Source organism: Hordeum vulgare, chromosome 5H (genome assembly GCF_904849725.1).
Source record: "Hordeum vulgare subsp. vulgare chromosome 5H, MorexV3_pseudomolecules_assembly, whole genome shotgun sequence".
Lineage (NCBI taxonomy): Eukaryota > Viridiplantae > Streptophyta > Magnoliopsida > Poales > Poaceae > Hordeum > Hordeum vulgare.
The window spans coordinates 528838641-528910729 of record NC_058522.1 but is presented as its reverse complement, the minus strand read 5'-3'; the positions used below and the strand labels follow the sequence as shown (position 1 = coordinate 528910729).

General features: G+C 44.1%; 2 protein-coding genes across 2 annotated transcripts; one reads left to right on the top strand and one right to left on the bottom strand.

The window, feature by feature from the left end:
• Positions 1–2740: 2740 nt before the first annotated feature.
• LOC123397155 lies at positions 2741–19012 on the bottom strand. The gene is made up of 36 exons (XM_045091814.1): positions 18189–19012; positions 17991–18079; positions 16223–16330; positions 16000–16107; positions 15696–15786; positions 15532–15584; positions 15010–15072; positions 14352–14396; positions 14204–14239; positions 13743–13798; positions 12845–12926; positions 12626–12739; positions 12452–12548; positions 11831–11981; positions 11487–11715; positions 11168–11368; positions 10991–11076; positions 10787–10882; positions 10608–10744; positions 8922–9070; positions 8747–8794; positions 8551–8586; positions 8389–8463; positions 7720–7844; positions 7364–7463; positions 7092–7263; positions 6165–6283; positions 5871–5981; positions 5655–5799; positions 5343–5475; positions 5126–5201; positions 4425–4490; positions 4198–4305; positions 3584–3691; positions 3316–3513; positions 2741–3176 (listed from the first exon to the last, which is right to left on the bottom strand). Exons 1-36 carry the CDS (start codon positions 18955–18957, stop codon positions 2928–2930), a joined length of 4629 nt encoding a protein of 1542 aa, XP_044947749.1. The 5' UTR covers positions 18958–19012; the 3' UTR covers positions 2741–2927.
• Positions 19013–49352: 30340 nt separating this feature from the next.
• Positions 49353–53725, top strand: LOC123452288 (cleavage stimulation factor subunit 50). Its single transcript, XM_045128920.1, has 13 exons — positions 49353–49617; positions 49693–49808; positions 49926–49995; positions 50377–50460; positions 50549–50635; positions 51101–51171; positions 51322–51373; positions 51463–51520; positions 51865–51959; positions 52060–52214; positions 52957–53065; positions 53272–53328; positions 53419–53725. The coding sequence occupies exons 1-13, from the start codon at positions 49447–49449 to the stop codon at positions 53563–53565; spliced, it is 1272 nt and encodes a 423-aa protein (XP_044984855.1). The 5' UTR covers positions 49353–49446; the 3' UTR covers positions 53566–53725.
• The last annotated feature ends 18364 nt before the right edge of the window (positions 53726–72089 follow it).

Genomic DNA, 72089 nt, shown 5'->3' with positions numbered 1-72089 from the left:
ACGTCAGAACCATATAAGGCGCTACAGAACTCTGCCACATGAAATCGCTAGCACACGACCTTCTAAAATATTTGCTACAGTGATTTGCTTCGTGCTCTGCTACAGTACGTATAGTTACCATTTCATCCTGCATGCTATGAATAACGTAATATTTTTTACAACGATCACACATCCCTTATGCCGGTTATTAATTGCTTCTAAATGATGTTTGTTAGTACTCCCTTCGTTTTTAAATATAAGTTTTTTTTAAGATTTCATTAGAGGACTGCATACGGAGTAAAATGAGTGAATCTACACTCTAGAATATGTCTACATACATCTATATATAATCCCTTAGCGAAATCTCTAAAAAGACTTATATTTAGGAACGGAGAGAGTACTAAACTTTGCTTCTATCACTTAACAGCTGAACATTACAGAGTAATGCCAACAAAGTATTTTAATAAGTTGTCAGTGTTGATTTTGAACGTACTCATCATGTTTGATTAATAAAAAGTTTCTTTCCCGCAAAAATAAAGTTGCCAGTAATGTTAGGCCTTGCAAAAAACCTGGGAATAAACTATGTAGGTAATTTCAATCGCATCGAATCAAAGTGGCAACTATGTGTAGTAACTGTTTTAGAAATAACATGACAAGTGCTTTTGAAAAACCTGACAATTCTATAAAAAAAATCAAGTGAGTGATGTTAAAAAATTGGGCAACCGCATTGGAGCAAACCAACAACGATGTAAGTACAATCTGGTAACCGTGTAAAAACAACCTGGTAAGTGGTTTTGACAACCATGTATGAACAATCTGGCAACGGTATAAAGCCAACCTGGTAAGTGCTTTCAAAAAACCTGATAACCATGTAGGAACAAACCGACAACCGTATAAAAACACACTCATAAGTGCTTTTGGAAAACTAAACAACCATGTAAGAACAATTTGGCAACTGTATAAAAACAACCTAGTAAGTGCTTTGGAAAACTCGACAACTGTATAAAAACAGTCAGTATGGAAAATCCTACAACTGCGCCAGACCAAACTAGCAATTGTACGAAAACAATCTAAAAACTACTCCCTTCGTTTCACAATATAAGACGTTTTTACAAGCTCGCTCTGTCCCATAATATAAGATATTTTTCAAGCTGTTTTAGCTTGAAAAAAAAATGTCTTGTGTTGTGAGACGAATGGAGTATATAAGAACAACTTGATAGTTCTTTTTTAGAAAAGCCGGTATATATAAGAACAAACAGGTAACCATATGAGATCAATCTTGCAACTGTATATAAGAACAAACCGACAAGCATGTAAGAACAAACTGGCAACAATTTAGCAGAAAATAGTACAACTATTTTAAAGGAATCTGTCCTTAGTTGTGGAAAATATGGTTAATGTGTTCTTAGTTCTCACTCATGTAAATATAAGTGAACAGTAAGCACCACGAGATGTTAACTGCTACCAATAGAAAAAGTCAACAACATCAAGCATTCTTTGAACAATAAAAAAACTGCCCTAGTATTCTGTTACTAGTGGATCGAGTGGAGTACTAGTTCTGGTTCACATTTATGCAGGGACGAATTTAGGGGGGGGGGGGGGCTAGAGCCCCCTAACAAATTGATTCTTTTACTATGATTATGATTGTTGCAGTCAAAAAATTTCACTTCATATGAACTTTGCCTTCTTCATGAATAAACATGTCCCCTCTATATGGGATGCATGCTTCTCACATGACACTGCACATCTAGTGGCCGCCACATGGGTGGACTACCGTGCGGCGCCGCCACGTAGTGTGGTCCTTGATTTTATGCAAGGGAAAAAATTGACGAAAAAGCAACAGATACTGAATTTCATTGATGGAGAAGTAGTAGGTACAGAAAGATCGTGGAATGGAGTTCGACTTGTAGGGGATTTAATCCCTGTTAATCCCCTTCCTTTCCTTGTCAAAAATAGGTCATGAAATGGATCTCATCGAGCAGATTTTAACATATATGGATGGAAGTGTTGGCACAGCGTCAATGCAATTTGGCGACTCTCTGAATGATGAACTAAAAGATTATTTTTGACTATTTTTGCTTGGATTTTTCTCTTGAATGGTCATTTCTATTTTAGCACCCTGGATCTACTGAGAATGCATAGCTGCGAATTTAAGCAAAGCTTTAGTTTGCTAAACATAGTTGACAAATTGTTTTCTTTCCTTCGGACCAGTTGATTTATCACCGTAGTTTTGGCGCTGCAATTTCTCTTAACGCCATAGGCTGTATGTTACAGAAATAACCGATTACAAAGCCTAAGCACATGTATCCTTTAGGCTGGCCATAGTGGGAGTAACTTAAGTAGTAGTAGTAACATGTACTTAGAACTATCAAACATGCTGATGTGGCACATAATTAAAGATGAGCGAGAGGGTTAGAGTAACATAAGTAGATACCGTAACATGTTAAATGCTTTGCTACTATGTGTCATGCATGTCAATAAATGAGATCATCTATGATACTACTTTATGATACTATGCATTATGAAGATAGTATCATACAATAGTATCATATGCATGATACTACTACTTCCTCCGTTCCTAAATATAAGTCTTTTAAGAGGTTTCACTAAATGGACTACATACGGATGTATATAGGCATACTTTAAAGTATAGATTCATTTATTTTGCTCCGTATGTAGCCCTTTAGTAAAATTTCTAAAAAGACTTATATTTAGGAACGGAGGGAGTATATGATACTCTCCACTATGACCAGCCTTACAGTGCATTCAGATACAGCGGCACATGTGAATCAAGGTGTAGGAGAGCTACAGCGTGTGACATTCCATCGTGTTGGCGTTATACAGAGTGGAATACGTATATATATCAGAATGTGCGTTACATATGGTGGATCCCAACGAAATGGTGTCTACCTAACCGAGGAGGAGAGAGATCACCAGGCAAGGAAACACTATTGGCCATTACTGCTGGGTTCTACTTCGGCTGTCCCGTTGGCGGTCCCTTCAAACTTGGGCAACTGCAGCTGCCTCTTCACCAGGGCCGTGTAGATGCCGTCGCGCTCGAGGAGCTCGTCGTGCGTGCCGCTCTCCACGATCTGGCCCTCAGAGATGACGGCAACCGTGTCGGCGCTCTTCACGGTGGAGAGCCGATGAGCTATCACAAGAACCGTCCTCCCTTTCATCAACGAGTCCATTGCATCCTGTGGCATATAGGGAAATGTAGATCACACAAATTTTGTTGCAGCAAGAGAATTGTTTGCCCACAGGAAAAAAAAAGGGAATTGTTTGTTTCCCTTCGAGGCAGTTCAGATGTTGGTAACAGTCGAGTGGTTGCGGTACCTGAACAAGGTATTCGCTTTCGGCATCCAGGGCACTGGTAGCTTCATCTAAGAGAAGCACTCGTGGGTTCATAAGCAAAGCTCTTGCAATGGCGACCCTCTGCTTCTGCCCGCCAGATAACCTGATGCCCCGCTCTCCCACGACAGTCTTGTATTGGTCTGGGAAGCTGCATATGAAGTCATGCGCGTTTGCCATTTTCTGCATCGAGAACTTGGTCAGATCCTGATATCTTGAGGTACGCCTAGTGTACCTAAATTCAGGTACTTACAGCTGCATTTTCAACGTCAGCGGAGCTAGCTTTGCCCTCCAACCCATAGGCAATATTCTCTTCAATGGAGCAGTTAAAGAGTGTAGGCTCCTGGCTAACTATGCTTACCTGAGGTCATTGGGTTGAGAAAATAAACATTTCAAAAAATCTAAAGTCAGATATACAAGTATAGTCAATCATGCGCTCCTAGTTGTTCTTGTCAGATGCATAAGTAATCTCAGGGGTTCACAAATTGAATCTTGAATGGCCAGTGGCACTAACCAGACACTACCAAAATACTGAAATTACCAACCGACACAATTTAATGTCCATTACTGATGTAAGCAGAGTATTTCTGGGATGCTGAAACTTTTTGGTTCATACCAGTATTTTTTGCCCCAAAAGGTTTCTGATTTACATGACTCTAGTGATTAGACAATACAGTGAAGCTGCTAACTGATGGAGTTTACAGAATCGGACTAATATCAACCAATTCAGGAATCAGGACAATGTCGGCGATGGCCTGGCTACTAGGACTTAGAACCTTTCATACTACCATAGCTTGGATAATGTCCTAATTTCCACAGCACCATATCAATCCTGTTATTACAGATAAAAGCGGTTGGGCACCATACCTTTTGGTGGAGATACTGATGTGAAATTTCTACCAAAGGCACTCCGTTTAGCAAGATCCTTCCCTTTAGAGGGTCATAAAACCTTTCGATCAAATTTGCTATTGTAGTCTGCAGGAGCATGTAAAAACCCGAAGGTTATGATTGAGAGTGGCAAGGTGAGAAACAATTTCATAGTGTAACACCAAGCATCTGAAACAATTATAGCATACAGCCAAAACTAGGCTTACTTTTCCACCACCACTCGGCCCAACAAGTGCAACCTTTGAACCTGGTGCTAGCTTCAATGTGATTCCCTGAAATATTGATGACACACAGTATAAACTGAATGCACCATGAATGATAGTTGAAAGTGTATTTTATGCCCTCGAGAAAGCTTGTAAATGATTTGTTACCTCTCTTATTATTAAATATGTGGTCTTATTTTACAGGGTGCAACACGTCGTAACTACTTTATCACTAAAATAATCCTAAACACTCGTATATAATTTAGAGAAAACTCCTATATATACCAAGTCAAATATACTCACTCTTCTTATACAAAATGGAACTAAAAGAATAATGGACTAATCCACCATCGGAAGTAATGCTCGCCACGTGTTATCATCATGTATGTTACTGTATCAGCGGATTCTTCCATTTCTAACAGTAACAAAAAAAATCACTAGGATCATGTAGGTTACTGCATCAGCATATTCTTCTGTTTCTAGTAGTAAAACAAATCAGTAAGTATCCAGGTTTCAGAAAGTGAGCCAAGTTATCCCAAATGCAGTGCAAATCCATAAGATCATAAAAGATAAGCATGCAAATGTAACTTTCTCTTTGCATGTACACTGCACATAAACAAGGAGGAAAAGACAACACCATGCTAGAGTGCGCCAAATTTAAATTACCATGTAGGTTGACAGAAATGCCATCTGAAAATATTTACCTTAAGAATCATATGAGAAGGACGCGAAGGATATGCAAACCAGACATCGTCCAGCTCAACTTCCCCCTCATTTTCACTGAGATGGACGGAAATGTCAATCATTCAATCAACCAAAAAGCTAATAGACTATGAAACTCACAGTATAATGAAAGGAAATTTGTATTGCATGATGCACAGGTATAATCAATCAGGAAAATTGATAGACAATGAAACTCACTTTTTCGGACATTTGTCCCCAGTGTTTGTCATTGAGGAAACACGATCAAGTAGTTGAAAAACTCTACGGCTTGCACCTGATGCTTTCATTACAGTTGTGTATAGTCCTGACAAGGCAGAGACTGACGAGCCAACTGCATACTCAAGAGAGGGATGAATTGTTCAGAAAAGTCAGCATACACATAATCATGACAATTAGGATAGAAGTGCCCCTTATAAACATGATTGTTATAACTGACTTGTAAATTTCCAGTCATGGCATTGGTAGAATAGTGGGTTCGGTAAAAACAAAAGCGATAATGCTGAATCTTACCTGTAAGGCTGTATAAGATGAATGACGTAAGCGAACCAGTTGTCATGTAACCATTGATGGTTAAGTTAGCTCCATAAATAACTACAACAACAACCGACAGGGTTGATGCAGCATTAAGCCCTCCAGAAAATAGTCCAACAACTTTCTACAAAAAATGCATAGTCAGATCATTATGCAAAATGGTGCCTTTTTTTACACTAACATTACAGTACTCACAGCTTGCTTGAGACCAAGCTTCAGTGTCTCGTTTACTTTTCCGCCATATCGTGAAATCTCATGAGGCTCCTGAGCAAAGGCTCTTACTGTGCGAATGGCACCAAAAGATTCCTACATGGTAGAAGATAGAATTGTTAAGGCCCAAATACAACATATCAAGGATTCTACCTTTGCGAAAGAAGGATTCTACTAGGTTGAAATGAAAACTCAACATATGTATTCACAGTAATTAAAGTAAGGTTTCACCAAAGTTCTCCTATGCTCATCATCAAATCAAATACCAGATATACAAACCTCAGCTATGGATGAAGCTACAGCAGCCGCAGCTTGTGTCTGATGTGAAAGCTCACGAAGAAAACGCCCAAATTTACGCACAGCAACTGATATCACTGGAACAATTACAAGTGCCAACACTGTGGAGGAATAGTAGATGAGATTAATAGAATAGTGTGGAGAGTAAAGACTGAAGAGAAACTAAATTAAAGCAGGTTTATTTTTTTAAATGCATGTATACAAGCAAAACTATTGCAGGACCACATGTTTTTTAAACCATTTTATGGAACTACAAACTTTTACTGTAATGTGCAGAAGACTATACTTCCGTCAGAACCAACCAACAGAACCAACAGGTAGGGGAGACTCACAAGCCACAACACATGCATGCCAAGTCTTGTTTTATCGATGCAGAGGTAGATACCACTACCAGATAGGCAAACAGATCATCACATCCAAATGGGGTTCATGCTTGTGGTGGCTTAGCTGAGGTGAATTTGCACCTCAGATCAGTCTACATACCCACCAATAAGATCCAACGCCCATTTGGGGTGGACTGAAAATTGATGATGTGTGTGAATGGGGCAATGGGCATCTATCTCCCCTTCGGAAAAAACGAACCAAATTCGGCTCCTGTTTATGGCAAGCCATCATGTCTCTCGGTTGTGACAAGAGCATGGTTTTCTGTAGGCTGGGGAAAATTACGTGTAGTTCCTTGAAAGATTTCATAGACGTGTGCTTTTGCGGTAGCCACTCTTTGAGAAATTTCCTCCATTAAATAAAATTATGAAGAAATATAATGATTTGTGAATGCCCCACACACAGTTATGTTCCTTAGTGCTTAGTGGAGTTCAGCAAACTAAATAAAGTTGATGTGCATAAGCAACAAAATGAGATGCAACAAAGTTCTTAATCTGTAGAGCACAAGCATGTGGAACTGGTACTTACATGTCAGCTTCCATGAAGTTGAAAACATGAAGCCAAGACCAATAGCTGTGGTAGTCAGATTACGCAGTGCTTCTGAAAGGTTTGTTGTTGCAGCATTCTTTATAATTTGGGTATCTTCAGAAAGCCTGCTTAAGAGCTCTCCTGTTCTAGTCACGTCAAAAAATGCTATTTCCTGTGGGGGCACAAGACAGGTGTGTGGACTTGATAATAAGAACACAGATAGATATATGGTAGACCAGAAAACAGCTGTTTGGACAGACCATAAAACTTGCCTGGTTTATGAGATGACTGAACAAGTCCTGTCTAAGTCGAGCAACGACTCTCTCACTAGCAGAATTGAATAGCCATGCCCGAAGAGCTGTGCAAACTGACCTGAAACAGGGGTATAGTTGGTTTATAAAATTGCATCCAAAATAACTACCTGGGTTTAGCACATTAACACGAATTCTTCTCTATGAGGAGAAAGCAAGTAGAGAGCATCAGAGTAATGGTTCAATTATTAGTACCAACTAAAATTGCAGCCTGCCAGGATCCACCAAACATGGTTATAAAAGATGGTACTGGCGTGCTGTATAACAGAATATCCCTCTATAATCCTCAAAATTAAGTTCTCCAGAAAGATATATACCCGGTCACAACTATCAGCACGATGTACAATATCGTGCCGTTCACATCCGCCAGGGCTTGAGCCTTATCCTCTGGCCGCTGAACATCTCTTGACACAATATCAATTATCTTGCCGCCATATTTGGGCTGTAGGATAACAGAAGATGATCCATCCATTAGGCTTTTAAAAAAGATGGTCCATCCATTTAGACAAGAAACATGTGACAACACTGATGCTCTTTATAGGTAGAGGTACAACTTGCTCTGTACGGAGTAGTATTTAATCCTCACGCAAGAACTAACGCACACTCACCACAACCCATCCTATTTAATCATGTGACACAAGAACCAACACACCGTACTTGCCACAATTTAATAGTAATCCTGCCACGCATGAACCAATGTACTCACGAGTCAATACTGATTATTACTGAAACAATAGTAACATCTGCACATTTATTTCTCTTTGCATAGTTTCCATGTTGCTACAGTGTTGGTCAATTGGCTCCATCTCAACTCAACCAAGACTGTTGGTAGCGATTGATCGGTTCAAAATTAAAGCACTGGCTCATATAAGAGCCGGATTTACTGTGTGTGGCTTACTGGCTTTCACCAGAAATCCAGAACGGTAGGTTGACCGCAAAAAATTCACCAAATAACTCCTCTATCATAACAAGTGAGGAGTACCTACAACGAGGAGGTTACTGAGAGAGGCGACGAGCAGCGCGATGGTGGCGAAGACGAGCTTCCCGGCGTCATGTTTTGCCTGCAAACCATTTTATCGTGCATTTAGCAGATGAAATCGTCACCGAGATTTTTCACAATCTTAGACCTAGTATGACACGGTGCTCACCAACTTGATGACCCGGCAGAAGCCGACGTTGGCCGCCTGAGAGGATTCCGATTAGACGGGGAGAAAAAGGGGAGATGGATTTAATAGTCGGTCATGGTTGTAGCTGAAGCTCCGGTCCATGGAGAAAGCAAAGCAAAGCAAACCGTTGTGGCGCTAGAACAGGGGAGTGGGTGAGTGAGTGGGTGGGGCGGCGAACCTGGACGTTGCTGCCCTCCTCGAGGTCGGAGAGGATCCTGGACGTCTCCTGCAAAGCCGACGGCGCGCGCGGGATCGGTTAGACCCCAAATTCCAAACGCAGGCGGATAAACGGGGGAAGGAAAAAGGGGAAGGGCGGGGCGGAGAGCGGCGGCTGCGTGCGCGTGCGTGCGTACCCCGTTGTTGAGGAGCGGGACGCGGTTGCCGCGGGGCGCGGTGTTGATGCGCAGCTCCCTCACCATCGCCGGCGGCCGCCCCTGGGCTTGGGGGGTTCGTCGGCCAATGGGTGGGGGTGGGGGTGGGGGTGGGGGTGGGTGCGCTTTTCCTTTGTGTGGAGGATTGATGGGTGGTGGTCGATCTCACGTGTGACGAGCGGACAAAAGGTTCGGGGCGGAGCAAGCGCCGCCGGGCTGGGACCCCTCGCGTCGCGCTCGCATCCCCCATCCCCATACGTGCGTGGGAGCCCCGGACTCGAGCGAGCAGCGCATTCTTCTGTTCCCACTGGGATGAATTTCCGGGCACAAGCAAACAAGCGGGGGCGCGGTCGATGGGGGGTTCCCGGTGCGGTTTAGGCCATCTTTAATAATCGTGCGATCATGGTTGGTAAAATCGTCACATACTTTTAGATGGTTTTGATGACATGTCACATAATAAAAGAAGAGATAGAATGAAATCGTATGAACCTGAAGCAACGGTTCACGCACAAGCTCCGAGGCAAGCATGGTCATTTTCTTCAACATCTAGTGGACCCGTTTAGTTATTTTACATACGGTTAACATACACTCCATTGAAGTGTTTGTATGATGTGTTGTTGACTGCTGACATGAACACTTATACCATCGATTGAACATACGGACTGTTGGAGATGCTCTTAGGCGTCGATTGGTGGCGACGCACGCTATGCTATTGCTGCCCAGGGAGGAGTAGGAGGAATATCCATACCCCACGTAGACCCCGCCCTGTTTGCTTGCTTGCTTGGCGAATCAGGGATTCGGTTGCAGGATGCAGTCGCCGCCGTTGGTTTTGTGGGGGATGCGGCACGCACTGGACCACACCGTCACCTTCACACGCGCCTCGTCCTGCTTTGCGCACCGGACGCCATCGAATCGGACCAAACTGTGTGTCCACGTCCTGCTTTGCGCCTGTTTCGCCCGGCTTGGTAATTATGTTTTTTTTCGTTTTTATTAAAAGTAGGAAAAGCGGACCGTTTTTGTGGGCGGGCTTTGCACGTCAACCGGGGTCCCTCTCGCTCCTCCTTATAAAACTCGTCATTGGGCTCTTGAGTCTCCACACCCGACCAGGCAATTCCCAACTTCACAACTTTAATTAAAGGAGAAAGGACAACGACGGGCAGCAAGAGTTCCACGTCCGTCAGAAGCGCCAACGAGCACACTCGTCACTCGTGCCGGCCACCAAGGTCCAAGGACCACGTCTTTCGAGTCCTTCGACGGCATGACAGTTCCAACCATTCCTCGTCTGGACCTGTCATACGGTATGACAGCACCAACCGTGCCTTTCATCATTCTAAAAAAAATGTTTACCTGCCACTAAACGGACGGCTGATTGAACTAGTGATTAGAATATTGTTCTTCCTCTTTATTTCGAGGAGGGGAACAATTGCACATGCTGAAAATACAAGGTTCCAATCGCCTTTTGGGCCACAAAATTGCTTACCAAAACTTCGCTACACAATCTGTACATGTACCGACCACTGAAAAAAGACCTAGAGGCTATAAACACAAGACAAAATTTCCCATCTCCGTCCGCAACACAAAGAATTCCTTGCGTCCATCCAACCAACTTGCACCAACCCAGCCGTCCATAAATTCAGGAAATTGGTCATACGCTCCACCGGCGTCGACCTGCAGTCTGCACCATGCCGTGCCTGCTTTTAATCCCAGAGGACCCCAGAGGCTGAGCCGCAATGCCCGCCATGAAAATGCCAGGGCCAAGGTCAGCCCTTGCCTCGGCGCAGCGCCACACCATGGCGTGCTGAATCCTTCCATAAATGTATGTGGTCTTCACTCATGGATCCGTCTACAACCTCAGTATGGTCCGAAGCGTATCGCAGAGGTTCTGTATCGTCTGCTGCTCTTCTGTCGCCTGTGAATCTTGCAGAGGCATATCCTCGTAGCACCTGCGGTGTTTTACAGAACCAAACAGGCATTTCATATTAATGGAATCACGCCCTCAATCGTTACATAAAGGAAAGCTCTGCCAAAACAGAGAAGTTCCAACAACTCACGTCTTATGGTAGGCGAGAGCCTGCGCCAGGTTCATCAATGTAGGGCTTGTCGTCAATCTGTCGTGCACACCGGGAGGAAGAGGGACCTAGCGCAATCAAATCCAGTATCAGACACACGTCTGGGCATGAGAAATAGTGTCTCTTTGCAACTGATGAAAGGAACAGTCTACAGCATACCTCATTTTGCCCTTTGCGTCCTTTCTTTGCCTGCCCGTCGCCACTGAAAAGCTCCCTGACTGCCTCCAAGGCATCAGTTGTACTTGAACCAGCGGGGCCATTGCCTGCTACGCTGTCCGATACTAGAGCTAGCGGTGAAATGTCAATCGCCTTAAGGAATGGAATAGGCACAGTGTTTCCAGCGGCATAGATTGACCAGAGCTACAAAAGGAATTTTATCGACACATTAGGAGTCGGGTGAAATGGGAAAGCACGATTGCAACAACTATCCGATGTACTTCAGATTAATATAGAAAAAACTAGACCACAAAGCGTATACCTTATCCTGAACTGAAAATGCTTTACGGCTTGGGCTGCTGCTTAATTTGGTCATTGTGCTGGCAACACCCGGTGATGCAGTGTTATCATGGCGCAGCACAGTCCCTTCTACACCCTTGTGATGCTTAAATGTTCCAATTGAACGTGGCATTGCTTTGGGTTCTTGGGTGTCAGGAAGTCCATCTAAATCCCGCCCTTTAGTGGCATCGCTATCAGCTGTATTCTCCGCCCTATCAAAATAGCATACATAAGATTCTTTCGGGCGAGAGATAGATTTCGCTTGTTTTCTTTTGCTTTCTAGGAATGAAAAATGTACATCAGAAAATAATTTTCTGTTTCTCATACCAAAATTTTGAAATAAGCTCAGCCCTCTTTGGATCATGTGTGAAAGAGTTGATGCTACCAAGGCCCGGTATGAACTCTGCTCTTGGGAAAATAGATGATTCGACCGCTTCATCGCCATCTTCAGGATGGACTATCATTGTGCCAAAATCGCCTATAAGCAGAAAAAATAAATGCTGGTTTCAGGCGCATACCACAAGACAACAAAATACTAACAACGCTAACTTTGAAGCATCCCATCTGAGAAACAGCTAAAATCCTGGCCACCAGAATACCACGAAAAGCATTATAAGAAGCCATCTCAACACTAGATACATGAAACGATACTAGCATGCCACCACCAGAGCTGTACATATGAGCGAGTATTTTGCTTAGTATGTATCATGTTCAACTCATGTATGACTCACAAAAACTAATAACTAAAAGCCTACACGCCACACATCATGTATCAGGTAGCTATTTATCATTAGCATACCTAGTGGCAGAACAGAACCAACAAATAAACTCAAAAGACAGCATGATGAGGAAACAGTGCCAGGATAACATCAAATTTGAATACTTGGTGCAATGGATGCATTGAGTGTGGAACATGCACATGATCTATGCTTGCAGAGTTATCATTACCTCCCGAACCATCATTTTTTGTTTCATGAGTTGACTGAGAGTTTGTAGGAACAGTTTCTCCATAATCTTCATTAATTCGAACAGTTGCATCCATTGCCTGTAGATACCAAATTCAGAATACCATAATGACCAAATCAATGTACATAAACATAATAATAGAAGAGATTGTTCTACATCGTCAGAGTCAGGCAGCTGGTTTTGCACAGCTGTTTCTCTGATGATCTTTGCTTCCTTGATCTTCGCCAACATTTTTGAAGCTCCAGTGTTGCACTTCTCAATAAATTTGTGCTGCGGGAAAATTTAAAAAAAGGAGAACAACAAAAATAAATGAATATAGAAATAAATAATCATAAAAATGCATCACGAAGTTATCCCTGAGCACTAAAGAAGTACCTTCAGCATCTCAATTGCAGCAGGCCGGAGTCTTGCATCCTTTGTTAGGCACTTGGCAATAAAATCATGAAAGAGAAGAGACCTGGAGGGTAGGATACAAGAGCTTAGACCAACTGATGTTTAAAACTCGAGGGCTTCATTGGATTAAGCTCAACCTTTCGGTGTCGCCTGACTAAATGACACAACTTAATAGATCAGTGTTAGCAGGAAGTGGTGGATTGGCAAACAATAAACTAAACTAAAGAAGATAGCATTGTGAGTCCCCCTCTTAAAGAATAAATCTATAATCTCTTCATGCTGTAGGCTAGTTCAAAATGTGACATATGTTTAAGACTTTGTGTTTGAAAAGCCACGAGATCTTAACAGGTCAGGGCTAAAATATGCCATTGCCACCTTTTCCACATTGGAAGAGTGATAATCTAATAGAGTAATAAATGAACAAGAAGTAAAAAAGGCATGACTGATACTGTTGACTGAACCGTGCCTTGTTTGTATGAACTAAGCATCACAACTGATCTTGCATTGGTTTTGAAGACCGGCAATGCATTAGTAGCCAGTAACATGTATATCGACTTATAGCCAGATTATTACAGAGTTTACAGTATCAAGTCTGGTATAGAACAAATGCGGCCTAAATCGACACACCTCATCCAGGGAGGATTGGCCAAGAACTAGACATGTCAACATCTCCCAACAAAAACATGGAACACTTTGTTTACAAACAAAAGTAGTATGAATCTCAGATGACGCTCTTGGAATTTCTTGGTAGATTAGAGGAAACCTGTGCCTAAAGCTATGTCTGAGGTAATCAACAATTGATTATCTTACAAGCGGTCCATTTAGTTTTCCGTTACTCAGAGAAGTCGAAAAGTTGCAAGGTCTATTAGAAGCCACTCACCACTTCTCCTTATCCTCCAGCATCGGTGCAGGTTCACTAGATATCATGAAGATCACCTGAAGAGGGGCAGGGACAAGATTAGCTAATGGATCAAGCCAAGTAAGGATGTCACACATACACACCAATAAAAGGCAGCTACTCCCTCCGTCCCATAATATAAGAGCATTTTTGACATTAGTGTAGTGTCAAAAACGCTCTTATATTATGAGACAGAGGGAGTACATCCACGTTAGTGATCCTACTACAAACTAGGTCAAGGTAGAAAAACTATGTACAGAGCATGAATGAAGAAAATATATGTGAAAAGAACTGCTACCAGGAAAACCTAGTTTAGTTCAAAAACCAAGAATGGGCCAAAATGTGAAGGGATTCAAGGTACGGTGTATCAAAGGTAAAGTAGATTTCAATCAGCTGCATGAGTATCAAAAATAGTAAATGGAATCGAGAAGCCATGCACTTACTCTCATTGGATGCACAGTGGATCTCGGTGGCATGCCCTACAGTTAGAGACAGCAAAAGGAAATGTTAACTGATAGATGCATCATAAAAAGGGGAATTAAAAACGTAACTGTACAGTTACAAAAGGAAGAACCAAAGAACAGTTTATACCTCTGCCATCTCTATTGCAGACACACCAAGAGCCCAAACATCTACCTGGAAATAGATAATACTATGACATATCAGGAAGATAAATTGCACAGAAATCCAACTTTAGATGTTTTCTCAATGCTATAAATTTGTATCTTTTGTAGCACTGTCAGGTCAGAAAATTGTTACTTCAGGAACTACCAAAAGAAGAACAAAAGAGAAGACTTGCATATTTGGATAGGGGTTCTTTAACTTTTTATTCAAATACAGAATATTGGATACTGAGTACCTTCTATGCCAACAGAGCCACAGGTTTAGCTTTCATCTCAAATACTTCAATAATTTTTTACACTAAAATGATGCTAAACTTCTTTTTTGCAGGGTAAAATGATACTCCCTCCGATCCGAGTTAATTGATGCAGCCTCTATATAATTTCCATTTACATTGTATAGAGGCTGCGTCAATTAATTCGGACCAGAGGGAGTACGAAACTTCAACATAAATTCCTATTCAGTAATGTTTATGCAGAATAGCCCTAGTGCAAAATCCATAGGTATTGCTTTAATCTAGCATTGCTAGTTTAGTTATATGCAGGAATGTGCTTGGTGCTTACCACACCAGAAATATTGCTTTGAGACAGGGAGAAAGGAGGGAGGGAGGGAGGGAGGGAGATGTAACCTTCCCATCATAACGACTTTCTTGAATGACCTCTGGTGCCATCCAGTGTGGAGTACCGATGAACTGAAAGACATAAACAAGACGCACCAGATTATGAAAGTTATCATGATTGCCAATACAAACTTGTGCTTCAAGGATAATGACACAACAACGTTTTTGTCTGGATATGACATTCCAGGCTAAGTTAACTTGGTAAAACGATGTTCTGTGCTAAGAGTTATTTTGCCATCAACTTGGACACCTTGGTCAGATATTTGTTTATGTGAACTAGATTACTATGTTAGCAACAGTGACAAGCAAGCTGGTATATGCCAACATAGGCAGTGCCAAATAGAAACAGATAGATGTAATACTAGTCTAACAGAAACTTATGGTCAAAATTTCCCGTCAATTTACCATATCCATATTAATCAATAAAAATGTAAGTATAGGAATTCTTATGGTCAAGTACGATGAATGGCTTCTATCTGTCTTAATAAGGATATATAAAATAGCAAAAACAAACATGTTTGGAAATAATACCGTGTTGCGCTTTGACATGGTTCTTGTTAGTTGGGCAGCAACACCAAAATCGCCTGTTCCAAACATCAACCAGTAAGATACCATGCCGAATTCGCAAATAAAATCATATACATATAATTACTAGTAAGTGAAATTAAAGCATAGCAGGTAACAACTGTACTTACCCAACTTCACCTCGCCTTGCTCAGTCAGTAGAATGTTGCCACCCTTAATATCTCTATGAACTTTGAAAATTGTGTGCAAGTAAGCAAGACCCTACAGCAGAAAATATGCAAATAGAAGTAAAACATCTGAAGATAAACAGCACGGGGCAGCTGAGGTTTTCTCTCTCTCTAGAGGCTAACTGTAGCATGCTTCCTAGTTCTAGCCTAATTAGGTATTATAAAAAAAAACTGGAAACGCAAACATGTAATGCAATATAAGTAGCAATTTAGACTGTGTGCCTGTGTGTCAGAAGAAAATAGAAACCTTTAGTGTTTCTCGACATATATAAGCTATTTGCGGTTCGTCAAGAGGCTCCTCTGTAATGCCTATCAAGTCAGCAACACTTCCACCACCACAATACTCCATAACTATCTGCATGTAGAAACTCAGGTCAATCACAGTTTAATGAGTTGACTAGACATATTGCCAAAATAGAATGTTACATTTATTATGCAATGTTAATAAAAAAAGGGATAATGGAGTATACCCAAAGGTATTCTTCTCCTTGATAACTCCCGAAGTAGCGGACAACATTTGGATGACTACACTGCTGTAGCATCTCAATTTCTCCCCGTATATCTTCATATCCTTCTTCCTGGTGACAAACAATGAAGCTTTAGACTTTACACAAATGCAAGGCTCAGAAAATAGACACACTTCATTTTTATGAGTATGTAAACTTTCAAGGAAGCGACTAAGGAGCGAGTGACCGTGTAGGCGCGCTCCCCGCACTACACGTGCCCCAAGGAGAGAAACCCCACACCCGCCTCTGGTTTTACAGGTTTTTTATTCTTCCATTTTTCTGGTTTGCTGGTTTTCTTTCATTTTCCTGGCTTCTCAGTCTTCTCCATTGTATTTTTAGTTCAAGGCAACATTCAGCATAGCGCCTGTTACCAGCAGTATCAAGTCATGGCGCCTTCTGCGCGTCTATTTTTATAATTGATGATGGAAGAGGAGCATAGGTCAAAGAGAGCATTTGTCGCAGGCAACATAAAAAGTAGTGCCATTGTGCTGACCCATGGTTCCTTCTGTGCATAATCATGGCAACTTAAGAAATTAGATCCGCTAGAAAAATGACATGGGGAAATTTCATTCAAACATATCCAAATGGTCTAGTTTTAAAGAACCTGTCATAATAAATTTAATGGTGAAAAACGATTCGTAATGTGAATGCTAACCACGTGTGACCACTTCCCAGGGTACCTTCATTTAGTGTTTCCGAAATCTCAATTATGTGAATTAAATGCTCGATCGTACACGTCAAATACGTAAGTGGGGCGGGACGGGGCTTTTTTTTCTATAGAGATGGAGCGAAAGTGGAAACATTATAAAAGTAAATACTACTCCCTCCGTTCCTAAATATAAGACCTTTTACAAATTTCACTATAGACTACATACGGAGCAAAATGAGTGAATTTACATCCCAAAATATGACTACATACATCCGTATGTAGTTTATAGTGAGATCTCTAAAAGGTCTTATATTTAGGAACGGAGGGAGTAGAAAACTTTGTCTGTTAAAAAAGTTTGTGTTCCCGTCCTCGGCAGTTTGGTGTCATGCTAATACTTAAAATATTATTTTATACAAATATAGATTAACAAGATAATATGTGGCATGAGCAAAAACAGAAATGTAGTTTTCAATTAATGCAGTGATTTAATAAGAATTCAACACAAAGGTGTAGTGCCGTGCATTTTGGTAAGGCCAATTATCATTCCAATTGTGGAATTGCCTAACAATAAATCCAAAGTCTTCTGAAATTATCAACTATGATGAGTGTCTTACTGAAAGTTTTGACAATATGGATGAGTGAAGTTCTGTCATGTCTTTGGTGTGTCAAAGGGCTGATGAAAGATCTAAGTTTTTTCCCATCCTTGTCATACTCCAGTGTCATCCTCCAACGCTCATCAAAGTAAACAAGGACAAATCAATTACCAATGCAATTTTCTACCATTTCATTCTAGAAGGTTCTGGTTGTTTGTGGTTAGATATATACTATGTTACATGGACGGGTATTTGGGCCCGGGTTTGAAATCTAACAACAGGTAACATTTGAGAAGATATGTGGTGCATATAAGCATGCACTTTTGTCTACTCAAAGAGGGTTAGGATTAGACAACATGATTGATTTGAGCTTTTCATTTCATACAAGTTATAATTGGACATATGGTGATGTCGGTTGGACATGCTTGCTAACTGATAATGATGATCTTGGCAACCTTAACAGAATAATAGTATCGACAAAGAAACCGACCCCTTCTGTTAAGGAGATGATCTTGACAGCTACAAGCTCCTGCGTTCTGAGATCCCTCGCCTTGTAAACGGCACCATATGAACCTTTCCCTGCATTGCCCAATTGAATTGTTTGTTATGCAAATACCTCAAAAAGTATGTGGAAGCATTATTATGCATACAGAAAAGGGAATATTAATTTCATAACAAGAGGGCGCACCGAGCTCATGGAGCAGCTCATACTTGGTTGAAGGATCCTCCCTAGTAACGCTATCTGGGACAGAGCTCATTGATGCCTGCCGCCTTGATTGCTGCTGCTGCATCAGAAGTGATGGCTGCCGGTCCTCCTCCGCCTGCCCGGTCGAAGGGGTCATGAATGAGGACCCAAACCCAGCACCGGCACCGGAGGCGGGGTCGCGCGGACTGGAGGCGCCGCTGGTGTGGTGAATGAACGTGCCGGAGTAGGACTCGCGAGGGCTGGAGGAGCCACGGGTGTGGCGGATGAATGTGCCGGAGACGGACTCGCGGGGGCTGGGGGGGCCACCCGAGTGGCGTATAAACGTGCCGGAGACGGACTCCCGCGGGCTGGAGGCGCCGCCAGAGCGCGCGGTGCCGTGGACGACGAAGGTGGAGTACGGGTCGGCCTCGGCGGCGCGGGGGCTGGAGCGGCGCAGATCCAGGAACGGGGATCGGGAGGAGGACGAGGTGGAGGCGGGGGCCCCGCGCTTGATGACGACGGTGGCGGAGAGCGAGGCGTCGTCGAGGTCCGAGGAGTAGGGGTCGTCGTCGTCGTCAAAGGACGCGCCGCCGAAGTCCTTGGGGAGGCGCTGGAGGAGCGGGGGCAGCGCGGAGGGGTCGTCGTCGTCGTCATCCTCCGCGCGGGCGGCGCCGCCGCCGTGGGCGTCGTCCTCGTCGTCGTGGACCACGACGGTGGAGTAGATGTCCGGCTTTTTGGAGCGCGACCACGGCGAGCGCGGGGAGAAGGCCATGGGAGGGGGGTGGGAGCGGAGGAGGACGGGGAAGGTGCTCGCTCGTCGGGAATGGGGAATCAGTTTAGTTGGAGCCAGTTCACTCGAATCTGGCAGCATGGGCTGAGCTTGAGTGGGTCACCACAATAGGCCCAGTTCACAGGCCATAGTAGGTCTGTTTTTGGAGCTCCTATTCGGCGCTTCAGGCGCCGGAAAACTCCGTAGCGCCCACGCGCCGACGCTGGTGGGCCGGCCGATGTAGATGCGAGCGGATTTTATTTCCTCCTGGTTTATCTCAAAAAAAAACCTCTTGATTCGCTCGACCGTATTTAAAAAAAGAATAAATTCGCAAAAAATAAAAAATTTGTGAATTCTAAAAATCATGGATTTTAAAAAATCACATTTTTTATAAATATATATATTTTTTAAAAAGTTCATCAAATTTGAATAAACAAATTCGCCAAATTTGATACCAGTTCATTGAATTGAAAAGAAGTTCAACAATTTTAAAAAAGTTTGTTGATTTTTTTTAAAAAACTTTGAATTGAAAAATAGTTCATCAAATTTTAAAAATTCATCATTTTTTTAAAGTTCATTGATTTGAAAAAAGGTCCATGAATTTTAAAAAACATGAAATCAAGAAAACATAAAAAAAAGAACAAGAACAAGAAAGAAAAGAACAAAATCGAGTTGAAAGAGCGAAATAAAGGAAAGAACAAAATAAGTATGCACAAACATGTGAGATGTGGTCTTTTGAGCATTTCTCTGCAACAAGGAGAAGTGAAGCTCAATGTTGGCTTTCATAGATGTACTAGAGGTGTGTGAGCTCATTGATTTGGGCTTCTCTATCTTGACTTATACATATGATAATAACAGACATCGTAACCAAAATATAAAGGCACGATTGGACCGAGTAGTGGCACATAACAACTAAAGGATATATTTTCATACGCTCGAGTTGTGCAACAAGTGGTTCATTGTCCTGTCGTTCTACGATGCAAGACTGAAGAAAAGACATGGCAGCCTTGACAGAAACAATACGAGGTGATGTGGGAACGTACTTGTGTTTACAAGAGAGAGTCCAACAAGAATAGACAAAGGTCGGTGTTAAGCATGACCTTGGTGGTGTCCGTTATGGACTCTATGCCACTTATGGAATGTTGACAGAAGGAAAATATGAAAGGTTGAGGATCACATGAATGAGCTACTTTAGAGGGAAGACCTTATGTGGTTGAAGAGTTCTCGCGTCGATTGGCTTCGTGATGGTGATACGAACATTAATGTTTTCCATCGAAAGGTCGCGTGGAGGGCTCGGATAAATAAGGTGCGCCAGCTGGTAGATGATGCGGGTGACAGCCTTACTACCATGTAATCATGGAGAACATGGTAACTTCGTATTTTCAAAACCTTTTCACTAAAGATGAACAACTTGATCCTTCACGGGTCTTGCATCTTTTTGAGCCAAGAGTAACCACAACAATGAATGAAAAGTTGCATGTGTCCTTTACGAAAAAGGAGATTTCATATGGTCTTTTTCAAATTGGACCATTAAAGGCGCCTTGCGAAGATGGTTTTCCAGCCCGATTTTTTCAGCGCCAACAGGGCAGCTTTGAAGGTGTAAATTGTTAAGGCGGTACGTGAATTCTTTCTATTTGGACATATGCCACCGAGTGTCAATGATACGGTAATTATTTTAATTCCTAAAGTTAAAGATCCACTTTGACTAACTCATTTTCGACCAACTAGTCTATGCAATGGCATATATAAGATTGTTGCCGAGTGTTTGGTGAACACATTGAGGCCTATTTTGTATCATATTATTTCACCAGAGCAGTGTGCGCTTGTGCCAAAAAGGTTAATTACGAATATTGCATTATTGGCCTTCAAGTGTCTCCATTACATGCAGCATGAGAAGAACCATGAGTGGAATTTGTGTGCTTATAAATTAGACATGTCTAAGGCCTATGATAGAGTGGATTGGGGTTTCTTGAGACAAGCTATGCAAAAGATGGGCTTCACTAACCGGGTGGGTATAGTGTATCATGACTTGTGTTACCACGGTGGGATATTAAGTTAAACTCAATGGAACTATCTTGGATTCATTTGTACCATCACGTGGGCTTCGGCAAGGTGAACCTTTATCCTTGTTTGTGTTCCTATTTGTAGTTCATGGTCTCTCTGCGTTTCTCAAACAGGACATGGAGATGCATGTGATCGATCCGGTGAAAGTGCGCACCAATGCGTCGCGTATATATCACGTATTATTTGCACATGACACACTTTTATTTTTCAAAGCTAACCATAACCAAGATGTTCATATCAAGGAAACCATAGCCACATATGTTAGCACTATTAGCCAACTCATTAATCCATGAAAATGCTCACTTCAGTTTGGTGAGTGTTGTGCACATGTGGACAAGCAGGAGGTACATGTTGTTTTGATAATCCAAGATGAGAGTTTTGAAGAGAAATACTTGGGCCTCCCTACACCAGATGGTCGTATGTATAAGGGGAGGTTTCACAACCTCCAAGAGCATATGCTGAAGAGAATCATGCTTTGGGGTGCTATCCTATCAAAGACGGGCAAGGAGACAATGCTAAAATCACTTGATCATGCCCTCCCAACTTACATAACGGGTGTTTTTAAGTTGCCATATTCAGTTTGTGATGATCTTACAAGCCTGGTCAAAAACTTTTGGTGGGGAAAAGGCAAGGTAAAAGAAGGCTCAGTGGGTTGCAATTGTATGGGACAACATAATACAACCAAAGAGCAAAGGAGGGCTCGGTTTTAGAGATTATCGCCTATTTAACCAAGCATTGCTTGCGAGACAAGCCTAGCGCCTACTTATAAAGTCGAAATCGCTTTCTGTGAGAGTGCTCAAAGTTAAATATTACCTTGGCGACTCTCTAGTGGATACCGCTTTTGCAGGTAATGCATCCTCTACATGGCATGCAATCCATCATGGACTAGACCTTCGCAAGAAGGGTCTGATTTGGCGCATTAGTAATGGGGAAATTGATAGAATATGGAGGAACTCGTGGATGCCTCGGCCACCTTCCTACCAGATGATCACCAATCACGTCAAATGTTGCGTCAGGAGAGTGGCACAGTTGATCGATGTCGAGGGTAATTGGGATCAAGGGGTGATCCCCACTCACTTTATGCCTCTCGACATCGATGAGATCATCAAGAAAAAGCTTTACCCATGCCCGATTAAGGATATCATTACACAGGCGCGAAAACCATGTGCGGTCTTTAGCATGAGAAGCGCGTACAAGATGGACCTCGACGAGAAAAAATGCACATCCACATGTGCAACGAGCAAGGCACCCGACGGCAGGAGAGCTGCCTGCGACACGTTATGGGGTTACCCTCCTCCCAAAAGGTATGTGTAATGGCATGGCAAGTGGTGAAAATGCACTAGCTACTATAGTGAATTTGGCAAGAAGAAATATATCTCATCTCATATTTGCCCTTTGTATAGTGTGGAATGAAAGAACATGTACCTCGTCTTCTTCAGATGCCCGAGTGCCAGAGATATTTGGCATGCCATGGAGGAGTCCTAGAGCATGCCAAATATAGACATTGTTTCTGATACGGGGCCCGAGTGGCTGATGCACCTACCAGAACGGTGCAACGATCAGGAGCGTCTTCTTTTGTTCATGGCGGTATGGCGCATCTACATGTACATAATGAGATCACCAATAATAAACCGGGACCACCTAAACCTGGGCAAATATCGGGTCGGGCCGGGTTCTGGGTCGGGATGGTAAAAGCCCGACCTTATTTCTCAAGCCTCAGGCCGGCCCAAAGCTAGAAATACTTCCTATTTCCAAGCCCGAGCTCGGCCCAAAATCAAGCCGGAAGCCCGAAATCCCGTCTCAAACATTGCTTTTTTGTGTACGCACATGCAAGCCCGGTCCGAAATACAAAAGAGAGATGGGTGAGCCTGCCTCGAACTAACTTTCGGGCTGCAAAACTAGGCTCGACCCCAGCCCGAATGGCAAGCCCAACCCGAGCCGGTCTGGATTTCTTGGGCCGGGTTGTCCATGCCCGGGTCTAGCGCCACCTAATGAAGCATCACGACAATTCCTCTCGAGCTACATGGACTCGTTGGTGTGCATTAAACAACATCCAAACACAAACATTGTTAAAGGAAAAATGGTGGTCAAGTCTCGTCACATCAAGAGGAAACAACAAGATCATCTTGTTGGGGAACGTCGCATGGGAAACAAAAAAATTCCTACGCGCACGAAGACCTATCATGGTGATGTCCATCTACGAGAGGATATTTGGATCTACGTACCCTTGTAGATCGCACAGCAGGAAGCGTTAAGAAACGCGGTAGATGTAGTGGAACGTAATCACGTCCCTCGATCCGCCCAGCGAACCGTCCCACGAACCGTCCCGCGATCCGTCCCACGATCCGCTCCGATCTAGTGCCGAACTGACGGCACCTCCGCATTCATCACACGTACAACTCGACGATGATCTCGGCCTTCTTGATCCAGCAAGCAAGACGGAGAAGTAGATGAGTTCTCCGGCAGCGTGACAACGCTCCGGTGGTGGTGAAGGATCTACTCCTGCACGGCTCCGCCCGAGCTCCGCAAAAATACGATCTAGAGGAAAAACCGTGGTGTTTGTGGTCGGGCTGCCGTGGCAAAAGTTGTCCCAAATCAGCCCTAAAACTCCACTATATATAGGAGGAGGGTAGGGGGAGGCTTGCCTTGAGGACCAAGTCCTCAAGGGTGCACCGGCCAAGGAGGTGGAGGAGTCCACCTCCAATCCTAGTCCAACTAGGATTGGAAGGTGGACTCCTTCCCTTCCTTCTCACATCTCCCTTTTTTCTCTTTGATTTTCTATCCTTGGCGCATAGGGCCCTTTTGGGCTGTCCCACCAGCCCACCAAGGGCTGGTGCACCACCCCTAGGGCCTATGGGCTTCCCCGGGTGGGTTGGCCCCTCCCGGTGAACATCCGGAACCCATTCGTCACTCCCGGTAATGCCCGAAAACTTTCCGGTAATCAAATGAGGTCATCCTATATATCAATCTTCGTCCCCGGACCATTCCGGAAACCCTCGTGACGTCCGTGATCTTATCCGGGACTCCGAACTGTTGGAAATATGCCCTAGAGGCAATTATAAATTAGTTATTATTATATTTCTTTGTTCATGATAATCGTTTATTATCCATGCTATAATTGTATTGATTGGAAACACAGTGCATGTGTGGATACATAGACAAAACACTGTCCCTAGTAAGCCTCTAGTTGACTAGCTCGTTGATCAAAGATGGTCAAGGTTTCCTGACCATAGGCAAGTGTTGTCACTTGATAATGGGATCACATCATTAGGAGAATCATGTGATGGACTAGACCCAAACTAATAGACGTAGCATGTTGATCGTGTCATTTTGTTGCTACTATTTTCTGCGTGTCAAGTATTTGTTCCTATGACCATGAGATCATATAACTCACTCACACCGGAGGAATGCTTTGTGTGTATCAAACGTCGCAACATAACTGGTGACTATAAAGATGCTCTACAGGTATCTCCGAAGGTGTTCGTTGAGTTACTATGGATCAAGACTGGGATTTGTCACTCCGTATGACGGAGAGGTATCTCGGGGCCCACTCGGTAATACAACATCACACACAAGCCTTGCAAGCAATGTGACTTAGTGTAAGTTGCGGTATCTTGTATTACGGAACGAGTAAAGGGACTTGCCGGTAAACGAGATTGAAATAGGTATGCGGATACTAACGATCGAATCTCGGGCAAGTAACATACCGAAGGACAAAGGGAATGGCATACGGGATTATATGAATCCTTGGCACTGAGGTTCAAACGATAAGATCTTCGTAGAATATGTAGGATCCAATATGGGCATCCAGGTCCCGCTATTGGATATTGACCGAGGAGTCACTCGGGTCATGTCTACATAGTTCTCGAACCCGCAGGGTCTGCACACTTAAGGTTCGACGTTGTTTTATGCGTATTTGAGTTATATGGTTGGTTACTGAATGTTGTTCGGAGTCCCGGATGAGATCACGGACGTCACGAGGGTTTCCGGAATGGTCCGGAAACGAAGATTGATATATAGGATGACCTCATTTGATTACCGGAAGGTTTTCGGAGTTACCGGGAATGTACCGGGAATGACGAATGGGTTCCGGGTGTTCATCGGGGGGGCAACCCACCTCGGGGAAGCACATAGGCCTTGGGGGTGGCGCACCAGCCCTTAGTGGGCTGGTGGGACAGCCCAAGAAGGCCTTATGCACCATAGGAAGAAAATCGAAGAGAAAAAAAAAGAGGAGGTGGGAAAAGGGGGAAGGACTCCTCCTTCCAAACCTAGTTGGATTAGGTTTGGAAGGGGAGGACTCCCCCCACCTTGGCTCGGCCGAACCCCTTGGGGGTCCTTGGACCCCAAGGCAAGGCTCCCCCTCTTCCCCCTATATATACGGACGTTTTAGGGCTGATTTGAGACAACTTTGCCACGGCAGCCCGACCACATATCTCCACGGTTTTACCACTAGATCGCGTTTCTGCGGAGCTCGGGCGGAGCCCTGCTGAGATTAGATCACCACCAACCTCCGGAGCACCGTCACGCTGCCGGAGAACTCATCTACCTCTCCGTCTATCTTGCTGGATCAAGAAGGCCAAGATCATCGTCGAGCTGTACGTGTGCTGAACGCGGAGGTGTCGTCCGTTCGGCACTAGATCGTGGGACTGATCGCGGGACGGTTCGCGGGGCGGATCGAGGGACGTGAGGACGTTCCACTACATCAACCGCGTTCACTAACGCTTCTGTTGTGCGGTCTACAAGGGTACGTAGATCGAATACCCCCTCTCGTAGATGGACATCACCATGATAGGTCTTCGTGCGCGTAGGAAAATTTTTGTTTCCCATGCGACGTTCCCCAACAGTGGCATCAGAGCTAGGTTCATGCGTAGATGTAATCTCGAGTAAAACACAAAAGTTTTTGTGGGCGGTGATGTGCATTTTGCTGCCCTCCTTAGTCTTTTCTTGATTCCGCGGTATTGTTGGATCGAAGCGGCTCAGACCGACATTACTCGTACGCTTACGAGAGACTAGTTTCATCGCTACGAGTAACTCCGTTGCTCAAAGATGACCGGCGAGTGTCGGTTTCTCCAACTTTAGTTGAATCGGATTTGACTGAGGAGGTCCTTGGATGAGGTTAAATAGCAATTCATATATCTCCGTTGTGGTGTTTGCGTAAGTAAGATGCGATCCTACTAGATACCCATGGTCACCACGTAAAACATGCAACAACAATTAGAGGCCGTCTAACTTGATTTTGCAGGGTATGCTTGTGATGTCATATGGCCAATGATGTGATGTGATATATTGGATGTATGAGATGATCATGTTGTAATAGATAATATCGACTTGCGCGTCGATGGTACGGCAACCGGCAAGAGCCATAGGGTTGTCTTTAAACTAACGTTTGTGCTTGCAGATGCGTTTACTATTTTGCTAGGATGTAGTTTTAGTAGTAATAGCATGAGTAGCACGACAACCCCGATTGCGACAGTTTGATGGAGATCATGGTGTGACGCCGGTGACAAGAAGATCGTGCTGGTGCTTTGGTGATGGAGATCAAGAAGCACATGATGATGGCCATATCATGTCACTTATGAATTGCATGTGATGTTAATACTTTATGCACCTTATCTTGCTTAGAACGACGGTAGCATTATGAGGTGATCTCTCACTAAAATTTCAAGACGAAATTGTGTTCTCCCCGACTATGCACCGTTGCGACAGTTCTTCGTTTCGAGACACCACGTGATGATCGGGTGTGATAGACTCAACGTTCACATACAACGGGTGCAAAACAGTTGCACACGCGGAACACTCGGGTTAAGCTTGACGAGCCTAGCATGTGCAGACATGGCCTCGGAACACATGAGACCGAAAGGTCGAGCATGAATCGTATAGTTGATATGATTAGCATAGAGATGCTTACCACTGAAACTATTCTCGACTCACGTGATGACCGGACTTGAGATAGTGGATTTGGATCATGTACCACTCAAATGACTAGAGAGATGTACTTTTTGAGTGGGAGTTCTTAAGTAATATGATTAATTGAACTAATTGTCATGAACATAGTCTAATGGTCTTTACGAATTACGATGTAGCTTGCGCTATAGCTCTACTGTTTTTATATGTTCCTAGAGAAAATTTAGTTGAAAGTTGATAGTAGCAAACTTTGCAGAGGATTGTCCTCGTTGCTGCGCAGAAGGCTTATGTCCTTAATGCACCACTCGGTGTGCTGCACATCGAGCGTCGTCTGTGGATGTTGTGAATATCTGACATACACGTTTCTAATGACTACACGATAGTTCAGTGCAAAATACTTAATGGCTCAGAAGCGAGGCGCCGAAGACGTTTTGAAACGTCACAGAACATAAGTGATGTTCTAAAGAGATGAAATTGTGATTTCATGCTTGTGCCCTTGTTAAAGAGGTACGAGACCTCCGACAAGATTCTTTGTCCACAAAGTAAAGGAGAAAAGTTCAATCGTTGAGCATGTGCTCAGATTGTCTGAGTACGACAATCGCTTGAATCAAATGGGAGTTAATCTTCCAGATGAGATAGTGATGGTTCTCCAAAGTCACTGCCACCAAGCTGTGAGAGCTTCGTGATGAACTATAAAATATCAAGGATAGATACAATGATCCTTGAGCGATCCGCGATGTTTGACACTGCGAAAGTAGAAATCAAGAAGGAGCATCAATAGTTGATGGTTAGTAAAACCACTAAGTTTCAAGAAAGGCAAGGGCTAGAAGGGATACTTCGTGAAACGGCAAAACAGTTGCTGCACTAATGAAGAGACCCAAGATTAAACCCAAACCCGAGACTAAGTGCTTCTGTAATGAGGGGAACAGTCACTGAGGCGGAGCAACTCTAGATACTTGGTAGATAAGAAGGCTGGCAAAAGTCGAAAGAAGTATATTTGATATACATAATGTTGATGTGTACTTTACTAGTACTCCTAGTAGCACGAGGGTATTAGATACCGGTTCGGTTGCTAAGTGATTAGTGACACGAAATGAAAGCTACGGCATAAACGGAGACTAGCTAAAGGCGAGGTGACGATACGTGTTAGAAGTGTTTCCAAGGTTGATATGATCAAACGTCGCACACTCCATCTACCATCGGGATTGGTGTTAAACCTAAATAATTGTTATTTGGTACTTGCGTTAAGCATGAACATGATTGGATCGTGTTTATTGCAATACGATTATTCATTTAAAGAGAATAATGATTACTCTATTTGCTTGAATAAATCACCTTCAATGGTTTATTGAATCTCGATCGTAGTGTTACACATGTTCATAATATTGGTGCCAAAAGATACGAAGTAATGATGATAGTACCACTTACTTGTGGCACTGCCGCTTGAGTCATGTTGGTATAAATTGCATGAAGAGGCTCCATGCTGATGGATCTTTATACTCACTTGATTTTGAATCACTAGTGACATGCAAATCATACCACATGAGCAAGGCCTTGTTTTCATTGAGATGAAACAAGATAATAACTTGTTGGAAGTGATACATTTTGATGTATGCAGTCCAATGGGTGCTGAGGCACGCAGTGGATATCATTATGTTCTTACTTCAATGAAGATTTGAGCAGATACAAGAGTATTTGCTTAATGAATCACAAGTCTGAAATATTGAAAAGTTCAATTCTGTTTCAGAGTGAAGTTCGTCGTAACAAAAGGATAAACTGTCTACGATATGATCATAGAAATGAATATCTGAGTTACGAGTTTTGGTACGCAGTTAAGACAATGTGGAAATTATTTCGCAGTTCATGCCACCTGGAACATCATAGTGTGATGATGTGTCTGAACGTCATAGCCACGCACTATTTGGTATGGTGCATACTATGATGTCTCTTATCGAAATACCACTATTGTTTATGGTTATGCATTAGAGACAACCGCATTCACTTTAAAATAGGGCACCGCGTATTTCCGTTGAGATGACACATTATAGACTGAGGTTTAGAGAAATCTAAACTGTCGTTTCTTGAAAGTTTGGGGTTTCGACACTTATGTGAAAAAGTTTTAGTCTGATAAGCTCGAACCCAAAGCGGATAAATGCATCTTCATAGGATATCCAAAACAGTTGGGTACATCTCCTATCTCAGATCCAAAAGCAAAGTGTTTGTTTCTAGAAACGGATCCTTTCTCGAGGAAAGGTTTCTCTCGAAAGAATTGAGTGGGAGGGTGGTAGAACTTGATGAGGTTATTGAACCGTCACTTTGACCAGTGTGTAGCAGGGCGCAGGAAGTTGTTCCTGTGGCGCCTACACCAATTGAAATGAAAGCTGATGAGGGTGATCATCGAGCATCGGATCAAGTTACTACAAACCTCGTAGGTTGACAAGGTCGCGTACTACTGCAGAGTGGTACGGTAACCCTGTCTTGGAGGTCATGTTGTTGAGCAACAGTGAACCTACGAGTTATGGAGAAGCAATGGTGGGCCCGGATTCCGACAAATGGCTTGAGGCCATGAAATCCGAGAGAGGATCCATATATAAAACAAAGTGTAGACTTTGGAGGAACTACTTGATGGTAGTAAGACTATTGAGTAAAGATGGATCTTTGTAAGGAAGACAGCCGACGATGGTGATAAGTCACTATTGAGAAAAGCTCGACTTGTCGCAAAGATGTTTCTGACAAGATCAAACAGTTGACTATGATGAGACTTTCTCACTCGTAGCGATGCTAAAAGTCTGTTGGAATTATGTTAGTAGATGCTGCATTATCTATGAAATATTGCACATAGGATGTCAAAACATTGTTTCCTCAACGGTTTCCTTGAGCAAACATTGTATGTGATACAACCAGAAGGTTTTGTCGATCCTAAAGATACTAACAAGTATGCAAGCTCCAGTGATCCTTCAATGGACTGGTGCAAGCATCTCGGAGTTGGAATATACACTTTGATGAGATGATCAAAGACTTTGGGTCTGTACAAGGTTTATGAGAAACTTGTATTTCCAAAGAAGTGAGTGGGAGCACTATAGAATTTCTGATAAGTATATGTGGTTGACATATTGTGGATCAGAAGTAATGTAGAATTTATGTAAAGCATACAAGGTTGTTTGAAAGGAGTTTTCAAAGGAATACCTGGATTGCGCTACTTGAACGTTGAGCATCAAAGATCTATGGAGATAGATCGAAAGCGCTTGATAGAAGTTTCAACAAGATGCATGCCTTGACAAGTTTTTGAAGGAGTTCAAAATAAATCAGCAAAGAAGGAGTTCTTGGTTGCGTTGTAAGGTGTGAATTTGAGTAAGACTCAACACCCGACCCCGGCAGAATAAAGAGAATAGACGAAGGTCGTCTTCTATGCCTTGGCCGTAGAATCTGAAGTATGCCATGCTGGGTACCGCACCTGATGTGTGCCTTGACTCAAAGTCTGTTGAGAGGTACAAAGAGTGATCCATGATTGAATCACTAGCAGCGGTCAAAATTTATCCTTAGTAACTGATGGACTAAGGAATTTTTCTCGATTATGGAGGTGGTTAAGAAGTTCGTCGTAAAGGGTTACGTCGATGCAAGCTTTGACACTAATCCGAATAACTATGAGTAGTGAAACGGATTCGTATAGTAGAGTAGATATTTGGAGTATTTCCGAATAGCACATAGTAGCAGCATCTATAAGATGACATAAAGATTTGTAAAGAACACACGGATCTGAAAGTTTCAGAACCGTTGACTAAAACCTCTCTCACGAGCAAGACGTGATCAGACCCCATAACTATATGGGTGTTGGATTCGTTGGAATCACATGGTGATGTGAACTAGATTATTGACTCTAGTGCAAGTGAGAGACTGTTGTAAATATGCCCTAGAGGCAATAATAAATTAGTTATTATTATATTTATTTGTTCATGATAATCGTTTATTATCCATGCTATAATTGTATTGATTGGAAACACAGTGCATGTGTGGATACATAGACAAAACACTGTCCCTAGAAAGCCTCTAGTTGACTAGCTCGTTGATCAAAGATGGTCAAGGTTTCCTGACCATAGGCAAGTGTTGTCACTTGATAACGGGATCACATCATTAGGAGAATCATGTGATGGACTAGACCCAAACTAATAGACGTAGCATGTTGATCGTGTCATTTTGTTGCTACTGTTTTCTGCGTGTCAAGTATTTGTTCCTATGACCATGAGATCATATAACTCACTGACACCGGAGGAATGCTTTGTGTGTATAAAACGTCACAACGTAACTGGGTGACTATAAAGATGCTCTACACGTATCTCCGAAGGTGTTCGTTGAGTTAGTATGGATCAAGACTGGGATTTGTCACTCCGTATGACGGAGGGGTATCTCGGGGCCCACTCGGTAATACAACATCACACACAAGCCTTGCAAGCAATGTGACTTAGTGTAAGTTGCGGTGTCTTGTATTACGGAACGAGTAAAGAGACTTGCCGGTAAACGAGATTGAAATAGGTATGCGGATACTAACGATCGAATCTCGGGCAAGTAACATACCGAAGGACAAAGGGAATGGCATACGGGATTATATGAATCCTTGGCACTGAGGTTCAAATGATAAGATCTTCGTAGAATATGTAGGATCCAATATGGGCATCCAGGTCCTGCTATTGGATATTGACCGAGGAGTCACTCGGGTCATGTCTACATAGTTCTCGAACCCGCAGGGTCTGCACACTTAAGGTTCGACGTTGTTTTATGCGTATTTGAGTTATATGGTTGGTTACCGAATGTTGTTCAGAGTCCCGGATGAGATCACGGACGTCACGAGGGTTTCCGGAATGGTCCGGAAACGAAGATTGATATATAGGATGACCTCATTTGATTACCGGAAGGTTTTCGGAGTTACCGGGAATGTACCGGGAATGACGAATGGGTTCCGGGTGTTCACCGGGGGGGGGGGGCAACCCACCCCGGGGAAGCTCATAGGCCTTTGGGGGTGGCGCACCAGCCCTTAGTGGGCTGGTGGGACAGCCCAAGAAGGCCCTATGCGCCATAGGAAGAAAATCAAAGAGAAAAAAAAGAGGAGGTGGGAAAAGGGGGAAGGACTCCTCCTTCCAAACCTAGTTGGATTCGGTTTGGAAGGGGAGGACTCCCCCCCCCTTGGCTCGGCCGAACCCCTTGGGGGGTCCTTGGACCCCAAGGCAAGGCTCCCCCTCTTCCCCCTATATATACGGAGGTTTTAGGGCTGATTTGAGACAACTTTGCCACGGCAGCCCGACCACATATCTCCACGGTTTTACCTCTAGATCGCGTTTCTGCGGAGCTCGGGCGGAGCCCTGCTGAGATTAGATCACAACCAACCTCCGGAGCACCGTCACGCTGCCGGAGAACTCATCTACCTCTCCGTCTCTCTTGCTGGATCAAGAAGGCCGAGATCATCGTCGAGCTGTACGTGTGCTGAACGCGGAGGTGCCGTCCGTTCGGCACTAGATCGTGGGACTGATCGCGGGACGGTTCGCGGGGCGGATTGAGGGACGTGAGGACATTCCACTACATCAACCACGTTCACTAACGCTTCTGCTGTGCGGTCTACAAGGGTACGTAGATCGAATACCCCCTCTCGTAGATGGACATCACCATGATAGGTCTTCATGCACGTAGGAATTTTTTTGTTTCCCATGCGACGTTCCCCAACACGAACAACATTCGGTAACCACACATATAACTCAACTATACTAAAACATCGCCGAGTCTTAAGTGTGCAGACCCTGCGGGTTCGAGAACTATGTGGACATGCCTCGAGGTACTCCTTGGTCAATATCCAATAGCGGGACCTCGATGCCCATATTGGATCCTCCATATTCTCCGAATAACTTATCAATTGAACCTCAGTGTCAAGGATTCATATAATCGTGTATGTTGTTCCCTTTGTCCTTTGGTATGTTACTTGCCCAAGATTCGATCGTCGGTATCCGCATACCTATTTCAATCTCGTTACTGACAAGTCTCTTTACTCGTTCCGTAATACAAGATCCCGTGACTTACACTTAGTCACATTGCTTGCAAGGCTTGTGTGTGATGTTGTATTACCGAGTGGGCCCTGAGATACCTCTCCGTCACACGGAGTGACAAATCCCAGTCTTGATCCATACTAACTCAATGGACACCTTCGGAGATACCTGTATAACACCTTTATAGTCACTCAGGTACGTTGTGACGTTTGATACACACAAGGCATTCCTCCGGTGCCAGTGAGTTATATGATCTCATGGTCATAGGAACAAATACTTGACAAGCAGAAAACTATAGCAATAAAACGACACGATCAATATGCTACGTTCATAGTTTTGGTCTAGTCCATCACATGATTCTCCTAATGATGTGATCCAGTTATCAAGCAACAACACTTTGCACATAGCCAGAAAACCTTGACTATCCTTGATCAATTGGCTAGCCAACTAGAGGCTTGCTAGGGACATTGTTGTGTCTATGTATCCACACATGTATCTATGTTTTCATTCAATACAATTATAGCATGGATAATAAACGATTATCTTTAAACAGGAAATATAATAATAACTATTTATCATTGCCTTTAGGGCATATTTCCAACAGTCTCCCACTTGCACTAGAGTCAATAATCTAGTCCTCACATCGCCATGCGATTTACATTGTAATAAATCGAACACCCATACAGTTCTGGTGTTGATCATGTTTTGCCTGTGGAAGAGGTTTAGTCAGCGGGTCTGCTACATTCAGACCGTGTGCACTTTGCAAATATTCACGTCCTCTCCTTCGACGTAGTCGCGGATGAGGTTGAAGCGTCGTTTGATGTGTCTGGTCTTATTGTGAAACCTTGGTTCCTTTGCTAAGGCAATTGCACGAGTGTTGTCACATAACAGAGTCAATGGATCCAGTGCACTTGACACAACTCCAAGATCCGTCATGAACTGCTTCATCCACACACCCTCCTTTGCGGCCTCCAAGGCAGCCATGTACTCCGCTTCACATCTAGAATCTGCTACGACGCTCTGCTTGGAACTGCACCAGCTTACCGCACCCCCATTAAGAATAAATACGTATCCGGTTTGAGACTTAGAGTCATCCGGGTCGGTGTCAAAACTTGCGTCGGCGTAACCTTTTACGGCGACCTCCATACACGAGAAACATTTCCTTAGTCCTTTTCACGTACTTCAGAATATTCTTGACCGCCGTCCAGTGATCCACTCCTGGATTACTCTGAAACCTGCATGCCATACTTATGGCCAAGCTGACGTCTGGTCTAGTGCACAACATTGCATACATGATAGAACCTACGGTTGAAGCATAGGGGACGAAACTCATTGTCTTTCTATCTTCCGCAGTTGCTTGGCACTGAGCCTTACTCAATTTTATACCTTGTAACACTGGCAAGAACCCTTTCTTGGACTGATCCATTTTGAACTTCCTCAAAACTTTATCAAGGTATGTGCTTTGTGAAAGTCCTATCAGGCGTTTTGATCTATCCCTATAGATCTTAATGCCTAGAATGTAAGCAGCTTCTCCTAGGTCCTTCATAGAGAAACTTTTATTCAAGTAAACTTTTATGCTCTCCAAAAGCTCCACGTTGTTTCCAATCAGCAATATGTCGTCCACATATAATATTAGAAATGCCACAGAGCTCCCACTAACTTTCTTGTAAATACAAGATTCTCCAACCACTTGTATAAACCCAAATGCTTTGATCACCTGATCAAAACGCTTATTCCAACTCCGAGATGCGTGTACCAGTCCATAAATGGATCGTTAGAGCTTGCACATTTTGTTAGCATTCTTAGGATCGACAAAACCTTCGGGTTGCATCATATACAACTCTTCCTTAAGAAAACCATTAAGGAACACCGTTTTGACATCCATCTGCCAGATTTCATAATCGTAAAAGGCAGCTATTGCTAACATGATTCAGACAAGCTTAAGCATCGCTACCGGTGAGAAAGTCTCATCGTAGTCAATTCCTTGAACTTGTGAAAAACCCTTTGCCACAAGTCGAGATTTATAAACGGTCACATTACCGTCTGCGGCTGTCTTCTTCTTATAGATCCATTTGTTCTAAATAGCCTTGCGGCCTTCAGGTAGTACTTCTAAAGTCCACACTTTGTTCCCGTACATGGATCCTATCTCGGACTTCATGGCCTCCAGCCATTTGTTGGAATCTGGGCCCACCATTGCTTCTTCATAATTCGCAGGTTCATTGTTGTCCAACAACATAATCGTTAAGACAGGGTTACCGTACCGCTCAGGAGCAGTACGTTATCTTGTCGACTTGCGAGGTCCGACAGTAACTTGATCCGAAGTTTCATGATCATCATCATCAACTTGTTCCTCAACCAGCGCCGCAACAACAGGGGTTTCCCCTCGCCTTGCGCCACCATCAAGAGGAATTAGAGGTTCGACAACCTCATCAAGTTCTATCTTCCTCCCACTCAATTATTTCGAGAGAAACTCCTTCTCAAGAAAAGCTCCATTTTTAGCAACAAACACTTTGCCCTCAGATTTGAGATAGAAGGTATACCCAACTGTCTCTTTTGGGTAACCTATGAAGACGCACCTTTTCGCTTTGGGTTCCAGCTTTTCAGGCTGAAGTTTTTTGACATAAGCATCACATCCCCAAACTTTAAGAAACGACAACTTTGGTCTTTTACCATACCACAGTTCGTATGGCGTCGTCTCAACGGATTTTGATGGTGCCCTATTTAAAGTGAATGCAGCTGTCTCTAATGCATAACCCCAAAACGATAACGACAAATTGGTAAGAGACATCATAGATCACACCATCTCTAATAAAGTACGATTACGACGTCCGGACACACCATTACGCTGTGGCGTTCCAAGCGGTGTTAACTGTGAAACAATTCCACATTGTCTTAAGTGAGCACCAAACTCGAAACTCAGATATTCACCCCCATGATCAGATCGTAGGAACTTGATCTTCTTGTTACGATGATTTTCGACTTCACTCTGAAATTGCTTGAACTTTTCAAACGTCTCAGACTTGTGCTTCATTAAGTAGACATAACCATATCTACTCAAATCGTCAATGAAGGTGAGAAAATAACGATATCCGCCGCGCGCCTCCGCACTCATCGGACCACACACATCGGTATGTATGATTTCCAACAAGTCACTTGCACGCTCCATTGTTCCGGAGAACGGAGTCTTAGTCATCTTTCCCATGAGGCATGGTTCGCACGTGTCAAGTGAATCAAAATCAAGTGACTCCAAAAGTCCATCGGTATGGAGTTTCTTCATGCGCTTTACACCAATATGACCTAAGCGGCAGTGCCATAAAAACATGGCGCTATCATTGTTAACTCTAACTCTTTTGGTCTCAATGTTATGTATATGTGTATTATCACTATCAAGATTCAATATGAACAATCCTCTCACATTGGGTGCATGACCATAAAAGATATTACTCATAGAAATAGAACAACCATTATTCTCTGATTTAAACGAGTAACCGTCTCACAATAAACAAGATCCAGATATAATGTCCATGCTTAACGTAGGCACTAAATAACATTTATTTAAGTTCATAACTAATCATGATGGTAACTGAAGTGAAACTGTGCCGACGGCGATTGCATCAACCTTGGAACCATTTCCCACGCGCATCGTCACTTCATCCTTCGCCAGCCTTCGCTTATTCCGTAGTTCATGTTTTGAGTTGCAAATATGAGCAACAGAACCGGTATCGAATACCCAGGCACTACTGCGAGAGTTGGTTAAGTACACATCAATAACATGTATATCAAATATACCTGATTTTTCCTTGGCCGCCTTCTTACCAGCCAGATACTTGGACAGTTGCGCTTCCAGTGACCCATACCCTTGCAATAATAACACTTCGTTTCAGGCTTAGGTCCAGCTTTGGGTTTCTTCGTTGGATTGGCAACAGGCTTGCCGATCTTCTTTGAATTACCCTTCTTTCCTTTGCCGCTTCTCTTGAAACTAGTGGCCTTATTCACCATCAACACTTGATGCTCTTTACGGAGTTCTGACTCTGCGACTTTCAGCATCGCGAATAACTCACCGGGTGACTTGTTCATCCCTTGCATGTTATAGTTCAACACAAAGCTCTTATAGCTTGGTGGCAGTGATTGAAGAATTCTGTCAGTGATAGCCTCTTGCGGGAGTTCAATCCCCAGCTCAGCTAGACGGTTTGAGTACCCAGACATTTTGAGCACATGTTCACTGGTAGACGAATTCTCCTCCATCTTGCAACCATAGAATTTACCGGAGGTCTCATACCTCTCGATCCGGGCGTTCTTCTGAAAGATAAACTTCAACTCCTGGAACATCTCATATGCTCCATGACGCTCAAAGCAACGTTGAAGTCCCGGCTCTAAGCCATACAAGACTGCACATTGAACTACTGAGTAGTCCTCCTTGCATGCTAACCAAGCGTTCTTAGCATCTTGGTCAGCCGCGGCGGGTGGTTCATCTCCTAGCGCAACATTAAGGACATAATCCTTCTTCCCAGCTTGCAGGAGCAACTTAAGATTACGAGCCCAGTCGACAAAGTTGCTTCCATCATCTTTCAATTTAGCTTTCTCTAGGAACGTATTAAAATTCAGGGTGACTTTCGCGTGAGCCATTGATCTACAACACAAATATTTTCAAAGTGGACTTAGACTATGTTCAAGATAATTAGAGTTTAACTAATCAAATTATTTGCTAAACTCCCACTCAAAAAGTACATCTCTCTAGTCATTTGAGTGGTACATGATCCAATTTCACTAGCTCAAGTCCGATCATCACGTGATTTGAGGATAGTTTCAGTGGTAAGCATCCCTATGCTAATCATATCAACTATATGATTCATGCTCGACCTTTCGGTCTCATGTGTTCCGAGGCCATGTCTGTACATGCTAGGCTCGTCAAGCTTAACGTGAGTGTTCCGCGTGTGCAACTGTTTTACACCCGTTGTATGTGAACGTTGAGTCTATCACACCCGATCATCACGTGGTGTCTCGAAACGACGAACTGTAGCAACAGTGCACAGTCGGGGAGAACACAATTTCGTCTTGAAATTTAAGTGAGAGATCACCTCATAATGCTACCGTCATTCTAAGCAAAATAAGGTGCATTAAAAGGATCATCATCACATGCAATTCATAACTGACATGATATGGCCATCATCATGTGCTTCTTGATCTCCATCACCAAAGCACCGGCACGATCTTCTTGTCACCGGCACCACACCATGATATCCATCATCATGATCTCCATCAACGTGTCGCCATCGGGGTTGTCGTGCTACTTATGCTATTACTACTAAAGCTACGTCCTAGCAATATAGTAAACACATCTGCAAACACAAACGTTAGTTTAAAGACAACCCTATGGCTCCTGCCGGTTGCCGTTCCATCAACGTGCAAGTCGATATTAACTATTACAACATGATCATCTCATACATCCAATATATCACATCACGTCATTGGCCATATCATATCACAAGCATACCTTGCAAAAACAAGTTAGACGTCCACTAATTGTTGTTGCAAGTTTTACGTGTCTCCTATGGGTATCTAGTAGATCACATCTTACTTACGCAAGAACCACAACGAAGATGTGGAAATTGTTATTTAACCTCTCCAAGGACCGCCTCGGTCAAAACCAATTCAACTAAAGTTGAAGAAACCGACACCCACCAGTCATCTTTATGCAACGAGGTTGCATGTCGAGCGATGAAAGCAGTCTTTCGTAAGCGTACGAATAATGTCAGTCCGGGCCGCTTCAATCCAACAATACCGCCGAATCGAGAAAAGACTAAGGAGGGCAGAAAATCGAACATCACCGTCCACAAAACCCTTTGTGTTCTACTCGAGATTACATCTACGCATGAACCTAGCGCATGATGCCACTGTTGGGGAACGTCGCATGGGAAACAAAAAAATTCCTACGCGCACGAAGACCTATCATGGTGATGTCCATCTACGAGAGGATATTTGGATTTACATACCCTTATAGATCGCACAGCAGGAAGCGTTAAGAAACGCGGTTGATGTAGTGGAACGTCCTCACGTCCCTCGATCCGCCCCGCAAACCGTGCCACGAACCGTCCCGCGATCCGCTCCGATCTAGTGCCGAACGGACGGCACCTCCGCGTTCAGCACACGTACAACTCGATGATGATCTCGGCCTTCTTGATCCAGCAAGCAAGACGGATAAGTAGATGAGTTCTCCGGCAGCGTGACGGTGCTCCGGTGGTGGTGAAGTATCTACTCCTGCAAGGCTCTGCCCGAGCTCCGCAGAAATACGATCTAGAGGAAAAACCGTGGTGTTTGTGGTCGGGCTGCCATGACAAAAGTTGTCTCAAATCAGCCCTAAAACTCCACTATATATAGGAGGAGGGGAGGGGGAGGCTTGCCTTGAGGACAAATTCCTCAAGGGTGCGCCAGCCAAGGAGGTGGAGGAGTCCACCTCCAATCCTAGTCCAACTAGGATTGGAAGGTGGAGCCCTTCCCTTCCTTCCCACCTCTTCCTTTTTTTCTTTCTCTTTGATTTTCTATCCTTGGCGCATAGGGCCCTTTTGGGCTGTCCCACCAGCCCACCAAGGGCTGGTGCGCCACCCCTAGGGCCTATGGGCTTCCCCGGGTGGGTTGGCCCCTCCCGGTGAACATTCGGAACCCATTCGTCACTCTCGGTACATTCCCGGTAATGCCCGAAAACTTTCCGGTAATCAAATGAGGTCATCCTATAAATCAATCTTTGTCTCCGGACCATTACGGAAACCCTCGTGACGTCTGTGATCTCATCTGGGACTCCGAACAACATTCGGTAACCACACATATAACTCAACTATACTAAAACATCACCGAACCTTAAGTGTGCAGACCCCGCGGGTTCGAGAACTATGTAGACATGCCCCGAGGTACTCGTCGGTCAATATCCAATAGCGGGACCTCGATGCCCATATTGGATCCTACATATTCTCCGAATAACTTATCGGTTGAACCTCAGTGTCAAGGATTCATATAATCCCGTATGTCATTCCCTTTGTCCTTCGGTAAGTTACTTGCCCGAGATTCGATCGTCGGTATCCGCATACCTATTTCAATCTCGTTTCCGGCAAGTCTCTTTACTCGTTCCGTAATACAAGATCCCATGACTTACACTTAGTCACATTGCTTGCAAGGCTTGTGTGTGATGTTGTATTACCGAGTGGGCCCCGAGATACCTCTCCGTCACACAGAGTGACAAATCCTAGTCTTGATCCATACTAATTCAACGGACACCTTCGGAGATACTTGTAGAGCACCTTTATAGTCACTCAGTTACGTTGTGACGTTTGATACACACAAGGCATTCCTCCGGTGCCAATGAGTTATATGATCTCATGGTCATAGGAACAAATACTTGACACGCAGAAAACTATAGCAATAAAAAGACACGATCAATATGCTACGTTCATAGTTTGGGTCTAGTCCATCACATGATTCTCGTGATGATGTGATCCAGTTATCAAGCAACAACACTTTGCACATGGCCAGAAAACCTTGACTATCCTTGATCAACTGGCTAGCTAACTAGAGGCTTGCTAGGGACATTGTTGTGTCTATGTATCCACACATGTATCTATGTTTTCATTCAATACAATTATAGCATGGATAATAAACAATTATCTTTAAACAGGAAATATAATAATAACTATTTATCATTGCCTCTAGGGCATATTTCCAACACATCTCTCCCTTGATGATAACCCACGACCCGTGGAGAGATGCAACACACCGCCGGAATGGTGGTGCGAATTGAATGTTCATGGTGCCTTCATGAAAGCGGACAAGATGGAAGTTGCGGGTATGATTCTTCATAAATCCAAAGGAGAGGTGACCTTTGAATCTTGTTGTTATTTGACATCATGTGGGAGCGCACTAGGGGCATAACTCATTGCTTGTCGGGAAGGGGTCTCACTTACACTTGACTGGAGCATGCTACCCTTTAAACTAGAGACGGACTGCAGCACTGTGATGAACGACAAGTATAGGGGATCAATCATAGTCCTTTAGCTAAGTAAGAGTGTCGAACCCAACAAGGAGAAGAAGGAAATGACAAGTGGTTTTCAGCAAGGTAATTTTTGCAAGCACTGAAATAGCGAAAACAAGTTGTTTGGTAGCAAGATAATTGTAACAAGTAACGAGTAGCAATAGTAACAATAAGTGCAGCAAGGTAGTCGAATCCTTTTGTGGCAAAGGACATGCCAAAACGGTTTCATATAATATGCAAAGCGTTCTTGAGGGCACACGGGAATTTCATCTAGTTACTTTCACCATGTTGGTTTGATTTGTGTTCGCTACTTTGATAATTTGATATGTGGGTGGATCGGTGCTTAGGTGATGTTCTTACTTGAACAAACCTCCTACTTATGATTAAACCCCTCACAAGCATACACAACTATGAGAAAAGTATTAAGATAAAATCTAACCATAACATTAAACATTTGGGTCCAAATTGGTCCCTTACGAAGTAGCGCATAAACTAGGGTTTAAGCTCCTATCACTCTAGCTAGCAACCCATCATTTAATAACTACCCCACAATGCATTCCCTTAGGAACAAATATGGTGAAGTGTCATGTAGTCGACGTTCACATGACACCACTAAGGAAATCACAACATACATATCATCAAAATATCAAACACATGTCAAGTTTACATGATTACTTGCAATAAGATTTCTCCCGTGGCCTCAAGAACAAAAGTAACTACTCGCAAGTGATAAACATGCTCAAGATCAGAGGGGTATTAAATAGCATAATGGATCTGAACATATGATTTTCCACCAAATAAACCATATAGTAATCAACTACAAGATGTAATCGAAACTACTACTCCCTCACAAGTACCAATCTAAGGTTCTGGTACAAAGATCGAACATAAGAGATGAATTAGGGTTTGAGAGGAGATGGTGTTATTGAAGATGTTGATGAAGACTGGCCTCCCAAAGATGAGAGAGTTGTTGGTGATGACGATGGCTTCGATTTCCTTCTCCGAGAGGGAAGTTCCCTTGGCGGAATCGCTTCACCGGAGGGCAAAAGTGCTCCTGCCCAAGTTCCGCCTGGAGATAGCAGCGTTCCATCCCAAAAGTCTCCTCCTTATTTTTCTAGGTCAAAATGACTTATATACCACATGAGTGGCACCAAAGGTGGGCCGAGGAGGGCACAACCCACCAGGGCGCGCCTGGGGGGCTTGGCGCGCCCAGGTGGGTTGTGCCCACCTGGTGCCCCCCTCTGGTACTTATTTTCTTTAATATTTCTTAAATAATCCATAAAAAATCTCCGTGGAGTTTCAGCTTATTTGGAGATGTGCACAATAGGTGGCTTGACGTAGTTTTTTCCAGGTCCAGAATTCCACCTGCCGGCAATCTCCCTCTTTGTGTAAAACTTGCATATTATGAGAGAAAAGGCATTAGAATTACTCCATAAAGCATTATTATGCATAAATACATTATAAATAACAATAAGAAAACATGATGCAAAATGGACGTATCAACACCCCCAAGCTTAGACCTCACTTGTCTTCAAGCGAAAACCAAAATAGAAAAACATGTCCACACGCTTAGAGAGAGAGGTGTCGATAAAAACAAAATACGGACATAGAAGAATCATGCATATTATTATAACAACAAGAAACTTTATCATAAAACTTCATCGCATAACTTTATCATATAACTTCTCATGAACAAGTAACAATTCATCATAATATCGAAGCAAAAGCATAAACTTTATTGAAAACCAACAAACTATGTTCTCAGTCAACTTTGCAACTACAATTCATCATCTTTTCAGGAAGGGTCTCGTATCAAAGCCTTTAGGCAAGTCCACATGCTCAACCATCATATAATCTTCTCTGATTGCTAACACTCACCGCGTACACATGAGCAAAAAGTTTCAACCAGACACATAGAAAGATGGGGGCTTTTAGTTTCACCTCCCAACGTATTCACCTCAAGGGTGATGCCAACAATCATAATTAATGATCACCCATATCCAATTGGATATATGTGCCTAGATCTTTACTCACCACATGATGCTTGCGAAAGAGAAAATAAAAAAGAATAGGGAAGAATACTTTGACTCCTGCATAAAAGTAAAAGATAGGCCCTTCCTAGAGGGAAGCAGAAGTTGACATGCGCTTTTTGTTTGTATGCCAAATCCCTTAGTGCAAGAGAACGTCATGTTATATTGCCCTTTATGATAGCAACCTTTATTATGCAGTCTGTCGCCTTTATTATTTTGCCATCACAAGTTCGTACAACGCTCAATTTTCTCTTACACTAAATGATCCAACACATTTAGAAGCAATTTTTATTGCCTTACTGCACCGATGACAACTTACTTGAAGGATCTTACTACTGCATGTGAATCTTCTCTTCCCTTACTCAATCCATAGGTAGGTATGGTGGACTCTCAAAACAAGATTTGGGTTTAAGGGTTTTTGGATGCACAAGTAGTATCTCTACTTAGTGCAAAAAATTTGGCTAGAAAAGATATTAAGCAAACACCACATGTTAAAGGATCTATGACAATATAACTTCTGTGTGAATATGAACAATCATAAGCCATTACGTTGTCTTCCTTGTCCAACGTCAACAGTTTTGGCATATAATATTTTGATGGGGGCTCACAATCATAAAAGATGTCCAAGATAGTATTTGCATGTGAATCTTCTCTTCCCTTATTGATTCTTTCATGAATTGCATCATTGACCAATGTTATGTTTGTAAATCTTCAATAAATTTTACTACTTATACTTTTCGTTATGTGATGTCATTACTTAACATAAGATTAGCATATGATCTTTTTTCATTTATTTCTTTTCTTTATTTTGATTGAAACCAGGAAGTAAGGAAAGCAAAACTCGAACTAAACTTTATTATATATCTCGCACACGATTACATAGATAGATAGATAGATCACTAAGCAAACTCTCGAAAAAGACGATTGAACTAAACTTTTATTCAACTAAATCAAAAGATAACTAAAAATCTAACTAAGATAAATAAAGGCAAAGATAATGGTGGGATACGATGTCGGGGCACCTCCCCCAAGCTTGGCTCAAGCCAAGGGGAGTGCCATACCCGATACTCAAATATCCTTTGATGGTGAAGATGAATATGATGGTGGTGTAGCCTCACACTTCAGGCTCAGAAGGTTCTCCAATTTACGGATGATGCTTCGGAGGGCGATGATGTGCTCATGTAATTGAATATTTTCACGAGTGAGATATTTATTTTGCACACGAACCGTTTCAATGATCCAAAAAGCTTCAATTTCAGTGGGGGTGAGATGATCATAGTATGGTTTAAGGATATCTTCTTCTTCTTCCATGGTGAGGCTTGCTCTCCAACTTGAGTTTGATCCACCGCAGCCTCCTTATCCTTGCTCTCTTGGGTGACTTCCTTTGGTTCCTCCCTTTTTAGTTCCGTCTTCATCAACCAAGCATCTCCTTCCTCGTTGTTGGAGGAGGGGGAAGACATGATGCATGACCTCGTTGGATATGACAGAAAAACAACGAGAAACAAGAACATAAGATTTCTTTGTGAATACAATGGTCAATACTTTCGGGGGGTATACTCTAGCGCCACCAAAAGAGAGGGGGAGAGTCTCCCCCCTTAGGCTTCCTCCTTCATGGCCTATCCCTCATGGCATATCCCTAGATGGGAAGAGGTTCTCCCCTCTCGTCCATGGCCGCCATGGCTCCCGTAGGGGCGAGAGCCCCTCCAAGATTAGATACTCTCTTTGTTTCTCTATTGTTTTCCCTACCGTTTCTGACCCTTCACTGTTTCTTAAATATCCGGAGATCTGTAACTCCGATCAGGCTGAAATTTTGAGGGGTTTTTTTATCAGAAAAATATCTTTCTCGCGGCAAAAGAAGGGCCTGAACTGACTTAAGGGAGAGGCACAAGCTATAAGGGCACGCCCCCCTAGTTGTGCCCTATTGGCTTGTGCCTCCCTTGGGCACCGTTTTGCATTGATTCTTCTTTAAAAAAATCACATATATTAAAAAAAATCTCCATAATTTTTTTTATCACGTTTGGACTTTGTTTGATATGTAATTTCTCCGAAACAAAAAACAGAAACTGGCACTACACACTTGGTAAGTAAGTTAGTCCCAAAAAATAATATAAAATGTTACCAAAAGTGTATGAAAGTTGTAGAATAATGGCATGAATACTTCATAAATTACCGATACGTTGGAGACGTATCATCCGACGAGGATGTCGGTTTCTCTTAGTGGGGGTGTATGTGATAGCCTGGTTTAACAGGGATGTTGGACTACTCATATCCATAAAGAATTCCTTCTTTTTCGGGAGTCCATTCGGAAAGAACTCCAAAGTTAAGTGTGCTTAGCTTGGAGTAGTTTTAGGATGGGTGACCGACCGGGAAATTGCTCCCGGGTAAGCATGAGTGAGGAGAAAGTGCGCAAAAAAGACTAGCATTGATCTATGGGGTCAGTCTGGATTTTGTGTGGAGTAACGACCATCGACGAGTATGTCTGGGGCGTTACACAGGCAAAGGGTGTAAACTTTTCCTCCCAACCCTAGTCGTCGCCTTGGCTTCATCTGATGGCAAGAAGAGTGAGGACCTGCCTATCTTGTTTTATTTTAGGTTTTGTTTCCTTGGCGACAATGATGAGATGGTGGCGGTCATAATGTGTTGGAGTAAGTTTTCTTCGGTCTCTCCCTACCTTACACTAGTGCAAAAAAGCCTAGCTATGGCGTGAAAAAAATGTTATTGCTGACGTAGACACCCGACGCAACCAATATGGTGCCATAGTTAAAAAATACTACTGGCGTTGGAGACGACCCAACAATATTTCACATGTTTATGGCATGCCACGTGGCCAACACCGATTATACATCTATATTACCCTAGTGGCCGCCTTGGCTTCATCCGACGGCAAGAAGAGTGAGGACTTGCTTATCTTATTTTGTTTTAGGTTTTGTTTCCTTGGCGACAACGATGAGATGGTGGCGGTGATGATGTGTTGGAATAAGTTTTCTTTGGTCTCTCCGTACCTTACACTAGTGCAAAAAAGGCTAGCATGGCGTGAAAAAAATGTCCTTGCTCGCGTAGACACCCGACGCCACCAATATAGCGCCATAGTTACAAAATATTATTGGCGTTGGAGATGACCCAATAGTATTCACATGTTTATGGCATGCCACATGGCCAACACCAACTATACATCTATGTTACCTTTGTCGTGCGTTGTTGTGCAACGCCAACAAATTTTTTATAGTAAAAATATACTACTTCAAAAACTAAGAACTTAAACTCCACAAAAGGTACTGATCATTTAAACATACTCATAAACTTCATAGTTTAAAACCTACTACTGATCATTTAAAGATACTCATAAACTTCATAGATTAAAACTTAGTACCGATCAACTAACTACTCTTCATCATCAAGGATTATCCTCAGCTGTCGCATCTTCTTCCGATTGCTCTCTCCATCTTGTTTGAAATGAGCAATGGTTGTCTATAGCTCAATTCTCTATGCCCTGACTTGTTTTTTCTTCAGCTTGAGTTGATCCCTATCCTCTGTCAAATTATCCCTCAGCCCCCTCAAATTGTCTACCTTAGTGAGGGCATTATCACCCTTTATGAGCAACTGATCCCTTTCATTCTCCACTTCGACATTGCTTTCTTTGAGTTTTTTGATTCTCCACTCCGATGACTCTAAGAGCCACTAATTCCACTTCTCCACGTCGCCCACCGATTCGTTGTTGCTTGAAACGTCCATATGTGGTGTTTCAAATTATGTACACAAGAAAATTAAAACTTGTAATGAAATCTCACCATCTTAGAATGAAGAATTTTGAAAATAACATGCAGTTTAAAATTTGTGCTTCCTATATAGCTATATGGCTAGATTATGTCTCTCTATGATGGTGTATTAAGGTACTACCATACTAGTGCTACTACAAAAGTAAGCACAAGACATGTGCCCTTTGCATACAACCTATATGATGGAGATCTAAGAAAAGGCCATGCTTGTTTAGAGTGGAAGCAAGTAAAATTTGTGCTTTCACTCAAATATAGTGTAATTTTCTAAATATGAATTTAGAGTGGAAGCAAATAAAATTCTAGTTGTTGGTTTTGGCTGATGTTTACAATATAGAGCACTTCTCCGAATATGAATTTTAGTTGCTTATGGCTTAGAACATATATAAAGTATTTATCTGAGTATGAATACTAATGTTGCCTCAAGCTATACTGAATTACAGACCTAAGTCAGGCGGGGACAAGGTGCCTTAGGTTTGGGCCTTATGCATGTATTGCTCTTGAAAAAATATTAGTTGCTGAAATACTGAATTTCTTTATCTATTTGTCATTTTTTTGCTGGAAAAAATTAATCGACATGTTCACCACACCTAAGGCAGGCGGAGGGATGTACCTGTGCTTGAGCGTTGGGTGGGGCATCGTCGGCCGGAGACGGGTCATGTCAGGCTGCGGGCAGGGATCGGAGATGGGCCTCGTCGGGCTGCGGACAAGGCGACATTGGGCGAAGACGGGCCGGGGCGGGGCAGCGGGCGGGGCGGCGTCGATCGGAGATGGGCCTCGTCGGGCTGCGGACAAGGCGACATTGGGCGAAGACGGGCCGGGGCGGGGCGTCGGGCGGGGCGGCGTCGGGCGGAGACGGGTCGCGTCGGGCGGTGGGGATCGAGAGGAGGACGAATGGAGTTGAGGATCGAGAGAGAGTGAGGAATAATCGATAAGGTAACAGCAGGCCTAATGTTTGCACTAAATCCACTCTAGCACTAACTTCATAAAGCCGACGTATCAATTTGTCCAACGCCATCGCTATTTGAAAACATTAATGTTGAAATCGCATCAAATTGGTGCGCCATCAACAGAAGTTGCCATTTCTCCACTAGTGTTAACGACGTCTGATTGGGCGCCAACAAATAGACCGTGAGAGTTTGTATGCCTAAATTTGATGGTTCTCTTGAGATCTTGCAGTTGTATGCCTTTCAAGTAGAGCTACTATTGGCTATTTGTATGATAACTTCAACATCTTATTTGGGGGTTTCCGCGGCTTGGCCTGATTTCTTCAAGCCCTCTAAACTGGTGGCGATGGAGTGCAAGCGTGTCCTAGATGGGATGATACTCCAACTGATGCCGCTTCAACGATTTATAGATCTCGCCTCAAGGTGCAAATGACTATTGCTGTTTTTAAAACCAAGTATGATGAGGGTGTTTGCATGTCTCGTTTCCCTTTCCTATTGTGGTGGACTACTTGTACTAGTCTATTAGGACCGGGAGGAAGAGACTTGTTTGTGATAGGACGAGAGATCAAGTACATCAGAAGTTCGTGTCAAAGAATGGAGTTCGTGTTTCGTTAACTAAGTCTCGCATTGTTTGTTTGAGGAAGGGACGTACGTAGCTAAATTTTCATTGCTAATTTCACATGTTCCCACGAACAATAAAGAAAAGAAGAAAATTTTAGTATGCTTTTTAATCTCGAGCGTGCAGGAAAAAAGAAAACTTGTATGCTTTTTAATGTAATTTTATTTTTTATTAGTCATTTTATGTCCAGTTGTCAATCTATTCACGTTTGTTTTTCTTTATTTTAATCAGATATAAAATGTTTTTGGGTGTTTTATTCCTTTTTCTTATTGGCATGTCAACGCTACTATGCCCATTCTAGTTCATAATTGTAGCCAATGTTGGCCAATACATCGACAAGCAAAAAGGCAAACTTATTTGGCAGGGCAAAGCTAAGACTTGTCTGTCCATTGTCCAAAGAAGAAGAGTTTCAGAATCGGTGTTTCCACAGATTATAATTCTCTTCGCTTTGTCGACTCCACTCCCACAACGGAGCAGGTATAGCTCATTTTGATCGAGCGGTTCACACCCAGCTCAACAGCTCCACGGAGCGAAGAGACTCGAAACACGGCTTTAGAGCATCTTCATCATTTAGGCGCCTCCAGGGATCGAAGTAACGCTTCTCGCGGGCCAACCGACGAAAAAAATCGGATGGGAGGGCTCGGGTTCCAGCCACGCCCCCACCTCAGCCGGCCACATAAGGAGAGAGATAGAGAGGGAGGGAAAAAGTTTCCTTTTTCATGCACATGGTGGGCTTATTAAAAAAGAGAGAAGATAGACTGACCAATGAGGTATGTGCATGTAAAAATAACACTGGTCGTCCCGAAGCATCTCTCAGGGGCTGGATTTGACATGAGATCGCCGACCCTAGTTTTGACCAAATCCAACGCAAAACGACGTCTTGAAGGCGCGGCTGGAGATGTTTAGTATCCATGAAGACCTGACATTTATCTTGATGGAAGTTTGCGGTGGTGCCCAGATGCTGACAACACACGTATTTTCACCTTCGTTCAGAGGTTCACTCTGCTGCGAGAACACTGAACAAATTTGCTCTGAAGCTTGAGTCCACTCCCACTCCATTTCACAGTTGGCCCCACCCCCACGGGAGGACGGAGGGGAGGGCCGAGATGGACGCGGCGGTGCAGGAGGCCAAGCTGCTGCGGCAGGTGAACGCCCTCATCGTGGCGCACCTCCGCGACCAGAACCTCACGCAGGCCGCCGCCGCCGTCGCCGCCGCCACCATGACCCCCAAGGCCGACGCCTCCCTCCCCAACCACCTCCTCCGCCTCGTCGCCAAGGTATGTATAACTCCCCTCTCCCCGCTCCCCTCGCCTAGGGTTCCGGCGTAAACCCTCGCCGCTGTCGGCTCGCAGGGCCTCGCGGCTGAGCGGGAGGAGGCGGCCAGGGGAGGCGGAGCTCCCCCCGCGTTTGACTCCGCTGGCGGCGGTGGGCTGGCGCGCCCGCTCGGCACCAGCGCCGTGGATTTCAGGTGAAACCCGGGATTCCTCCTCGTGGTTGTGGCATTTGGCAAGTTTGTAACCGTGCGTAGTTTCAGCTGAGTGAGCTGGTCATGTGTATATGGATTTGATTGGGAGCTTTGGTGCAGTGTGCAGAATGTCAGGGGCCCGTCCAAGACTTTCCCCAAGCACGAGACCAGGCACATCTCCGATCATAAGGTGCGCATGGTTCTACTTTTCCCTTGCCCAATGCACCGTAGGAATTCACTTTTGCTGCAATTTCTTTGGCAACGTTTATGAGATATCTGAACTACATCTGAAATCATTTGGGCAGCAGTATTTTCTAAACGTAGACATGGGTGCTACTTGCCTACTTCTACCCTGATCATTAGCCACAGCAAGAAATCTATATGGCTCATACATCGAATGGATAATTTATAACTATACAATTGACACCATTTACATGCTTTGCACCTCTGATGGTGCCTTCATAGTCACCCAACTTGTAATTTTGTTGGCCCGGTTAATCAAGGTGTGACAGACCAGTCACCAAGAAATACCATATATACTTTTTCTGTGGTTTACTCTTATTTTGTGCAGAATGTTGCCAGATGTGCGAAATTTAGTCCTGATGGGAAACATTTTGCAACTGGAAGTGGGGACACATCCATTAAGTTCTTTGAGGTGAGCTTGAATTGTCATTCCATCTCTGAGTGCAGGTTGTGCTTTGTTAGGTTCTAGTTGTTGCTCAATGTACGACTCCCACCTGCAGGTATCAAAAATTAAGCAGACGATGTTAGGAGACTCCAAAGAAGGCCCTGGCCGACCTGTGGTCCGTACATTTTATGACCATGTGCAGGTTAGTATTTTACTGTTCAAGTCCTTGAGCCTCTCCTCATCCTGTTTTGGAATAGCTTCCTGTTAAGACATCTTTTATTTATAGTTCGGTAGTTGCTTACCCAACTTCTTGTACATAGCACTGACAAGGTATCTAGCTTTGTAACTAATATTCCAGGTAGTTACTTCTTCACCTTCTATATCTTGAATTGCCAGCATAGGGTATTGAACTTGGCAACTGGTGATTAGTAACTATTTCATTTGCTCCATTCATCCATTGTTCTGCTTATTTATCTTTGATTGCTTGAATTACTACCATGCCTTCTTTTAGCAAGGGCGCCAATGTGGCTGCCTAGTGCCTAGTGCTAAAGCATGTGGTTGTGGTTGAATTCATGGATTCAAGCCCCCATTATCCTTCTATAATTAAAGATCTATAGTTCCTCCTATGTACTCTAGTTGTTTTTGTAACATGTTTAATTTCTTGCAGCCCATCAATGATCTGGATTTCCATCCTATTAGCCCAATACTGATATCTGCAGCAAAAGATAATACGATAAAGTATGCTTATCATTGCTTCCTGCCTTCCTTGTTGTTTGTTATGCAGTTTGAGGAGTTCATACAGAGATTAAGCATAATTGGTCTGTTTACATATAATTACAATATATCTGCTGAGCTGTATTGCCTTTGAACTTTAAACTTGCTTGACAGGTTCTTTGAGTTCTCCAAAACTGCTGCAAGAAAAGCATTCAGAGTTATTCAGGTAGTAAAATTCTTAGTAACTGTATATACTCTAAATGACATGTTTGTGGTGCCTAAATAATTTTTTTCTCCCAACATTTACTTGAACAGGATACTCATAATGTTAGGTCTGTATGTTTTCATCCTTGCGGTGATTACATTTTAGCAGGTACTATGATCCTTCCTGTAATTAGGCTTTTGATCCTTTCTGTAATTAGACTTGTACCTGTAGCCTCTAGTTTTCTTGTTTTACACGAGTATCAGTTGTGATATTGCTTGGTTAGAGTTAAGAGTAGACTTATTTATAATGCATGTAAAGAAACAATCATGTATAACATGCATTATTTTATATATTTCCATGATACGCTCATGGTGTCTATACTCTACGCGGTTGCAGAATTATAACTCGCTAATGTGTTGTCATAATAATTAGAAACAGCGGACTTTAATTAGAAGCCCACATTGCCATATTAATCCTCGGAAACAGCTGACTTGGATACAAAATATTTTCAGGGACTGATCACCCAGTAGCTCATCTCTATGATGTAAACACTTTCACATGCTTCTTATCCGCAAATCCGCAGGACTCTAGTGCTGCCATCAACCAGGTATTTTGTTACTTTTGCTTCACAAGCTTTGTCCTACAGTGGTTATAATCTTCATGAAAGGCACACCATTGCCACCCTATATATACTTTGTGTGTGTCAGGTGCGCTACTCGGGTACTGGGAGCATGTATGTGACTGCTTCTAAGGATGGTTCTCTGCGCATCTGGGATGGAGTATCTGCTGAATGTGTTCGTCCCATAATTGGGGCACATGGATCTGTAGAAGCTACTAGTGCAATTTTCACCAAAGACGAGAGGTTAGCAAGTGCCGGCATGTGTAAAATGCTTTTGGGGAACAAAGATATGTGAATAAATAGTCTTAACATCATAATGTTTCAGCATTGTGTTGAGAATCTACCTTTTTTTTCCATACGATCCCCAAAAGGATCAGGTTCCACTATCAAGAGATAACGGAACAATAAACTGTATCCAGCACCCAGGTGCAAAAACAAAAGAAAAAAACAGGTTTGTCCTAGCATCCAGGTGTAGAGAATCTACCTGTACGTCTGTAACAAACCAACCTGATTCGTCCTAGTAATAGTGGATCAGTTCCAAGTGGTTAGTTGCCGTACCACTAGAGTTGCATACAATCCTTAGGGAATCATCCGTTTTAGGCTAAACAAGGACAGCAGTGATGTGTCATGGTTACTTCGCAGGGATGGACATACCTGAGCAATGAGGTGTTACACGACTATCGTGAGGTGAATCTGATGGTCACATGGTCTTTTAGGAGGTAGGGCAGTGGGTTCTAGGAACGCATTAGAGAAAGAGGACCAAACCTGGTCACTCTAGTGTGGATGCAAATGCAAAACATTTCTCTGTTGTGCAGAAAGGCTTTGCATGTACTTGCACATAAGATTGAATAATGAAGCTGTTATAATGAATATATACTAACTGAAGGACTTGGTCACCCATTTTGAGTCATTATATTCCTGGATTTATGAAGAGTTTATACATGTATCCTGGCTCTCTCTTATGAAGCCAACAACGTTCTTTCAGGTACATCCTATCCAGTGGGAAGGATTCGTGTATAAAGTTATGGGAAGTTGGCACCGGAAGACTTGTGAAGCAATATCCAGGTGTTGTTAATACACAATTCCGGTGTCAGGTTAGTAGTATGATTCTGTACCATCTCCTTTTCTTTCATTCTGATTTACATACTACTAATTTGGTCATACAAGCCCTTCTTGCTCCAATGGTAGCCAAGTATCTCAGCTAGTCAGCCTAGTCCATGTGAAATAGATTGTAGACTTGAGCTTGTAACTAATTGCACAACTAACTTCATTGTTGCAATAAATTGATTTTGTTGTTTAGGCTGTCTTCAACGAAACCGAGGAGTTTGTACTATCAACCGACGAGCAAAACAACGAGGTGAATTTCAATTCAGACTAGTACTATCTGTGTTTCAGAAAGGGAAAACCCTTCAGCACACGCCTCACTGTAATACTGCCTGGTCTTCAGGTTGTCGTCTGGGACGCCCTTACTTCTGAAAGGGTGGCAAGATTGCCGTCTGGCCACACCGGCGCCCCTAGGTGGCTGGAGCACTCCCCTGTAGATGCAGTGTTTGTTACATGCGGAAACGATCGATCCGTCAGATTCTGGAAATAAACGGTGTAGATTCAATTCAACCCTGGCATTTAAATCATGAAGTTTGTTGTATCATGAGTACTTCAGGGTAAAAGAAAGGAATACTTGTAATTGTAGTGGCTGTACTTATACATGCTGTTGATACATCTTCTTCTAGTGGATGTTTCTCTAGGTGTAAAAACCATCCGTAGTTTACACAGGAGGTTACAACATCTTCAACAGGCGTCTAGGTGTCTAGAAAAGGCCTCACACGTTAAAAATTGATGTTTTATGCCTCGCACGTTAAAAATTGATGTTTTATGCGTCGGAGACAAATAACAGTGCTTCAGCATACGCGGTAAAATAGAGCACGCACAAAATATGTTAGCGCCCACGCTGTAAATTTTGGCGTGCTGGCTCCCATGCTGCATATCGGATTGTGTGCGCTGGCTGCAGCAGGTGGGGCCATCGAATTGAACGTCATGTTTTTGTACATCTAGAAAACCTCTTCGTTGCTCCCGCGCGCAAAAACACGATTTTAACGCTGTATTTTTCTTTTTACGCATGGCGCTACCACAGTCTGTTGGAGATGTTCTTAGGCCCTCCACTATGTAGGTCAAAACATGTGTCAAACTCACTTTTAAGGTATTTAGTATCGATGCCCTACACTGCTTGGCCGGTGCCCAAGATTTTTTTTCCAGACATCGGAGCAACTACTTGCTTCGGTGTTAAATTAGGCGATGCAATAGAAAATTCATATCTCACTCTTCTACGCGCAAAGAGCCTGACAAAGCAACAACAGTACTCTGGTAAGTGCTCTGCTACCACTGCTATCGAGCCGGACCTTCATGACCTCCGTGCATAACTATCTTTTTATATAAATGTGGGTCTGTCTTTAAATCGATGTCAAACTACCTACGTTGTGGGAGCGATGCCAAAACATTCCCACTTGCCATCGGTGTGCATGTGGCCTGCTTTTCAGAAATTTGGCACCGACCACATAGTGGAAGGCCTTAGGCCCCCGATCAATGGCGAAGACAGAGGGGGCGGCCCTGACCCTCCTTAATGTCACTGATTTAAGCCTAATATTAGTATAAACATTGTTTTTTCTGTTAAACTGGTGTATTTTATTGGACTGGCCCTCTCAAATTCTTTTTTAGCCATGTTTGGTCCTTCCCATTTCATTTATTTGGCTCCCCCCTCCCCCGCGCGCGATTGATCCGCAAGACAACTAAGGATCAGACCACAACGGCCCAACCAAATACAAAACGCGCACTATATGATATACCGTAGATTGGGCCAGTGAGTGGGTTGGCGGTGAAAATGGGGATCGAGTGAGTGAGAGAGAAAGAAAGCGGCGAAGGGGATGGAAGCCGTCGGCTTGGGCGTTCGCTCGACTACAACCTACAAGTATCAAACAATGGCTGCTTGAGGATGACGTGGGTGTAAACTGATCTGACTGCAGCAGAAGCGTGCGCCGGGGAACCTCGAATATCTGACGCCAGCTAGTTAGTGTTTTCGTTTTGGTATTTCTATTTTCGCGGGTGAGTATTTCCGTTTTCCTTTCGTAATATGGGCTAGGCTCGTCTTTCCCGACAGCGCACGTCGCACGGGCGTCTTTTTTTTTATGGGAGGGATCGTCATACGGATGTCTTTTTTTTAGAATCATCATCAAGGATTTTTTATCATCCCACAACCGGGATTTCATTAGAGATTACATGTAGAATGCAATCAGGGGGTTTGGTAGATCAAACTCTACAAAGTATCAAACTCTACAAAGTTCCGTACTAACACCTTCTCTAGCTAACAAATGAGCACCATGGTTCCCTGACCTTCTAACCCTAGAGACTATGAAACCTTGGAGAGTCCTTCCCAACAACTTTATTTCTTCAACTATTGGGCCTGCCGCACTCAAGTTCTTAGCCTGGTCGTTCAACATGGCCGCCATTCCCTTGCTGTCGACTTCAACGTGCACCCTGGTAGCTCCAGTTTGAACCGCCAGGTGCACCGCCTTACGGCAAGCAAGTATCTCGACCACCTCGGGATCAGAGACATCCCGGAACACATAGCAGGCACCCCCTCTATACGCTCCATCATGGTCTCGGAGAACCACTCCTCCACCACCACGATCTCGTAGCTTTGCCAGAGCTCCATCAGAGTTTGCCTTGAGCCACCCTTGCTCTGGCGGGCTCCATCTCACAGCCAGTGTTGGAGTGGTACTCCTTGGTTTCTTCATATGAATGGCATTCCATTCTATGATATGCTGATATACATTTTCTTCAACCACTCTAGGATCCACAATTCTTTTTCCATCCCTGGCTTCATTTCTTGCTAGCCATAGGCCGTACACAGCATGTACCATTAGCTCCCGCTCTGGGTCCCCGACCTCCGCAAACCACCGCAACAACCATGAGGCAAGCTCTCCATGGGGTCCTTCAGACACCGGCGGGATCGCCACCGGAACCCATTTCTCCGAGCTTAAAACCTTCCAGAACATGGCTGAATGCGGACACGCCCAGAAGCAATGCAAAACTGTTTCTTCTCCGCCGCAGACCGTGCAAAAGATACCTGGTTTGATTTTCCTCCGGTGTGACTCGGCATCGACAACCAAACCATTTTTTATCAAACACCACATATGGATCTTTGCCTTCCCAGGAGCATTGGTATTCCAGAGCGCAAGCCAACTTTGGTGTTTATGGACCGATGATGAGGACTCCGTCCGTCCGAATTTGGTCCTTTTTAGCATCATACATAGGTGATAAGCTGATCGTACGCTAAACTGCCCCGACTTAGTGAAGTTCCATGCTAAATGGTCGCTGCTACCCGGGCCACCAATGATGATCTGCTTTATATCATATGCATCATCGGGTGTGAACATAGTCTCCACTTTGTCATGATCCCAAGCAGTACCATCGGGACTAAGTAAGTCGCTGACATGCGTGATTCCATGCACGAAAACTTGCCCAAGAGGTTTTAAGCTCCCTGCCCTCGGTATCCAATTTTCATGATGTATATTAATGTCCGACCCATCACCAACACGCCAAACCACTCCTTCTCTTAGAAGTTCCCTCCCATGTATAATGCTCCTAAAAGTGTAGGACGCACCATTGGGGCATGTAGTGTTCATGATCGTGCACTCCTTGAAGTACCTAGCCTTGAGCACCCTGGCACACAACGATGAAGGGAATTGGAGCGCCACGCTTGCTTTGCCAACAGAGCCTGATTGAAAGCTTCATAATTTCGAAACCCCATCCCTCCATCTCTCTTTGGCAAGCACATTCTATCCCAAGCTATCCAATGCACCTTCCTTTCCCCTTGAGATGCACCCCACCAGAATTTAGAAGGGATTGAAGTCATATTCCCGCAAATCTTCTTTGAGAGTTGAAAACAGCTCATTGTGAAAGTTGGTGTTGATTGTAACCCATATTTTATTAGTACTTCCCTTGCCTTCTTGGACAATCCTTGCCCCTTCGAACCTGACACTTTACCCTTGGATCTCTCCCTGACATACTCGAAGGATCCATCCTTCAATCTTCCTACCACGGTTGGAAGACCCGAGTATCTCTCGCTCAGCGCTTCAGAATCAATACCAATGGTTTGTTTCAAGGTACCCTTGTCCTCATCCCTGCACCCTTTTCCATCCAAGATTGATGATTTTTGTAGATTCACCTTTTGCGCCGACGCCACTTGGTATGCCTGCAATGTATCCTTCAACGCCTGCAGGTTACCCTCTGATCCTTCCAAGAAAACCACACTGTCATCAGCAAATAAAAGATGAGTAATATGGGGGCCAGTGCTCCCAAAACTTACTCCATTTATGTGATTGTCTCTTTGTGCCCGTTGAAGCAACGCTGAAAACCCTTCAACACAAAACATGAACAAGTATGGGGAGAGTGGATCACCCTGCCTAAGCCCTCTCGATGTCAGAAAGCTTCTTGAAAAAAAACCATTCAGTTTGACACAAAAGCGCACACTCCGAACACATCTCATTATCATGCTAATCCAAGCTTGCTCAAAGCCAAACCGCTCCAATGTTTGCTCTAGGAACACCCACCCAACTATGTCGTAGGCCTTCATCATATCAAGTTTAACTGCACAAAGCGGCTTCTTCCGTTTCCGTTTCCTAATTGCATGCACGCACTCATACGCCACGAGAACGTTATCAGTGATTAAACGTCCCGGCACGAATGCACTTTGCTCTTCAGAGATGAGTACCGGGAGGATCAACTTCAGTCTATTAGCTAAAACTTTTGTCGCTATTTTATACAGAACATTACAAAGGTTTATATGGTGAAATTCCGACAATGACTCCGATGAGTTAACTTTTGGAGTCATCACAATTATGGTGTCATTGAAGCTTTCCGGTGTTGCAGAGCCTGCAAAAAAATCACGAACCGCCTTACAAACATCCTCCTTTACCAACAGCCAGTGCTGTTGATAAACCATCGCTGGTAACCCATCCGGACCCGATGCTTTCGTCGGCCCCATTAAAAAAGAGCAGTCTCAGTTTCCAGATCAGTGACCACCGCCGTGAGCTTCTTATTCATTGCTGGTGAGACTACCTCCTGGAAAAGGTCTAGAATAAGGTCTGTGTGATCAGTCCCCTCGAAATTGAAAAGATGTTCATAGAAACCTGCTGCCATCTCCTGCGTACCCTCATCTACTGTGCATCTCACACCGTTCTCCCCGTGAAAAGCTCTGACTGTATTCTTTCGTTTCCTATGTAAGGCTCTATTTTGAAAATACTGAGTATTTTGATCACCTTCTTTTAACCTCTAGACCGTTGTTTGTACATGACTTCCTCCCTCTCAAAAAACTTTTTTAGCTGACTTTCAATGTCGCGCACCTCCTGCGTACATCCAGTAGTTAGAGCCCGTTCCTTCGCATCCCGCAACTGGTCTTTGAGCAGGTCTATTTGTCTACGTATAGACCCGAAGACAGAGCGCCCCCATGCATGCATAGAACGGGATAGATGGTTTAGCTTGCTGCACAAATCCCCCGTTCCTACACACTGCCCCACTTGCTTCCATGCATCATCAACCATCGTGTCATACCCCTCATGCTTAGTTCACATTTCCTCAAACTGAAAAGTCCGAGTTATCCTCATCCGAGTGCCAGGAGCCGTCTCCATTACACGAATGAAAATGGTCATATGGTCAACTCCTCCGTGATTAGATTCTCTACCATCGATGTTGGGTACATAGACATGAACTCACTGTTACACGTCGCTCTATCCAGTTTGACCTGAATGTTATCTTTGTCCGTTCTCTTGTTATCCCATGTGAAGGTGTATCCAGTATGTCCCAAGTCCGCAGTCGGACATGCAGTCTCGGAAGTTTTCCATTTGTGAGAAAGGCCTTGGATTACCTCCCCATTGTTCCTCCTGAGTAAGAATTTCGTTGAAATCACAGGCACACAACCAAGGCAAACTATCTTGGGCCCTCACGTAGCGTAGAGCATCCCATGATTATTCGGGAGTTCCGTCTTTGGCTCCCCATAGAAACCAGCGAATCTAAAGGTTTTGCCATTAACACATATCTCTGCATCGATGAAATATTGACTCCATGGCCTGCAGTTACCTGAACATGATCTCTCCACCAAAGCGCAAGTCCACCACTTTTTCCGGCACAGTCCACTGCTATCCCATTTGTGAATCCTAAACTCCACTTAATTCTCTCCATAGCCCTTGACTTTTTCTTTGTTTCACTAAGGAACACCACCGCTGGGTTGTATGACCATACCAGGTCTCGGAATTCGCCAACTGTCGGGTCCAACCCCAAACCACGACAGTTCCAGGCCAGACAATTCATTGGACCCGACGGTCCTGGTTCACAGGGTCTGTCGATATATCAGTGTGTACGTCGAGACGGTCAAACACATTCGAGGATTTATGCCTCGTGTCGCGAATGAACGAGTCATGAGTAACCTGCTTGTCCGGATCACCTTTCGCTACCCATAACTGTTTAGGCCTCCGCTTCCTCGACTCCTGTTTCCTTAGGGCGGTAGACTCCTTCATTCTTCCTTGGCTTACGGACAAAAGTGCCTCTTTTCCTGTCCTTCCTCCCTCCAGAGTTAAAAAGATATCTTGTGTGTTCTTTGACCCTGTGCTCCGACGTCCTATCCGCTTGACCAATTTTCTCAGCCTGCTTGTTGATCAACTCTTGGCACAAATCATTCTCCCTCTTCTTGTCCAAACCATGACGAAGATCACTTGCACATGCATCCCCATCCCTCTGTTTTCCTCTTGCTGGGTTGTTTACCTCAGCCTTCTCCTGACGGCAACCCTCACCAGTGCGAGAGTTACCAGCCTGTGAGAGCTCCGAAAAGAGATTATGTTTAGCTGGGAGGTCTCAGACCCCGGCATTATGGAACCGGCCTTGCTCAACCCCGCCAGTGCGAGAGCTATCACCACTATTATTGCTGATGGCTGCACCACCTAGTCCCCATCCCTTGACATATATGTTTCTTCCCGCGGAAGCCCTCAGCCATTCCCCCCATTGCAACGATTTGTCCACCGGCGGGTCACATCTGTCATTGACATGAATCAGTCTCCCACAGTCGAAGCAAAAGTGGGATATTTTCTCGTAGAAATTGAACCATGTTCCTGATAGATCCCGCGGATCGACAAGGCTAGATATGTTCGGTGAGAGTAGTGGTTTATTACCTTGTAGCGTGCTCGATGAGCTCCCTCCGGCTACCGTCGTGAGGTGGTGACGACGGTGGGGAAGGAGAGAGAGATCCGGTAGTGGCGGCGGTGGACTTCCCATCGCTTCAGTGCATCCCTCTAGATCGGATTAGGGTTAGAGAGCGGGGAACCAGTGGCGGCGGCGAACCTCGTAACCCGTGCCATGGTCCCCACCTCCTCTACATATAGCACTGCGCGACAGGGGCCCACCAGCCTTGCTTGGGCTGGACGCCCCCGATCAGGGCGTGAGTCAAGGTCCAATGGGCCGTTGGGCCCATTGGGAAAGAGATCAATCTAACATTCTCCTCCTTGATCTCATCATATACTTTTAACTTTACCCGTTTCGTAACAGATCAATACATAGGGCATGTTTCATCGTCACGGCTCAATTGCCGATGGAATCAGACAGCCACAATGTACCTCTCTATTTTGAGACAGATTCTTTAACCTTGGGCCCTTTATTGTCCGGAAATATTAGACTATACCATAAAACCCATGTCGACTATGTGTTCTCAGAACACACTGGGCGGTAAGCCTTTGATAAGCAGATCTGCAAACACTTGTTTGTTGCTTTTATGCTTCAAGCATTTTTCCATAATTCTGGACCTTCTCCTTCACAACACGTAACTCTTTGTCAATGTGTTTGGCATCAACACTTGACTCGTTGTGACAGGAGCGAAAGAACTTAAAATGGTTATCGTCGTTGTCAACCATTATCTACTCTGGGTACAGGTAGCCTTAACCATGTTGCCTGTCCCTCAGCCTCATATCAAGCTATAACATATCATTGCATCACACTGATGACAATCGTTTTACTTATTTGGAGATTTTCCACACAAAACTCCGAGTATGAAAGTTAGCGACAATTGTGGATTTCGCTATACATTTCACAAGTCCTGCCTTTGTACTCACAATCTTTTGAGAGCACTTATTTCTTTTAGCATGAGGCCGATATCTTTGACTCCATTCCATTGATTTATCTATGGACTGGACATTGCCAAAACAACCCGGATATATACGTAAACTGTGTTAGGGTAACATCTTGTGCTTCCAACAACTGAAGCATGTGGTACCATATTGGTTTACAATCTTTTCTTATTAGCTTTTGAAACACCATAGTTTCCAGTTCCATTACCCTTGACTATGAGAACAGGCGTAGGTTTTCTCGTATGCATACTTTAGAGATCTTTCTTAGCATGTCCATGCGACATTCCTAATACCCCCTTTTATTCTTTTGAACTCTGAGGACAAGAACTTCTTCTCTCCTCCTGCACTAGAATTGACATCACCACTAGCAAGTAGGACGTCATCCACATGCACAGGAATTGGGAAACGAATTTCCCATTCTATAACTTTGCATGAATGCAATTGTCCTCTCATTTTCTTTGCACAAAATCTTCCGATTTAAGTCATGTTTTACACCTTTACATATTTCCTTTGGAGTCACATTTGCCTTGTGGAGCCTTCATAAAGTCTATGTTAGTGAAATTCAAATGATGGAATTTCACTAACATAGACTTTATAGTAGTCACAAGTATCTTTTTTGAAAGATCCAGCCTCCGGCTGGCATATATTGATTCAAAGGAGGTAGCAGTGCGGAGAAAACAATTTGGGGGGATGGTGATCCGAATGATCAAGGAGAAAAAGAAACGGGAAAACAAATCCGAAAAACCCTCGACACGTGAGGGTTGTTACAAAGGGTGATATCTCATGGTGGATCCCCAAACGGGTGCTCCAAAACTCTGGCTCCGGCTTGACGCCAAAGTTCAACGGTGCTGTTGATAGCATACTTCAAACTTTGAAGCTCTGCAGTCTTATCTCTGAATGTGCACGCGTTTCTCTCCTTCCATATCTCCGACAGTATCAAAACAATCATTGTCTTGACTGCTTTTTTGTACTTCGGTAAAGCTGAGTTGATCATCACACCTAAAATGTCTGAAGAGTTTTCTCTGTCTCCCCATTTTCCCGGGTGTAGTGATTCACATCCGGGGCGTGATGCCACATGTGTCCAAACTTGTATGGACAGCGGGCATTGCCAGAACAGGTGTTTCGCTGATTCTAGGTTCCGGTGACACAGTTGGCAGAAATAGCCATTTGGCCATCCTCTGCGTTGGAGACGGTCGTTGCACCACAGCCTGTTCTTCAGAAGCAACCAGATGAAGATCTTGAGCCACGCAGGCGCCCAGGTTGACCAGATTAACTTCTTGTACTCAGATCGCAGGTGTCCTTGAAACTGAGCCTTGTATGCCGAACTAGCTGAGTATACTCCTGAACTAGCTGAGTCACAAGTATCTGATTTTCACATTCCTAGAGACCATCAAAATCTCAGGTACTGGCACTTATTTCATATGGGGTTGTCATTGCCAAGAGGCAAATTAATTCTATAGTCACCCATTTCCGAAAGGCAATAGGTTTTACAGGGACCTGTATCACAAGATCCCTTGTAGAGCTAACAACATGTGTTGTATAGGTCATACAACATGCTCCCCCAGATTACTCCATCTTCATTGAAGAAATGGCGTATCTTTAAACTTTCTTCTTTATGGCACTTTAAGCACCACTGTTGTATTCCTTAGTCTGCTTTCGGAACTAAGAAAGATCCGAAAATACAACTGTTTTTTTTCTTTAGGGGTATCATAATGACGGTATTCAGATGACTGCCGTACTCCCCTTGACAATCACATTCTTCATTAATGGATCACTTAGATGCATAATGTGCATCACATCATCTAAAGTACAGAGGAGTCATGAAATACACTACAATGTATTTCATGTCTCTTCCCCCCCTCGAAATGTGGCAAGAACTTTTCTGCCACAATTTCGAAACCCATTCATAGCTCTTGTGAAATGAGGTAACTTCGATTATCTAGCTCATTCATCTTATCACTTCATGTAAAATGAAGTTATAAGTTAACTAGTATGGGAGTACTTTTTCCTCATTTCATTTCAGAAACTCAACATAGTTCTTTATCATTGTCTCTTTTGCAAGTCACCCTTGCATATCATTCTTGTCTTTAGGTTCGTCTATCACTTTTATCCTTTCTGGATTTAGTGATTGCATAATGACCGTTACACATAAGGTGTACGGTCGATACTAGGAAAGCTTAATAGCTACTTCATACTTTTCTCCCATAGTGGGACACATTAACCGCACATGAGTCATCATAACTTTCTCCTGTCATACAGGATAAGGCCTTTGCCAAAATTTCTCCCGCCATACACGGATTGTTGACATAATACAATGTCAACTTTACCCGGTTACGCAGGCATTCTTCCCAGACTTTTCCCGCCATGCAGGTAATTCCCTTTAAGGGACATAAATGCCATACTTGGCTCTTTTGACTGCATCAAATTCAGAAATAAATCTGAATTATCTTTGACACACATGTTTGATCCGACGTTGGTCAAATTCAACATGCATGTTGCTTGTTTCATTTCAATCATGTTGACTGAAAAAAGGAGACTTCATCATAGAGAGTACATGGAAAACATTCGTCAATCAAGACTCTCAATGATTTATCTCTTTTCTTTTCTTGAATTAATATCCAAGAGTTCTTTTATTGTGAAGCCATTCTTTAGAGAGAATTTATTCCCTCAAGTTATGACCTTTCTTTTCCATCTTTCGGGTCACTAGTACCCAAAACATTCGCTTTCATGAGTGAAAGCTTGAATAACTTTTAGTCTGAGAAAACTTAGCCAATAAACAACGGTAATGAGCATAAAAATAACCCTATGTTGGTCTGATTAAAATCATGCACATTAAACCTTTTTAAACTTTCTGGAATATTCTAAATCATCGTGTGACAGAATTAGAATAAAACATCATCCTTCTACATTAATTCCATATCACCGTTGGGCAGAAATGGAAATAATGCATATAACTCATAAACAATGTGATGATAGTATTCTTATTGAACAACTTTGCTAAGAAATAATCATCATCATTAACCATATTGCAGCAGAAATAGAAATATGCATTTCTCTATCTGTGCTCCGAAAAATTGATCACTTTGATACAAAATTTATCAGAGATTCAAGCTTTGAATATAAGATGACTCATACAAATATAGTATTGTTATCATCAACGTTGGTCAGAAAACAACAATACCATATCTTATCTTTAAAAAGAAACATCATTCTATTGTCATAGCGGAAACTGTTTGAATCTTATTTCACCCACAAGGGAAAAACTTTGCTAATAACAGTTCTTTTAATTAAATTCTCCCGTTGGTTCCAATTTAATTGGAGGACTAAACCTTTACTTTGCAGCGGAAAAATGGAGTGAGGCGTTTTGGTGGCCGCGCACCATGGAGGCCGAAATCTGAGTCGTGTGTAATACCGCTGTGATGTGTGTTGTTTAGTTTCCATTTATTTATACGCACTCCATTAATTACAAATACGTCTGTGCCATGGCTCCAGTGCTGTATTTACACACGAGTCTACAGTCAGGTGGCATGTCTATGCACTTGCCTATCAACTGGGCTAGTTTGAACATCGCACAGGTAGGAGCAGGCTGGTGGGTAATTAATAATCTATAGATGAGCCCATCTGTTCGCTGTAGATAGCTTTGCAATTACTTCGACATAGTGAGCAAGTTTCTCTGCCTCACCATACCATTCATCACCTTGCGGCGGCAGCTAGGTGTGTGACAGTTCGCCATGGATGGGCTCGAGTTCTTAGTTGAGGAAGACGAATCAGGGTAAACTCGTGCATGATCTTGCCCTATATGGTCTTGTTCTAGTGCTATGAACAAGTTATGGCTGCAACGCTTGTTTCATGTGCTAGCTAGTGTTGTCTGCTTCTACTCTCCCCCGGGGCATTGAATCTGACGATATGATTTTCTTGTGATTCACTGCAGTTTCATTCCTAGGGTCGCCGAGGATGGTGTACAGCCGTGCACTCAAGGTGTTTCCCGTCTTTCCGTCTTGCTTTGGGAGGAGATGTAAACTAAAAATGGATATGAGGAGCGTGTGCTCGTGTCGAAATCACAAGGATCTTGTTGGACGTCGAGGTGATTTCATGTTCCCTAATCTAAACCAGTTCATGTTGTTTAGTAGTAGTGTTTTTGAGGCGATGTTGTGTGGTATTCAGATCCGGGTCAGCACATTACTTTGTGCTTGCTGGCTAATCCCAAAACCAAGGTAATTAGTGTATCATGGAGGATGATCATGTGCTCAGAACTTGCATATTCCTGTTGCACGGAAGTGTACATGACGCACTGCCTGTACATTATGGGTGAGACGGTGGAACATGTGAACAGCCTGGTCGGGCAGTGTCGTTAAAACATGGGATGACACTATGCAGAAAATACAAAATATGGTGCGGTGTAAAAAAGATGTCAGGTGAAATACGCGTGAGTTACTAGGGACTACGGCCGATCACTGCAAACACTGACGAGCCAGATTACGGCATGTATGGTGCTCGGCCTCCAAATGGCATTTCCGCGGAAAAATGTGAATATAAAAATTCATGCGTCTTTACAGAAAAATATTCTGTTAAAATTAAAAATCCATGAACTTTATTTTCCTTTTATAGAATCCATGAACTTTTCTCTTTCTGAAAATATTTCTTTTATTTTCAAAACCTTTTATTTTTCTTTGCAGAAAAATCATGTTACTATTACAGAAAAATATTCCGTCATAATTAAAAATTCATGAACTTTATAATCCCTTTTATAAAATTCATGAAATTTTCCTTTTCTGAAAATATTTCTTTTATTTTCAGAACCTTTAATTTTTCTTTTAGGAAAAATAATGTTGCAATTCTGTATAAAATTACAGATACTTTGAACATTTTAAATTTCTATTTTTCTAAACATAGTTTCATAGAAAAAATGCTTAGAAACAAAGTTTTAAATCTGCCTAAAAGTATAGGCAGAGAAAAACTATTGAAAATAAACAACAGGGGCCTACTTGGGCCGACCTGTGAGCCTACTTCCCCCAGCGGCCGAAAGAGTGGGCACTTACGCTGGCGCCCCTCCTGGCCTCGGCCTCGGCCTCGAGCGGGCCGGCCTGACCCTCGGCCTGGCGCAACGCACTTTGCGGCCCAAAACCTGAGCCGTCCTAGGGTTACTCCGGCAGGGAAATCCTGGCCGTTGGAGATGATCCTACGGCTCGCCGCGCCTCTCGCGTGAGCAAAAGGAGCATGCAGCCACCCCATGACGAAAACCCTAATCATTTTCTTCCTGTCGCGCCGTATAGTTCTCGTTGGCCTCCTGTCCCTCGCGCGGTGCTCGTCGCGGCGGCCGAGCTTCTCCCTCGCGCGGTGGCTCTCAAGCCCCGTCGAGAAGCCCCACGGCCCTTCTCCCCTTTTGGCCCTCGCGAGGCTGACAGCAGCCGCCGGCGGTGAGGTTAGGTCATGCACGTCGCGGCGGCCGAGCCTTTCCCTCGCGCGGCGGCCACCACGCCCCGCCGAGGATGCTCAGATCTGGCCGCCGGCTACCCTTTTCTTCGACGACGCCTTCCACCACAGCATGCAGCGACGGCCCCCTTCACCTCCCTTGCCGGTGCGCGCCCTCTCCCGAAGGAGAGCACGCCGCCGTCAAGTGGTGTGTTGGGTTGCCTTTTGGCCCTGCCGAGAGTGTGCGGCCTTGTGCGCGACCGAAAGCAGCTCCGTTGCCATCCCCCTTGTCGGCGGCGCGTCCGCCTTGCGGTGGGCGCGTCGCCGTCGAGGGATTTGGTGATGGAGTCCTTAGCCCCCGTGGGGTACTTGTTTGCCTTTGTTAGTCCCTTTTACTTTTCACCACCACCACGACCAGAGAGGCCCCGGATTCGTGACGCGACGGCGCCGTCTCCGTCCCCTTTGCCGGCGTGCGCGAGCACCTCTATGGCGAACGCGCCGCCGTCAAACGGCTCGGTGATGGCGCCCTTTGCCCCGGGAGGGGTTGATCTCGTTGCTTTGCATGTTCCCCTTCTTCTTTGCATTTGCTTTTCTTTTTCGGATTCGATCCGATTTTCTTCTTTTCGTTTTCGTGTTGGATCTTGATCCGAACTTTGTCTCCGAGTGGTAGGTTCTTCTTCCCCACACCTGGGCTTGCCGATGCGTGTGGGGATCGAGAGGAACAGGCGCGGCCTTGCGGCGGCGCTTCTTTGCCGGAGATAACTCCGGTGAATTATTTCTTCTCTTTGAACTTTGCCTTTTTGGGGTTCATATCGGGGAGGGGAAATCTTTTTCTCTTTCGTTATCTTCTTGTAACCGGAACAACATCTAAAGCCTCATGGCTCATGATACCATTGATAGATCCCGCGGATCGACAAGGCTAGATGTATTCGGTGAGAGTAGTGGTTTATTACCTTGTAGCGTGCTCGATGAGCTCCCTCCGGCTACCGTCGTGAGGTGGTGACGACGGTGGGGAAGGAGAGAGAGATCCGGTAGCGGCGGCGGTGGACTTCCCATCGCTTCAGTGCATCCCTCTAGATCGGATTAGGGTTAGAGAGTGGGGAACCAGTGGCGGCGGCGAACCTCGTAACCCGTGCCATGGTCCCCACCTCCTCTATATATAGCACTGCGCGACAGGGGGCCACCAGCCTTGCTTGGGTTGGACGCCCCCGATCAGGGCGTGAGTCAAGGTCCAATGGGCCGTTGGGTTCATTGGGAAAGAGATCAATCTAACAGTTTCCACTTCATCATCCACAGACTCCTTCAGATTAAAATAACGCACCACTGGTTCATAAACAAATATCTTGGCCCTAACCCGCAGGTACTTCCCTTTGGCAAATCCATCTCTCTCCACGTCTACCTTAACTACCTCTCCCAGCCAATTACCTAGTGCTTCACCAAACTCCCTCGTTCTTCTATCCAGTGGCAGATCTTCTACTCTGACCCAAGCTTCCACACTGTCGAAAACCATCTCCGACGGCCTTGTCTTCCCATCATAGCCCTTGAGGATCATGAAATCAAATTGCCACGGTCCATTATTCCTAGAGTGCTTCCAGTCCCCTTCTCCACCAAAGTGAACCAGGAAGAGATTATTTCCAAGGTCACGGAATTGAGCGTCATGGTGCAGACCCCAGGCCTTCCGCAAAGAGCGTTCTAGGGCAGTAAAATTCACGGGCCTCGGAGTACAAGCTTACCCGATCAATGTCCATCTCCTAGCAGCGGGCACCTCCTCCACTGGTCCAGAAAACACGAAACCCTTAGCTTCCTTCTCTGTCAACACCATCCCGCCAAGTCTGGCCGGATCGAGTCGTGTTTCCGAGCACAGAAGTTACGACATCCAGAGCGAGCTCAATCGAGCGGCATCGATGGCGTCCACAGTCTCGCCGTGGTCTGAAACCCCACAAGACATCCTAGGCCTCGTCATCGACCGCCTCCACTCCTCCCCTGACCACGAGGAGCCACGCCTCTCCGCGGCATGGTCCAGATTCTTGCTCGCCGTCCCCGTCGCCGCCGCCAACCGCCGCGGCTTCCAGCGTGCGCGCCGTACCCGGCACTCGGCCGCCGCCGACCGCGCCCGCTTCCGCGCCGTGTGCCGCTCATGGCATCTGGCCATGCGCCAGCACGTCTCCACGCCCAGGGTGCTGCCGTGGATTATCTTATCAGACGGCTACTTCTTCACGCCGTCCGACAATGGCTGCCGCGCGCCACGCCGCCTCCCTTCCCTGCCAAAGAACGCGAGGTGCATCGGGTCCACCGACGGCTGGCTTGCCCTCGACTGCACCGATGCAAGAAACGTGCACACCTACCTGTTGCACAATCCTTTCTCCGACACCACGGTGCCGCTCCCCGAGTTGGACCCTATCATCGCCAACGTCTCTGAGTTTTTCGCGGTCCGCAAGGTGCTATTGCGGTCAGGCCGTCGTGACATGGTTGTGTGACAAAGGCTGGAAGCGTATGCTTTTAGCGGACGCGTGCATGTTTATATAGGCGGCCTAAGCTGAAGAGATATACATGAGGAGAAGTTTAAGATCAATCTATCTTATCTACAGTTTAAACACAAGGAGACAGAAAGAGACCCTAACATATAGTGTTATACAAGTCACGTACTTCCTCCGTTCCTAAATATAAGTCTTTTAAGCAATTTCACTAAAGGTCTACATACGGAGCAAAATGATTGAATCTATACTCTAAAGTATGTCTATATACATCCGTATGTAGTCCACTAGTGAAATCTCTACAAAGACTTATATTTAGGAACGGAGGGAGTATAATACAAAGAGATATTTCGTCTAACATCCCCCCTCAATCACAACTGCCTAAGTTGAGATTGTGACGAAAAACACCAAGTTGCTGAGCTGTCAATGGTTTAGTGAACCCATCCGCCACTTGATCACCAGTAGGAATAAACCTGATATTCAACAACTTGTTGGCAACCCTTTCCCGAATAAAGTGATAATCAACCTCAATGTGCTTGGTGCGAGCATGAAAGATAGGATTAGCAGACAAGTAAGTAGCACCCAAATTATCACACCAAAGAGAAGCTGCTCGAGGATGAGGCACACCAAGTTCTGTCAACAGAGTTTGTACCCAAATAACTTCAGCAGTAGCATTTGTCAGTGCCTTATACTCAGCTTCGGTACTGGAACGAGAGACAGTGGGTTGTTTGCGAGCAATCCAAGAGACAAGATTACTACCAAGAAAAACTACAAAAACCTCATGTGGAGCGACGATCATCAGGACAACCAGCCCAGTCTGCATCTGAAAAGGCACTAACCAGCATAGAATCTGTCTTGCTAATACGGAGACCATGATGCATGGTTCCTTGTAAATACCGAATAATGCGCTTAACCAAGGACCAATGAACAGTGGTAGGAGCATGTAAGAACTGGCAAACTTTGTTGACAGAAAACGAGATGTCTGGACGAGTTAAAGTCACATATTGCAAGGCACCAACAATGCTTATGTACTTTGTTGAGTCCTCATCACAAAGCGGCTCACCATCATAAAGAGATAATTTTTCTGCTGTTGGGAGAGGAGTGGAAACAGGTTTGCAACCTTTCATGTTCATACGAGTGAGGAGATCCACCAAATACTTGCCTTGAGAGAGAACAATACCATCACGAATAGGTTTTACCTCAATGCCCAGAAAGTAGTGGAGTGTACCAAGATCTTTGAGGGCAAAGTCCATACGAAGATCTTTTAAGAGAGCATCAACCGCATGAGCAGAGGAACTAGTGACAATAATATCATCAACATAAATAAGCATGAAAATTGTGACTCCATGTCGTGAATAGAAAAATAGGGAGGTATTTGCCTGTGAAGGATGAAATTCAAGAGACTGAAGTTTAGAGGACAAACGAGAATACCATGCGCGAGGTGCTTGTTTTAGGCCATAGATTGCTTTGTCAAGCTTGCAAACAAATGTAGGTGACTGTGAACTTTTATACCCAGGTGGTTGTCTCATAAAAACATCCTCTTCCAGAACACCGTGTAGAAACGTGTTCTTGACATCAAATTGTCGCATAGACCAATTACGAGACACAACAATAGACAGGATTAAACGAATGGTTGCAGCTTTGACAACTGGGCTAAACGTATCCTCATAATCAATACCATAACGTTGCTTAAATCCTTTTGCAACAAGACGAGCCTTATATCTATCAATGGTACCATCAGAGTGTCGTTTTACCTTATAAACCCATTTGCAGTCAATGATATTTTGTTCAGGACGCGGGGGTACCAAATGCCATGTGTTATTGGACAAAAGTGCACCAAATTCTTCATCCATAGCAGCTTTCCACTTAGGATCAGCAATAGCCTCCTTGAGATTTTCAGGTTCACCTGTAGCACAAAAAGAGCCCAACGAATACAACCATCAGTGTGAACTTTGGGTTTAAGAATACCACTTTGGGACCTAGTATGAGCCCGAGGGGGTGGAGGTGCTGGTTGCATGGGTTGCATATTGTGCTGGACACGACGGGGCAGCGCAGAGTCAGAAGATACCGTATCAGATGACACACGAGAAGAAACAGCAGGCGAGGCGGACGTTGCATGGGGCACCGCCGACGTTGCATGGGACGGAGACGTAGGAGCCTGTAGCGGGTCACCACGTCGAGGGAGATCTCCCGTGTCCAAGGCAGGAGACAGGGCGGGCCCACCACACGGGGGAGACCGCGGCCGATCCAAGGCGCGGTTGGGGGAGCGCGCCGCTGCAGGCGAATCTCCTGGGGGGACCGCACCAAGTCCGAGGCGGGGAACAGCGCGGTCGCAACCGTTGTCGGGCGCACCGGGTCCGAGACGGGGGGCCGAGCGGCAGACGCGTCTGGTTGGCGCGCCGGGTCCGAGGTGGATGCAGGGGACCGGCCGACCGACGCGGCGGGTTGGTGCACAAAACCCGGAGAAGATCCAGGAGCTGCGGCGGCCGATCCCGAGGCCTGGAGGGGAGGATCGCCTGCCCCAGGTGCTGCAGTTGCTGATTCCGAGGCATGCAGCCCTGGATTTTCTGTGGCCACCAGATCTGTAGAAACATTAGGCTGCATAAAATCATGAGAAATACCTGCGGAGTCCTGCACACTGTTAGCAGAGGTGGGTGCATAAATAGTAGAGATTGCCATGGGGTCATTTGGTGCTGCGGAAGGTGTAAGGGGGCTAGATAAATTGAGGAGGGTGGGTGGAAGAAGAACAAGTTCAGCACGAAGTTGAGCGCCGGCATTGGGATGTAAAGATGCAAAGGGAAATATATGTTCATCAAAAATAACATCCTGAGACACATAGACCCGCCCGGTTGAGACATCAAGGCACTTATATCCTTTGTGTAGATAATTGTAACCAATGAACACACATTGTTTTGAGCGGTACTCGAGTTTATGTTTGTTGAAGGGGCGGAGATTAGGCCAAACAGCACAACCAAAAATACGAAGAAAGGTGTAGTTAGGTGTGAGACCAAAAAGACGTTCCAAAGGAGTTTGGTTGTGAATGACACGGCTAGGAACACGATTAATAA

Bases quoted from the DNA above. Each gene is read 5' to 3' on its own strand.
- LOC123397155 (XM_045091814.1), bottom strand. From the start codon at position 18,957: ATGGCCTTCTCCCCGCGCTCGCCGTGGTCGCGCTCCAAAAAGCCGGAC. The intron at 14,397-15,009 runs GTTACATCTCCC...ATCTATTTCCAG, and splicing joins AAAGTCGTTATGATGGGAAG to GTAGATGTTTGGGCTCTTGG. The intron at 5,982-6,164 runs GTTTGTATATCT...TCTACCATGTAG, and splicing joins TAGCTTCATCCATAGCTGAG to GAATCTTTTGGTGCCATTCG.
- LOC123452288 (XM_045128920.1), top strand. From the start codon at position 49,447: ATGGACGCGGCGGTGCAGGAGGCCAAGCTGCTGCGGCAGGTGAACGCC. The intron at 49,809-49,925 runs GTGAAACCCGGG...GCTTTGGTGCAG, and splicing joins ACCAGCGCCGTGGATTTCAG to TGTGCAGAATGTCAGGGGCC. The intron at 51,521-51,864 runs GTACTATGATCC...AAATATTTTCAG, and splicing joins CGGTGATTACATTTTAGCAG to GGACTGATCACCCAGTAGCT.